This window comes from Lolium rigidum, chromosome 4 (assembly GCF_022539505.1).
Source record: "Lolium rigidum isolate FL_2022 chromosome 4, APGP_CSIRO_Lrig_0.1, whole genome shotgun sequence".
NCBI classification, from domain to species: domain Eukaryota; kingdom Viridiplantae; phylum Streptophyta; class Magnoliopsida; order Poales; family Poaceae; genus Lolium; species Lolium rigidum.
The window spans coordinates 33,522,099-33,583,278 of record NC_061511.1 but is presented as its reverse complement, the minus strand read 5'-3'; the positions used below and the strand labels follow the sequence as shown (position 1 = coordinate 33,583,278).

The 61,180-nt window shown below is 50.1% G+C and overlaps 3 protein-coding genes and 1 long non-coding RNA gene across 5 annotated transcripts; 2 read left to right on the top strand and 2 right to left on the bottom strand.

Annotated features, from left to right (window-relative positions):
- Positions 1-5,448: 5,448 nt before the first annotated feature.
- On the bottom strand, positions 5,449-8,265 carry LOC124708554 (cytochrome P450 72A397-like). 2 transcript variants are annotated; one of them, XM_047240234.1, is made up of 5 exons: positions 7,994-8,265; positions 7,010-7,230; positions 6,657-6,904; positions 6,169-6,547; positions 5,449-6,099 (listed from the first exon to the last, which is right to left on the bottom strand). In XM_047240234.1, the coding sequence occupies exons 1-5, from the start codon at positions 8,019-8,021 to the stop codon at positions 5,656-5,658; spliced, it is 1,320 nt and encodes a 439-aa protein (XP_047096190.1). In that variant the 5' UTR covers positions 8,022-8,265; the 3' UTR covers positions 5,449-5,655. The 2 variants fall into 2 exon arrangements, with proteins under 2 accessions (XP_047096190.1, XP_047096191.1); XM_047240235.1 differs by lacking the exon at positions 7,994-8,265 and having other exon boundaries at positions 6,657-6,923; positions 7,010-7,121.
- Positions 8,266-22,264: 13,999 nt separating this feature from the next.
- On the bottom strand, positions 22,265-23,460 carry LOC124705506. Its single transcript, XR_007004042.1, has 4 exons — positions 23,205-23,460; positions 23,020-23,101; positions 22,711-22,910; positions 22,265-22,425 (listed from the first exon to the last, which is right to left on the bottom strand). It is a non-coding gene; the product is annotated as an uncharacterized LOC124705506 (long non-coding RNA).
- A 1,392-nt stretch (positions 23,461-24,852) lies between these two features.
- On the top strand, positions 24,853-26,849 carry LOC124708136 (ATP synthase small subunit 6-A, mitochondrial-like). The gene is made up of 2 exons (XM_047239825.1): positions 24,853-25,135; positions 26,657-26,849. Exon 1 carries the CDS (start codon positions 24,944-24,946, stop codon positions 25,109-25,111), a length of 168 nt encoding a protein of 55 aa, XP_047095781.1. The 5' UTR covers positions 24,853-24,943; the 3' UTR covers positions 25,112-25,135; positions 26,657-26,849.
- Positions 26,850-48,160: 21,311 nt separating this feature from the next.
- On the top strand, positions 48,161-54,546 carry LOC124707983 (WRKY transcription factor 22-like). Its single transcript, XM_047239673.1, has 2 exons — positions 48,161-48,624; positions 54,090-54,546. The coding sequence occupies exons 1-2, from the start codon at positions 48,170-48,172 to the stop codon at positions 54,544-54,546; spliced, it is 912 nt and encodes a 303-aa protein (XP_047095629.1). The 5' UTR covers positions 48,161-48,169.
- The last annotated feature ends 6,634 nt before the right edge of the window (positions 54,547-61,180 follow it).

Below are 61,180 nucleotides of genomic sequence, written 5' to 3'. Positions count from 1 at the left end.
ACATGTTGAAATTGCAGGCTCGTGTCAAATAGAAGTGGAACTAGGTAGTAGAGTGGTCACCTCTTTCTGTAAGCAGCACACAGTGAATGTGAATAAGATGCTCGATGTTGCATTATAGGTTCTCTGTAATGTTTGTTCAGGCTTCAGAATTAGTTATGAGGGAAGTGTAAGATTGTATTATGTCTCACAATTGATACAAAACTGTTTGGGGTACAAGGGACATAAATATTAGAGCCAACCGACTAAGCCTAAAACCCTAGCTTGCGTTACAAGTCTGGTTTAACCGAAACATATAATCTAACATCCCCCCGCAGTGTCAACGTGGGGTTCAATCACGTTGAGACTGAAACGAATGTCATGAAACGGCTGTGTTGGCAGTCCCTTGGTAAAGATGTCGGCGAACTGCGCTGTAGTGGGAACATGAAGAACTCGAACTTGGCCCAAAGCAACTTTCTCCCCGACGAAGTGAATATCTATCTCAATATGCTTTGTCCGCCGATGCTGAACTCGGATTGCTGGACATGTAAACCGCTGAAATATTATCACAATAAACAATAGTGGCCTGCTGGATGGGACGATGAAGTTCAGCCAACAATCGCCGGAGCCAAACTGTCTCAAAGCAATCGCATGTGCAACAGCTCGATACTCAGCCTCGCGGACGAGCGTGAAACCGTAACCTGTCGCTTAGAAGACCATGAAAGCAAATTGTTACCCATAAAAACACAAGTATCCGGACGTGGACCGACGAGTGTCGGGGCATCCAGCCCAGTCCGCATCAGAGTATGCCGTCAAACTGGTAGGTGAAGTGGTGTTTATGTGAAGGCCATAATCTAATGTTCCTTTTAGATATCTAAGAGTGCGTTTCATGTGATTGTAGTGAGGAACTCGTGGATCATGCATATATAGGCAGACTTGTTGGACAGAATAAGATATTTCTGGGTGTGTTAGAGTAAGGTATTGTAATGCACCCGCAATGCTACGGTAGAGAGTTGGGTTTGAGAATGGTTCGCCATCAGCAGAGAGTTTGGCGCTAGTGTCGACAGGTGTACGAGCAGGCTGATAGTCAATCATGCCTGCGCGGTTGAGAAGATCTAGAATGTACCGACGTTGGGAAAGAAAAAGACCATTAGAGTCACGGTACCGATGATGCCAAGAAAATGATGAAGCACACCAAGATCAGTCATAGAGAATTCAGAGTTAAGCAGTGTAATAATATGATCAAGAAAAGTCTTAGTGGAAGCAGTGAGAATGATATCATCAACATAAAGAAGAAGATAAGCTGTGTGTGTGGAAGTGTGATAGACAAAAAGAGAGGTGTCGGTGAGAGAGGGAGTGAAATCGATTGTTTGAATGTAAGTTGAAAAACGTTGGAACCAAGCCCTAGGGGCTTGTTTGAGACCATAAAGAGATTTTTGAAGGAGACAAACATGATCGGGAGCGGAGGAGTCTTCGAAGCCTAAAGGTTGTTGACAATAAACAGTTTCTTGGAGAGCACCATGAAGAAAGGCATTTTTGAGATCGAGTTGGTGAATGGGCCAAGAAGAGGAAGTGGCGATGCTAAGAACAGGTGCGAATAGTGCTAGGCTTGACAACAGGAGAGAAGGTCTCGTCGTAGTCGATGCCGTGCTCGTCGAGAGAAACCACGACAAACCCAGCCGAGCCTTGTAGCGAGAGAGAGTTCCGTCGGAGAGAAATTTTTGGCGGAAAACCCATTTGCCGGAAACAATATTTGCACCGACAGGGCGAGGAACAAGGCGCCATGTATCATTGTGAATGAGAGCGGAAAACTCATCACGCATAGCGGCAGCCCGGTTAGGATCGAGAAGAGCACTTTTGTAGGTTTTAGGGATGGGGGAGATCGGAGAAGTGGTGGCATGAAGATTGAGACGCGGCCCTTTTGGAACGTGAAATCCCGTTTTGGCCCGAGTGCGCATTGTGTGAGCATTTGTGGGAGCTTGGGTAGGAACAGCATGGGGTGGTAGAGGTGGAGTGGGATGGAACAACGACGTCAGGCGCAGCGGATGAGTCAGACGTCGAAGATGGTGGAATAGGTGGAGAAGGAGCGGCGGGGGAGATGGGTGTATCGGTGGAGGTGCGGACTCGGCGAGAGGAAGCAGCCGACCCGCTGTCGCGGCAGGTGGAGTCGGCTGGAAGGGTTCGCCGCGGCAGGCGAGGAGGGCACCGGGGTGGCGGTAGGAGCGGTGTAGTGGTGAGGAAACCTAGCGGGGTGAGCTATGGGATGATGTAGGGTAGGCGATGGGTCAATGGGAGTTTGGGAGGGTGTCCGTGTGGAGAAAGGGAAGATATGCTCGGAAAAAGTAACGTGCCGAGAGATGTGGACGCGGCCGGAGACGAGATCCAGGCAGCGATAACCCTTGTGTTCATCAGAGTATCCTAGAAAGACACAGGGAATGGAGCGAGGTGATAGTTTGTTGGTGGAGATGGCGGCAGTGTTTGGAAAACAAAGACAGCCAAAGACGCGAAGTTCAGAGTAGTTTGGATGACTAAGGTAAAGAGAGTAGAATGGTGTAGAGTTTGTATTGGACTTGTGAGGCCGGATGTTAAGTAAGTAGGTGGCTGTGCGTAAGGCTTCGGCCCAGAATTTTGGTGGCATTGAGGAGTGGATTAAAAGGGTGCGAATGATGTCGTTTATTGTGCGAAGCGAGCGTTCTGCCTTGCCGTTTTGAGGTGAAGTGTATGGGCATGAAAATCGGAGAAGAATGCCATGTTGAAGAAAGAAGTTTCGGTTTTGAAAGTTATCAAATTCTTTGCCGTTGTCACATTGGATAAATTTAATGGGAAGAAAGAAGTGTGTGGCGACATATTTTTGAAAGTTTAGGAAAATGGTGTGTACGTCTGATTTGTTGCGTAAAGGAAAAGTCCGGACAAAGTATGTGAAATCGTCTAGAACGACTAGATAATATTTAAAGCCGAGAGACACTAGTATGGGGAGATGTCCATAAATCGCGAGTGCAAAAGTTCAAAAGGAAAGGTACTAACGGTAGTAGAGGAACTAAAGGGCAAGCGAACATGTTTTCCTTGCCGACAAGAGGGACACATGGAGGTATTATGACTATCCTTATTACAATTTATTGAAAATTCGCTAAGTATAGAAGACAAGGTAGCGTTGTGGGGGTGGCCGAGACGGTGATGCCAGAGGTCGACGGACGCCGCCATGGAGGTGGGTGGGTCGTGGGTGGCGGCGCCATGGAGAGTGTAGAGGTCGCCGGAGCTATTGAACCGAGCGATCTCCGCTTTGGTCCGGTAGTCCTTCACGGATAAACCAAACGGATCAAATTCCATAGAAACAAGATTGTCACGGGTGAGCCGACGAACAGAAATTAAGTTTTTGATTAGCGCGGGTGCAATAAGGACATCACGTAGGAGGAGTTGTTTGGTGGGTGTAGGTATGGTGGTTTGGCCGGTGCAATATATAGGTATAGTAGTGCCGTTTCCTAGGACTATGGATGAAAGTGGTGTGGTGGAAAAATTTGACGAGCATATTACTAGAAGCGAGACATGTGACTAGAAGCACCGGAATCGAAAATCCAGTCCATACCTGAGTTTCCCCGGGCAGCGAAGTTGTTCATGGCCCGCAAGAACGCAGATTGGTCCCAGCTCGGTGAAGGAGCGGAGGTCGGCCGATGCAGCGGGGCAGTTGGAGCAGGCGGCATGAGGACAAGCGAAGGCTGAAACATCCGGGGGTGCTGATATGACATGTATGGCATCCCCCATCGTAGTAGGCCGGGGCGGCGTGGTAGGCGTTCGGCGGGGCGCGCTGGCCGAGGAGTCCGGGGGAACCGGTGTGGGGCGAAGACCCGCCGCCCGAGCACCCGTGTAAGCCGGAGGAGCGCCGATCGGAGAGGGGCCGCCCGGGGCATGGACCAAGCCCGAACCATGCCGGTCCAGGGATCATGAGGAGGGCGCCGAGGTAGGCGGCGCGGCAGGTGGCCGGCGCGGCGTCGGTAGCCGCCGGTGGCGGGCGCCAAGCGGGAGGAGCGGCAGTGCCGGCGCGGGCGTCGAGGCGGCCGGTGGAGTGGCAGATCGCGGCGGCCAGTACATCGGATTCTTGCCCTTGTAGTTGGGGCTGGGACGCCAGCCGCGGAGGAGGCTACCCGGCCGAGGCCGGAAGCGGTACCGGGGTCTCGCCGCGGCGGTGGGCTGGCTCGTCGGGCCTGCCGGTGCAGGAGTAGGCAGCAAGGGCGGCCGGGTGGAGGCGGCGAAGACGTGAGGCCGCGCCTCCCGCCGTGTGAGGTCATCATCGGCGTTCGCGGCGAGGACCGGATCTCCTTGAAGGAAGGGCGAGGCTGCATGAAGGGAATCATGGCCGCTTGAGTCTTGAACCGATCGCCGAGCCCTTGGAGAAGGATGTTGATAAGCCGGCGATCAGGCATAGGATCGCCTAGTTCGCGGAGCTCATCCGCCATCGTCCGGATGCGCCGGCGATGACGATGAGCGAGGAGTCCCCCGAGGGGTGTTGCGGATCGCGGAGTGGAGGTTGTTGATCCGGGCGTCGCCGTTGTCCCGGAAGAGGCTGGCGCAGGGACGCCCGCAGGGCGGCGGCGGTGGCGGCCTCACGGAAAACGAGATTGAAAATCTCCGTGGACACGCGTGTGTAGATCCATTGGATGATGGCGAGATCATCCGTGATCCAGCCGAGCGTCGTCGGGACGAGGGGCGGCGTCGGCGGCGATGTGATGACGGAGGTTGCGGCGCCCGAGGTGAACCTCAAAGAGGTGGCGCCAATGGTAGTAGTTGTGTTGGGCAAGATCTAAAGTAATAGGTATGAAGGGGGTGACATCGGCTATGGTGTCCGTGTAGGAGAGAGGAGTAGCCGTGGGAGGGGTAGAAGAGGCCGAGGCCTCGGCGGCGGCGGCGGCCTTGGCTTGCCTGGTCGAAGTAACCGGACGGCGGCGGCGGCTTAGGCGGCGGCGCCATAGGTCGGGATCGATTAGTCCGATACCATGTAAGATTGTATTATGTCTCACAATTGATACAAAACTGTTTGGGGTACAAGGGATATAAATAGTAGAGCCAACCGACTAAGCCTAAAACCCTAGCTTGCGTTACAAGTCTGGCTTAACCGAAACATATAATCTAACAGGAAGTACCTTTTGGTCTTGCACAATGTGGCTTGCTGTAGACTAACAGCCCAACATTTTATCCTTCATTGGGGCTATATAGGCTATATGCACAGTTTTCCTTCCTGATAAAAAAAGAAAACTCAAAGTAGAGGCATAATCAACGCTACTTAGGTGGTCATATGAAATTTCTTAGAAGAATACGTAGGATGAAGAGTTCATCAAACTGGATATTCAAACAAAAAAAATACATGGATTACAATGATTGTCTAAGTAGAGATGAGGAAGAAAGGCAACTAGATTTTACTACGGCATCGAAGGAATTTGTGAACCCACCGAACATAAAAAGGAGGGAGCAAACAAAGCGGATGATAAAAAGGTTACCCCATGCAAAAAATGGATGGCCAAAGCTAATCTTTGACGGGATTACATTTATCAAAACACACCTTATATAGGAATACATCTTATATGAAAATCAACCCATCTGGAATGGTATACAACATATAGTAGTACATACTAGAGTCTAATATTATCTGATACAAGGTACAGCAAGTATATTATGTGCATAAGCAAATCAATGAAGCCTCCTGAGCTTGATTTGTGCGCCGTGCTGTGGCTGCAACATGCCAATGGGTAATGGTGCGTGTTTGTAGGTTGGTGAGAGCTCCAAGGAGAAACGTCGAAGGATCATGGCGAGCCCCATCTTAGCCTCGAGCAGTGCAAAGTTCTGTCCGATGCAGACCCGGGGGCCCCCACCAAACGGGAAGAAGGGTGCCGGCGTGTTCCCGGACCCGGAAGCTGTCGCCTTGGAGATTCCATCGGCAAACCTCTCTGGCCTGAACTCGTGCACGTCTGCCCCCCAGACGTCTTTGTCATGGTGGATGCACAACACAGGTATAGTCAGCATCACGCCAGCCGGGTACCTAATCCCGTCGACCTCCATCGGCTTGTACGTCCGGCGGTGGATCGCAGTTATCGGTGGGTAGAGCCGAAGCACCTCGTGCAAAACCATGCTCACCTGCAAATGCAATCTGTTTCAGTACAACGACCGGATGACTTACCAATGAAGAAATTACCAAGGACTTACGGTTCTCAGGCGATTTAAAGAGTCATAATCTGGGGTGCTGCTGCTGCCCAAGACCTGCAGGACCTCCTCCCTCGCGCGGTGCTGCCACTCCGGGTGCATGCACAGCAAGACCATAGTCCAAGTGAGCAGAGCGGATGTGGTCTCCGTGCCAGCAAAGTAGAACAGCTTGCACTCTCCGATCACCTCATCCGTCATGAGGCCGCCGCCGCCCCCTCTGCGGTGAGCCATGTTCGACTCCAGCAGCAGGCCTAGAAGATCATCGCTTGTACCTTGGCCAGTTCTCAGGTCCTCCTCTCTTTTCGCAATGAGGCCTTTCAGGATCCTCTCAACCTCGGCAGCGATCTGCTTCCTCCTTCGGTTTGTTCTATTAGGCAAGGATCTGTATGCACAAGAAATCCAATAGTAACTGTATTGTAGAATAATAGAACAATTTTCTGAGCGTCAGTAACTGCTCAAACGCGGAAGAAGAATAACAAACTAAAACTCACAGGTAACCAGGGAAGTATATCTTATTCAGGACAAGCACGGTGAGCTTAGCCTGCTCCCCCTGAAGCTCGAAAATCTTCCTTCCTTCAAGGTAGCTGCTGCCAAACGCGGCACGGGAGATAACATCCCCTGCCAGTCTCTGCATCTCAGACCAAACATCCACCTCAATTGTCTCATCATCTCTGGTGGCCATACTTTCCCATCCATCAACCAACTCGGTGCAACATGCGGCAAAAGCAGGCAACATGCGCTGAAAGTTGAAGCCAAAACTTGCCATTTTCACAGATTGAAACAACAGTTAAATACTTAGCTAATAATTAATCATTGCCATGTTAATGATGGAAATTAATGTCACCTTCAGCTTCTCTAGATGGAAAGCAGGGCTGATGATCCTACGATGTTTGGCCCATTTTTCACCCTCCTGGCTACTCACACCGTTGTGCAGCATCTTCAAAACATGGCTAAACATGAACTTCTCAAAATGTCCGAATTTGTTGGACAGAACTTTGTGCACCAGGTCAGGCTTAGTGATGGTTACCCTAGGCACAGGCCCAAACCAGCTGATGAACATCTCACCTGTAAATCATGTGATCGAATGTTTTAAATAGCCCGCTCTGGCAAATAGCAGAAGCCTTCCAAAACAGCTATAGCATGGCTAAATCGGAGCTAAATGAGGCTATAGTGGACAATTATACATGATTTCATTTAGCGGCAAAATGCTCAAACAGCTAAAGCGGAGTATGTGATTCTAACAATTATACGATGTATGAATTGATACAGGTATCAGTTTTCTATGGGGGCGCCCTTTTCCTTCGCGGAGCTGACTGTTTCGCTGTGTTTCCAGCGGTTCGAGCTGATGCCGTCAGATGCGCAACGAGCGGACCAGAACGATCGACGTCCCTCTGCAGTATTTAGCTCTACGTCAGAGGATCTCGTTCCGTAAATAGCCTACCCCTGTATTTTACTGTGTACCAATGAAACCAACATACAGAAGAGTGAATATAATGGTATCTGGGTGCATTCTTTCCTCGGAATAGTGAGCTGAAGCAGAACTAACAGGTGAAAATTAAAGAAATGAAATGATATTCATTGAAGTATGAATAAGTGCAACATTTTGGGAATAATTTTACCAAAAGATAAAAAAGCTCCAGCCAAGGAATCAATTTTGTACTGGCAGTAACGCTCAAGATTCAGAACATAGAAACTTGTGGCAAAACTTCGCATCGGTCCCCAAATTAACATACTAGGAAACATGGAAATAATCTTCAACTCCTTGATTCAAAACAGTAGGACATAGGCAGGAATGGGACTATGGGAGACTGGGAGTGCCAAAAGATACCGCATTTGTCTGTATGAAAGATTCCCATAAATGGATAGGGTGCGCACTAGCAGTGCGGCAGAATAGATTCCGACGCGGCCGAGGGAACCGCTCTAATTAAGGGGGAGGACGCGGCCGCGCCGTCCCGGGATCAATTCGGATGGCTTCCCAGGCCGCCGGGCACCGGCCACCCTGAGCCGCCGCTGAGCGCACATCACCTCCGTGGAATAGCCAAGAGAGAGGAAGGCCAGGCTGCCGTCGCCACTGATGGTTTGGATTGGAACTTGTGATCTTCGCCGTGCGGATGATCTCCGGCGCCATCCCATGGTGTAGTTGATGAAGTCGGCCACATCTCAGCTTGGGAAACATGGGCTGTATTTCAGATGTAGTACTTCGTAGTATATAAAATATCTAGTTCCTGGAAACTCCATTTAGAGGCTAAGCTACGACAGAAGAAAAAAGGGGATGTGGAACTCCTAAAAAGAAAATCGTTAAAATCACAATTCTAGCTAGGGACGAAAACGGAGCGGAAACAGACAAAACTAGGTGGCACGAAAACAGCCGTTGAAAGAAGATGCACACAAAATACAGTACGGAGACGGAGCGAAAAGCAGATGTTTGTCGAAACCAAGATACCACTTGAATCGTGAAAAAAAAAATCAAGCAAAACAAGAAACCGACAAATCTTACCCCTAACCCTACTATTGATGCTCAATATACTCGACAATATGGAAATGGTCCAACCATGAAAGCTTCCTCGAAGTAACTAAGGGATTACTTGGTCTGCTTTGGGATGGGATTGACAAGGTTACATATTATGATAGTTGGAATAGGTCATGCACATCAAACCCTAAAACAAAAATTCCGTCTTAGAAGGAAACATAAATTATGTTTACACTTTTGCTGCTCGGACCACGATTGTTCTGTTTTTTGCTTTTGTTTTTGTTTCTGTCAAAATAATTCTATTTTGGTTTCTATTTTCGCAAAATTCCCTTTCTGTTTTCATATTTTCCAGTTCCATTTATGTATTTCCATGGAAAAGTCAGAAATTTTCCGCTCTATTTTCACCCCTAGTTTTAGAAAACGGACAAAGTGACCATCAACTTCCAAATACTTTTGGAAGGGAGAAACATATCTGGCTTCCTCCAAGTTGGGACTCATGAGGAGACCCAAAACTCACTTTACACGTGCAGGAGCAACCAACTACGTGTGGTGAAACTTCGAAACGCTCCACCTTGCGTCCCATCGTCCCCTCCGCCCGACCAAGTTCGGGGGTAGAGGCTTCTTCTGTTTTCCTGCCTTCGTCCCGCCACCATTCCGTACCTTTCCCGCCTCTTCTTTGTCGTGAATCGAGCCGCCGCTCGGCCTAGATACACGAGCTCCGGTGGTGTTAAAAACCTCTCCCGCCGCCAATACAGCTTCACCACCCTTAGATCCGTCTTTAGCTTGGGATGAGAGATGACCATGCTTTGACTGGTTTTGAAGACAAGGTGCAAAACTTTTCGTTTTTAGCCTGATAGTGTATTCGATAAATGTGTCACGGAATCGTAATTGGCATCTCGCAATAGAGACGGAGCCAAGATTACAAAACAAAGGGGGCTAAATATACATCACATAAGTTGGAGGGGGTAATAGCTATAATTTGCCAAATTTAGGAGCTAAATCTGCAAATTTTAAAGGGATGTTTGTGAAAAATATTAATCATAGGGAGGGAGACTGTCCCCCGCTGGCCCCGTCCCTTCATGGCAAAGATATAATCGGATAGTGTGTTCATGGCAAAGATATAATCGGGCAGTATATTTTAACAAACGCAACAAACGCCGTAAAATAGTGGTATCCGTAAGCAAATTTTCGAAACAGGGGAGTGACTAGTGAGCTAAGCACAAGCAGAGCGGCGTGTTTTGGTTATTTTGGGGAGAGGTACCAAATGATTTCCGATACAGAGGAGTGAGCCAAGCACAAGCAGAGCAGAGCACGCACCGTTGTCCCTGATGAGCTGATGGAGCAGCGGCATCGCCCGCGGCGCGATGTCGTGGCAGCGCAGCGGCAGGGCCCGGGACCTGGCCTCGCGGTTGAGCCGCGCGTTGAGGGGCTCGTCGCCGGCCAGCGGGCGGTACGCCGTGCCACGGAGTCCCTGCGACCTCAGGGCCGCGCCCAGCCGCCGCGGCCTCCACCACGCCCACTCCAGCGCGCGCCCGGCGCACCAGCACGCGAGGATCGCGCTGACGGCGAGCAGCAGCATCTGAGGAGACACCCGCCGGAGAGCTGCCGCCGCCTCCTCCACGCCAAGTGACACTCGTCCTATGCAGCTAGTGGCCATGCTGGAAGGAAAAGAGGAGCAGCAAGAAGCGAATAGAAGACAGAAATGGGCGGCCGGTGTTCGATCTCGCCAAGAAATATTCCGACATGATTGGTGCTGAACGATTTTCTAATGTTTCACTTGTGCTAGCCGGTCCAACCACACGTGCGGGATTAGACTAAAAATAATTCCAGGGAAGCATAGAATATGTACGGTCGCACTCGCAGCACCTTGTCATGCATGCCGTGTGCTGGTGCAATGGTGCATGCATGAAATATATGAGCCGCTCGATCTGCTGGTTCGAGTTGATGATGAATGAACGTACGATGGAGACAACGAGTAGCGGACGTCGCTAGATTAGTACTGAACTAAACTGTGCCAGTTGGTCAAACTACACGTGCGGAATTACACTAGTAGAGAAAACAATTTTGAGGGAATCGTAAAATATATATGGTCGTAGTCGCTTCCAAACATGCCGTGCAGGCCGGTGCATGCATCCTTGACATTGTGCCATACAAATATCTGAGACGCTCGATCTGCAAGGAGGAGAGGGACAAAGACAGCGCCTCCATGGAGGTACTGGCATCCTTAGGCGCCGCCGTTATCAGCGCCCATCAGCAACCGCGCAGGGATTTCCCGGTGATCGAATAGCTCATGTGCGATGTGTTGAGGTGAATTGGAGAGAAAGCAACATAGTTGGCTAAATCAGTGGCGGAGCCAGGAATTGAGACGAGGAGGCGTCGAATATATAAGCTCTAATATTTTGAAGCAGAAAAAGAAGTCTATACAGCAAAATAAATGGCTCTAAAGATTCAGTTTTCATGATTCAGAAAGTACAACTAGCAAAAACATGAAAATACATAAGAATAACTTGAAAACTAGACAACTAGTATTATACCATCAAGTTGTATCTATGCCAGGAAGACGAAATTGTCGAGGTAGATGACCTTGACGTTCCTTGTAGTATTGTTATCACCAGATTTTGGCTAAAACAGGAGGTGGGCCGCGATCAAAGATGGATGTGAAGAAATATATAGAAGAAGTATGTGGATCGGCCTTTTATACCAAGTTGGGCTTGATTGCCCGTGTATCTGTAACATATTAGATCGTATTTTAGTTTAGAGATAGATTCTTATTCGTGCACGGTTTGGTGCACGCCCGCATTAGAGAGTCCGCTGGACTATAAATATGTACCTAGGGTTTATGGAATAAACAACAACTCACGTTCAACCCCAAAAACAAACCAATCTCGGCGCATCGCCAACTCCTTCATCTCGAGGGTTTCTATCAGGTAAGCGACATGCTGCCTAGATCGCATCTTGCGATCTAGGCAGCACAAGCCCCACGTTGTTCATGCGTTGCTCGTATCGAAGCGTTTTTGATGGCGAGCAACGTAGTTATCATTAGATGTGTTAGGGTTAGCATTGTTCTTCGTTTAAGCATGCTTACGTAGTGCAACCCTTGCATATCTAGCCGTCCTCACGCCTATCTCAGGTGTGGGGGCGGCACCCCGCTTGATCATTATTTAGTAGATCTGATCCGTTACGGTTGTTCCCTGTTTCTGCAAGGATTAGTTTAATATCTGCAATAGTTTGGCCTTACAAAGGGGGGGGATCCTGTGGCACGTAGGGTGGCGTTCGCAAGTCCTAAACGGGATGTTCCTAGGATCAACTTCATGTTGGTTTTTTGGCCTTGTTTAGGATCGGCTTACGGGCACCGTGCGTGGCCATCTGGCCCAACCTGGAGTAGGATGATCCGGTTATGCGGTGAAAACCCTAAATCGTCGTAGATCTCATTAGCTTCATCTTGATCAAGCAGGACCACCAAGTATTCGTGCACCCCGCACGGATCATGGGTGGATCGGCTCTTTGAGCCGATTCACGAGATAACCCGAGAGCCGATCGAGGCTCGTATTTAACGTTTACATGTATGCCCTGCAGGAAACTAAGCGAGGCAACCTCATCACCTTCCCCGACCAGGTATAGGTCAGGTGGCACGCCCTTGCACTTCGCAACGCCGCGTGTGACCGGAAGAGCATTGCGGGCCGTCGCTCGGAGGGGTCTCGGCCAGCCGCAGCTCTAGGCTCCCCCGGCTCTACAAGTGTTGACAAGGCCGCCGCCCGCCGGTGGGTTTTGGCAGTCAACACATTCTCGGCACGCCCGGTGGGACAATCGTCTACATCAACCACATCGCCATCTACATCTGAGATGGCGGACGGCACGCCAGTCACCTACGAGGATCTGCCTGACGACCTCAAGAAGCAATACAACGAGATCAAGGCAACCCTTGGAGCCGAACTCATCGGCTCCGCTGAGAAGAGCATTCCCGGTGTCGACACGGTGGATCTCAGCCACCTCTTAGATCGGCCAAAGTTTTCCTTTGGTGTCAATGTGGCAGGATCTGCAAGCCACCATGACAAAGAGGAAACAGAAAGCGGCCACTCCCGTAGCAAGGATGAAAAGGGAGCCGATCCGCGCGACCAACCCCGAGGTGAGGACAGGCGGTACCGGGCAAGAGGGGGAATAGGGAGCATGCGGCATCAACGCCCACACTCCAAGCACCCTCTCAACAAATACGAACAACACCACGACCGACGTCGGCGCTACGACACCGACGGTGAGAGGAATTTCCGGTCTGATGCCGAGGTCGGAGGATACCGCCAACATGGTAGAAGCAACAGCGGGTACGATCGTCGCGCCGAAGGGAAGCCAAGGGGGCAGAGTGACATGGATAGGCACTGGGACTGCCCGTTCTTCAAACATTGCTGGGACTCAGGGATGAGCCGATTGCCAACAATCGAGGACTGCCCAGAATGCAAACAAAGGAAGAAGGGTGCCGCTAACGTGTCTGTGTTCAGCCGGCTAGGGCCTTTCCCGCATTGGAACAAGCAGGCTGAGTCCCCTCAGATGGAAGATCTCGAGGAGCTGGAGGACAGTGGCGAAGAGTGCAAATATCGTCAGCCCAGATGGGGCCCTGATGGGCTCAGCCGTTCCCAGAAGCAAAGAGTCCAGGCGTCCGCGAGGGTTGGAAGAAACCGAAAGATTATACTCGCGCACGCTAAGGAAGGCACGGCCCGATCCGGCCGCCAAAATTCTGCGAACCCCGGACGAGGAAGGTCAGCCACAAAGAAAAGAGTGGCGCCCGAACAGAGAAAAGCCGATGATGAAACATCGGCCGGCACAAATATGGTGTTTATCCTCCTTCGGAGTTCAATGCCCCGAGATTAGACGAGACCTCCGTGGCACAACTTGGATCTGCGGCCCACGGCCGGTTATCTTTGAGAAGCCACGAGACGAGGAGCTACGGGCATCCGAAGGCCCCGTACTTACGAGGGTATATTGATGGGAGGCCCGTAAACAGGATGCTCGGTGGACACCGGAGCGGCAGCTAACATCATGCCATACTCTATGCTACGTCGGCCGGGACGCTCGAGTTCGGATCTCGATCAAAACCAACGTAACGTTGAGCGATTTCAACGGCCAAGCGTCCGAGGCACAAGGAGTCCCGAACGTGGATCCGACCGTAGGAAGAAAAACCATCCCTACGGCGTTCTTTATCGTTGATAGCACGAGCAGCTATGCTCGTTTTGCTGGGAAGAGATTGGATCCACGCCAACTGCTGCATTCCCTCCACGATGCACCAATGCATAATACAGTGGGATGGTGATGAGGTGGAGGTCGTCCAAGCCGACGACTCGGCTGAAGTCTCAACGGCTGGCATGAATGCATGGGAAGCGAGCGAAGCCAAGAACCCCTCTCGAGCATCAAATTGGACGACTCGCGAGCGCATCGATGTGACGAAGGGAAGGGTTAAGCTAGTTTTATCCACCGGCCCGACCATATAGTTTAAGCCAAGCGATGTGCAAGTCGGCGAGGCTGATCCTTGTGATCGGCCCCAAGGATCTGTGAAGGAGCATTACAAAACCTTCACTAAGCAAACAACGTGGAGGCCGATTCCAGTAATCGGCCATGAATATCCTCACCCACCATTCTGCCTGGGTTCAACACGTTATCCAACAGAGCCGATACCATCAATTCTCTTGACAGAATCGGCTCGGGGGGGCACCCAGGTAGATAAAATACGAGGATATGCAACAGAACCATTTCATCTTCTGTTGATGGGTATTGGAACATGGGGGCCGATATACAAGTCGGCCGAAAAAATTCGAAAAATTTCAGGCATAGCCGATGCACAGATATCGACTTAAGAGCAGGGAGCTAGTTCCCTCCAAGAATCTGGAGGGCGTCAGAAATACGAAGACGTTCTCACCGGAAGTTGCTTCAGCCTGCCGAAGATGATGAGCTGATCTGATCAGCAAGGCGCAAGGTTTGGACTAAAGAAGCTCGGGGGAGGGCGGCTCGCCCTGAAATTCCCTCATTCTGAAGAGCCAATTTGATCTGAATCGGTTGATACGGCGTTTGCGAGTTGGAAATCAAGGATGATTGACGTGATCAGCTCGCTGCTATTCTCACCTTGAAGGCCCGGGGGGCAGCTCGCCGTGAAGGTCTCTGCTCCGGGGGCCGATTTCGTTGGGATCGGCTGAACTCTGCACCACAAGTTACCTGGAGAATGGTGTTTATGGTGCAAAACTATCATAGCCTGATGGATCGGCCGTATGGACCCTCAACGGAAGGGAGGTGATCGGCTGGTGGCCCTGTGGGATAGCTCTCTTGGACAAGGTTGAGCCCGCCCCGAAATCTCAATGGTGATGATCTGTCCTTTATCCTCGCTTTGGCCGAGGCTCGGGGGGCAGCTCGCCCTCGAAGTTTAACCAACTCCGTCGAAGTGGGCCCACTCTTCGTGACGGCTTGTTCAAAAGACGGTGATTATTGTAGAAGGAAGCTGCCGGAGCTGAACGAGCGGAATTCGGAGAGGATAATGAAAAGAAGACCCGACATTATTTCAGGAGTTCCGCCGTTAGGTTCAACATGCCATCTTGAGAGATCTGCGGATTTGCGCGAGCAAAGGCTTGGCCTTGCGTGGCAAGGAGTTTGGGTCTGGGTGGATCTATCTCGAAATTTAGTGTGGGAGACCGGTGCGATGCCATCGGCTTGTTGGGCATTGTCCAGTTTGGCAATCGGCGTGAATCGAAGGAAAGACAATCGGCTAAATTATCATAAAGAGAATCGGCAAAATCGAGTTGGGGAATTTCTTCATTAATAAGCCGGATTTCTTACATAGAAGAGCTGATTGCTCTCAAAAGGGAAGACCAGGGGGATACATTGCCCCGTCCTGCTATCGCTAGCCCTATGCTAAGACCCTATCTAGGGGCCGCTGCTGCCCTCGTCGTCGTCGTCGTCGCCGTCGTCGCCACCGCCGGTGCTGCTCCCCGCCGGCTCGTCGTCGCTGCTCCGGCCGGCCGCCGATAGGACCCTCGTCGTCTTCGTCCTCTTCGTCGGCGTCATCGTCCACCGTCGACGTCGCTGAAGTTCCCGGGCCGGAGGTGGCGGCGTTTGGCCGGCGGCTCGTCGGAGGAGCTCGTCTTCATCCTCCTCCTCCTCTCCCTCCTCCTTCACCTCCTCGGAGGTGGTGAAGTCCGCCCGAGAGAGGCGGTCGTCTTCGCTCTCCTCCACTACTTCCTCGTCAGCAAGGAAGCGGAGGTCGCTCTCCCCGTCGGTTTGGGATTTGTCATCCTCGGACCAGACGGAGGAGTCATGGTCCTCTTTGTCCCACTTTGTCGGGGCAAGGATGTCGTACGCCGCTTGTGTACCCCACGAGGGCGTCGACTCTCGGATGGGAGAAGACACGTGGGAAGGATCCGACGAAGAAGAAGAGGGAGAGGAAGAGGACATGGTTGCAGGGAGGGTTTTTTGGAGCGCTACCGCGGAAGGGGTAAAGAAGAGAACTGTTCGTTGCGGCTAAATAAAAGGAGGTGGGGGTTTTTAATTTCCGAGCGGTTCTCGAGGACATGGTGCCAAAGCTCGTCAAATCGTGCGGAGAAGTTGGGAAGGCAAGTCGTCATGATGAGGCGTGCTCGCGACGGTTCCGCTCCGCCGTGACACGACCCCTCCGAGGAAAAACAGAGTGGTTTTGAAATTATCATTACCAAAACCAGGGGGCATGTGTTATCACCGGATTTTGGCTAAAACAGGAGGTGGGCCGCGATCAAAGATGGATGTGAAGAAATATATAGAAGAAGTATGTGGATCGGCCTTTTATACCAAGTTGGGCTTGATTGCCCGTGTATCTGTAACATATTAGATCGTATTTTAGTTTAGAGATAGATTCTTATTCGTGCACGGTTTGGTGCACGCCCGCATTAGAGAGTCCGCTGGACTATAAATATGTACCTAGGGTTTATGGAATAAACAACAACTCACGTTCAACCCCAAAAACAAACCAATCTCGGCGCATCGCCAACTCCTTCATCTCGAGGGTTTCTATCGGGTAAGCGACATGTTGCCTAGATCGCATCTTGCGATCTAGGCAGCACAAGCCCCACGTTGTTCATGCGTTGCTCGTACCGAAGCGTTTTTGATGGCGAGCAACGTAGTTATCATTAGATGTGTTAGGGTTAGCATTGTTCTTCGTTTAAGCATGCTTACGTAGTGCAACCCTTGCATATCTAGCCGTCCTCACGCCTATCTCAGGTGTGGGGCGGCACCCCGCTTGATCATTATTTAGTAGATCTGATCCGTTACGGTTGTTCCCTGTTTCTGCAAGGATTAGTTTAATATCTGCAATAGTTTGGCCTTACAAAGGGGGGGAGGATCCTGTGGCACGTAGGGTGGCGTTCGCAAGTCCTAAACGGGATGTTCCTAGGATCAACTTCATGTTGGTTTTTTGGCCTTGTTTAGGATCGGCTTACGGGCACCGTGCGTGGCCATCTGGCCCAACCTGGAGTAGGATGATCCGGTTATGCGGTGAAAACCCTAAATCGTCGTAGATCTCATTAGCTTCATCTTGATCAAGCAGGACCACCAAGTATTCGTGCACCCCGCACGGATCATGGGTGGATCGGCTCTTTGAGCCGATTCACAGGATAACCTGAGAGCCGATCGAGGCTCGTATTTAACGTTTACATGTATGCCCTGCAAGAAACTAAGCGAGGCAACCTCATCACCTTCCTGACCAGGTATAGGTCAGGTGGCACGCCCTTGCACTTCGCAACGCCGCGTGTGACCAGAAGAGCATTGCGGGCCGTCGCTCGGAGGGGTCTCAGCCAGCCGCAGCTCTAGGCTCCCCCCGGCTCTACAGTGTTGACAAGGCCGCTGCCCGCCGGTGGGTTTTGGCAGTCAACAAGTATATCTTATTGTCATCAATTTTTGTAAATATATCTTTCTTAACATAACAAATTGTGAAGTCATTGAGCCAATCATCACCCATCTTGTTTCGAAGATATGTGTTTATAATATTCACAGTCGAGAATTCTTTTTCGTCCTCCAGTATCCAAGCCGCCTCCTCCTTGGCCTCCATCAGTGCGTGACGGCCGGACGGGAGAACGAGCAAAACAGGGCGCAGGACGAGAGAAGGCGCGGTGGCTGGGCGGAGGGAGAGGAGGCGCGGCGGCCTGGGGGAGGGAGAGGAGGCGCGGCGGACGAGCGGTGGGAGAGGATGCGCGGTTGCGGCCTTGCGGGAGCAGAGACATCCACGAATTAGGGATTTGCTCCCGAGTTCTCTTTTTTTTTCCTAATTTTGACCGATACTTAGTGATGCGAGGATACATGATGTTGACCATGTCCCTCGAATATGGACCGCACGTTTTGGCGAGCCAGGTCGGCCGACCAGGCTTGACCCCATGGTGGCGCTGCTGTTGGCTCAAATAGCTCATGTGCGACGACTCTCGTGGTTCAAATCGCTTCTGTGCGACGACATGGCTTAAACACAGGAAATAGGTTAACGGTTGGAATTATGTGAGCCTAGCGGGATCCATAACTTATCCACATCAGCACATGAGCCAATTTTTGTCCACCTCACCACACCAGACCCACTACGTATCCACCTCACGACGTGGGACCCAAAACTCCTAGCTGGTACAAGACATAACATCTCGCCCAGTGCCGGAGCCAGTTTCGAGTTTCCGACCGTTGTATCCTCCCGTCCCTTCTTCTCTAGCGAAGATCGAATTGTGGCAACACCGATGGTAGATGTCGAGCTCCGCTTCAGCCTCCTACTGCCCATGGCCGCGGTATGGTACAGTGCCGCTTGGAAGGTGCCTTGATTGCCAACGGATGGCGCGACTGAAACGACTAGTAACCTAGCGAGCGATAAGAATGGCAACCTCAGGCACGAGTTTGTGAAATGCAAGAGCAAACCAGAGCTGGGGAAGGTGAGATGTGATGTGAACCACACGCACATACCCTATGGTCTAGCATGGAAAATAATAAATAAATTTATTATCAAACCAAATTAAAACAATACATATTTTAAGAAAAAACTACTAATATTTTAAAGAACTAGTACAAATGCCCGTGCGTTGCAACGGGTCCTCTAATTTTATTTGTCAATACACATATATAATTTATAACTCAATATGAAAATTTAAAACAAATCAGGATATCATAATGTGCTACAAAATGATAATACCAAACCCAATAAAAGATATCAGTGTATTGCATCTACATGGTTTCATGTTCTAGGTCTTCTTGTTACTCTTCGGCGGTAAGTTCCACACCTGTATTTTGGGTCGTCATAACTGAAGGAATACTTCTTTTCTAATTATTCCAAACAATACTTTAATATTCATAAATATAACAACATGTCTTTGGAATCCTACTTGTCTTCAATCAAATTGTTTTTTTACCTTTTACCTATGTGTGGTTTAATAACCTACTTAAATAAGTTATATGGCCTAACGGTGTAAGCGTGTGCATGCAATCGCACAATCCACAAACAAGCGACATCTGTTTAAATTTTAGTTATGTAATTATTTTCATGTTTCACTCTTTTATAGCTCGAATGCAATAAACATTGTCTTGAAATATGGCATATGAATTTGACAAATAGTACTCCTTCCAATCCAAATTAATTGACTCCACTTAAACGAAAAAATCAATTAATTTAGATCGAAGAGTAGTAATAAGTAGTAGGTAGATCTCCGGAAACTCGTAACTCAACCCAGCCTGGTCTGCTTCCTTTATTTGTGTGGTGGAGATTACTACTCTGCGTGCATTGAATGCAAGCTGTTATGTATTTGTGTGGAGGAAATAACACTAAGGGACTTTCCATCCCACAATTTTTCTCTCTCTTACTCACATAACCATCCTTCTCATTTACCAACAGCTACTTAGCTTAGCTTCACCTCTACTGTCGGTACGGCATCACACAGTATCTCTCTCTTACTCACATAATCATTTTTCTCCTTTACCAACAGCTACTTAGAGAATCTCCAGTCGCGTCCCCAAAAGCGCGCCGGATCTAGCGTTTGGGGGACGTGTTTTGTTCGTGCCGCGTTTGGGGGACGTCGCTCCCTAGCCGCGTCCCCCAAACACCGTCCCCAATCAGAAATTCAAATAGTTTGCATTCAAAAGAGATCGTTCCCGCTGAATCGTCGCGATCAAAGTAGCGGCGATCAAAGTACTGGGCGCGCGATCATATTACAGACCGGTGGTGCATGCTAAATTAGAAGAAGGGGTTGGGCGACGCCGACGCATCCTGAGTCGACGTAGGCCCGTCGATCACGATGATCACGGCTTCTGAAATTTCATTTCTCGGTGCATATATAATTTTGAACTCACTATGAAAAATCAAAACAAATTAGGGATATCATAAGTTACTACAACATGATAATGCCGAACACAATAACAAGACAATATTGTGCCTTTGCGTGGTTTCAAGTTCTAGGTCTTCTTGTTGCTCTCCCACGGTAAGTCTGAAACCCGTGTTCTGGATCATCATCACTATCAACTCAATAACCTTTTCTTTTGGATGTATTATTGTCTCACAAAATATGGGTGTTGCGAACGGTTATTTTCTGATTAGTCCAAATAACACTTTGATATTCATAGTAAAATTGTCACACGATTGCCATTCCTTTCTATTGAGTAAATAAACACAATGCATGTGAATATTCGAACATCTCAAACATGTGTTGCCGCTGGGGCACAAAATCATTTGGTTAAAATGATTTGGAGTTGGACGTAACGTAGTGATCAAAATGGTTTGGGTGTAAACGCTTTGCTTATTTGGCCTCCCATCTTCAAGGAATTGTTTTTGCCCTTTTCATATCCACCAACAGTTTGTCTGGTAAACAAGAACCAATTTCGATGGCATAACCACATACCCATCTGCCAATCTGGATTATATATAAATTGCATTTATTGAAAAAATATCACGGTGACATTTTTAGCATTCAATAGCTCCAGTAGGTTGACGGCTCATCAGGTTGTGTTTAAATTTTTTGCATGCAATATCCTGAGAAAGTATTGAAGAATGAATAACAATGTAGTGAAATGAATAATATGGAATATGATTTACATATATATATATGAAAGATGGACTATTTGTGTTGTAGTCGGATTTACTTTTCATTACTTCCCTGCACAAATTTTATACCACACGTAGACAAGAAGGCTATGCTGTGAACAACAACACATCATTTTGCATGCCATGAAAAGTCAAAATTCTAGCAGCCAACCAATAGGGAACACCCTGTAGGGAGGCAATATTTTGAAGCACATGCTTGATAGAAAAATAATTAGCAAAACTTTGCAAAATCACTAAATCAGCACAACATAAATTAGTTCAATGCACATTCTTATTGGTTTTTGGTGTAAGGTGGCGAATGCAGGCATACATATTTCCAAGTTGAGGTGTAAACAAGGGTAAGGAAAAAATACATGCTTAGAAAATCTCTACTTACAAATACAGTGTCATTTTCGTTTCAAGCACAAGGAACGTCTACAAATTATGACACGCAAAGTAGATTCATAATACTACAAACTTGGTTTTGACATGGATATGCTCTGCTCCACCACCGATGCAACAAGATGTACCCTTGGCTAGGCCACAATGTACTGTATATTCATATTCATATTCACTATTTTCGGTGGTGCTCAGTCTTTCTGCATATTCGTATGCTTTAAGCAACAATATATTGTATAACTCAATGTTGTACAGTTAGCCATCCTAATTCAGCCATCTCAAAGATGTATATATTTGTATTCAACAATAATGAGTCTAATAAGCTTCAGCTATACCTATATACCATGCCATCATAGCTCTTCTGAACTTCAGTATGAACGATTTAGTATGTATTTTGCTTCAAATGAATTGAACCTTCTAATTCCGATCCATTCTACTGTGTCTGTCGATATGTGCTGAACATCCTTACAAATTTAGGCTTCCAGTTAGATTTGACAAACCCAATTGTGATCTCTGTATCCACCGTCTACCTCGCCAACGCTTTTGTGATGATATGCCCCCTCCACAAGGACTATTTCCCATGTATGCTTGAATTTAGAAACCACTACATATCCTTATATATCCATCAACTGAGATAATCTCCCGAGATTAGAGAAACAAGGAACATCGGCATGCATTTCCATGAACCCTCTCAACCCACTGAGACACGTTCATTGTAATATTATCCATAGAAGCATAGAGTAAATAAATGCACAATGAAAAATTGTAGAAGTGAGCACTACTCAATAAAATTTAAAAATTTACCCAGTAGAGTGAAAGGAGAGCTTCTTAATCAGTTACCCAGTAGAAGTAAAATGATACAACAAGGACGAACAAAAAAACTATCAGTGATAAGAGAAATTATAACAGAAATTGGTGAGCCATATGAAGCAAGAGTTGATAGAAACATGCTTACAAAGAGAGACCGAGAACATTTCCAGTCTGAAATATAAGTGAGGCAACTCCATAGTCAGTCACACCGAAAACAAGACAATTCAGGAAGATACCCATCCATATATAAAAATGAAAAAGATCAAGAGTAAAGAATCCTTGAAGTTCAACGATCAGGAAGATGAACTAACATAAGAGCACAATAATTTTGAGAGTTATCATCTACGCATTATTAGTGGATGAGTACACAAGTGCAACCTCTGAACCTTATGGGTTTTTCTTGAATATGGACAGAATGAAAAATTGATTTCCGTTTTAATTCATAAAGCAATCAACCGCCCAATAATCAATATGAAGTAGACTTAGCATCTTCCTCTGCCATCTCATTAACATTATCTTCAGTTCGATTCTCTTAGTATCCCTGTCATAATTAACGTCTGGTCATGATGATAACCACATTCACAGGCTCACTAAGAACAAATACATACTTTAACAAAGAATAGCACTACATACTAAATTCATCATGCTTCCATATATGCTACTATTCAGGAAGCCAAGTAGATCATAATAAATTAGTAGAAACACAACCAGGTTGTGTAGTACCAAAAATATCATAGGTAGAGGAAATCAAAGAAATAAGGAGAAAACAAATAAAACATATACGACTGCAGAAAAATAGATCAGCTCGTCTGCGTTTCGCACTCACCTTGTTCACCTTGAACTCGGGCACTACGGCTCTGGGTAGACCGGAAATGTCAGTAATCGTCGATTTATCAATCGTACCTTCCGTCATTCAATTGTTCTTAGACAGAAATGGAGATCCATATGCACCTTGGCCCAGCTTGATCTTCTTGTCTACAGTTTGCAAGCTCTTAAGGCCATCGAACTTTTTACACAGCCTAACAGCTTGGTCAAATTACAGGTATTTCAGCGAACATATGTTTTTATACCACTGAAACTTAGTTTTGTAGCAGAAAATAATAGAGATGCCTGCTGATAGAAAACTTTGAATTACCCACTTCACTTCGAAAATTTGACACCATCCAGCTACCAGTGATCGAAATGTCCACAGTTACACTGCGTCATGGAAAAAGTAGCTGAAGTTTTGCCACGAGTTAGGAAAATTAGTAGTACAAAAACAGTATATTTCTACAAAATTAGTAGCTGCGGAAGTATCCTCATGGTGCAGTATTCACATACATGATTAACACATCCATGTGTTGCCACGATCCATTAGTTTTCATCAATTGTTCGGCTGCCACGGCATTACATCAGGCTCTCCTTCCACAAAATTCACACCAACATTTTGACTCAAGTATGATACAGTGCCACTATTAAGTGAGTCAAATCTGCAATTCAGAACATGAGAAAAGCACTAAGCACCTCATCACTCAAAGTCTGAAATACAATACTGAGATGCACAATCACTGAATGGCTGAAACTCTTAACTACACAAATGTTGAACTCTCACTGAATAAAACGTTATACCTCTGATACGATTCTGATCCATTCCCTTCCTCTCAGTCTTCCAAACGACTGCATGTCGTGCCCCTGCTTGGCTGCTTCTGCTTAACCACAGCCAGTGCCTCTGTTCTACTTTTTCCAAAGCCACCCCACCGCATGTTTGCGCCGCAAACACCATCATTAGCCGTTGTCCACTGCCCGCCGGCAATCGAGCCTCTATATTCCCATGTTTCCATTAGAAGTCCCGGTGCGTGAGATAGACCAGAGGCAGATCACTTCGGATGGGCTTGGACTGCTAGACAATACTTCGCGCTACTAACACAAATAGTCCACGACCCATGGCCTCGTTGGAGAAGGGACGGTTCAGCGCGGCCTCCCGGCCGTCAGGAAGCAGCCGCTGTGCAGGTCAAGGACTGTCTCCATGGCCTCGTCGGGCAGGAAGGTGACACGGATGACGCCGGAGAAGCCGGGCGCCGCGAGCTGCGTGACGCTGGACATCGAAAGGCGGATCGGCGCGGAAGCATAGAGGAGGAAGGTCTGGACGCTGTTCATCCAGAGGCGCCACCTGGTGAGCGTGTTGTTACTGGGGGCGGCCTCGAGGAAGGCGTGGACGGAGGCGAGGGAGATGTCGACGGAGACCCCCGCGGTGGCGACCGTGACGAAGGGGCTGCCGCAGACGAGGGACGCGCGCAGCGATGGGGAGAAGTCGAGGGTGACGGAGAGGTCGTTGATGGAGGCGATGCGGTGGGGCGCGGCGCGGCGGCATACGACGGGGACGAGACGGTGAGGTCGGCGACGAAGGTCTGGGCGTGGAAGGGCGGGGAGTTGGACGCTCTTGGGGTAGCAGACCGTGAGCGCCCCGGCGGCGGATTTGACCGACTACGGGTGTGTGTACTCCGGCTGGTCCCCATTGTTGAGTGCGAAGTTGTGGAGGAAGGAGTTGGTGGGGAGCGGCGCGGTGAGGAGCTCGGGGGCGAAGAACCGTGCCGGGTCCGGGAGCACCGTAGATGCCGCCCGCGGGAAAACGGGGGCCCCCGGGGACGGTGGCGGCGGCTGGGGAGGCATGTCGGGCTGCGTCGGCGGGGATGGTTAGGGTTTGTCGTTTGACGAAGAGATCAAGTCGTGGCTCGGCAGCGGGATTACCGCAGGTTTCATTGGGCCTGGCCCATGTGGACGACGGACGAGGAAGCGCGAGGAGGAAAGGAACGACGAAGCAATTGACGTATTGTGGATGGCAGAATAAGGAACCACTTTAGTCTTTTTAAGTAGTAGAGATAGAGATAATTATCACACGAAAAGAATGGGCTATCTGGACCCAAAATTGTCCATCATACTAGCCCAATATTTGCCCGCACTTCCGGCCCGTACGGCCTATCCATTGACAGACTCACCAGGCCACCACAGATCGACGAGAGGGGCATCAGATTCGCGGACTCGAATCCAAGCAAGACCCGAGAGGAGGAGAGTGATCGGAGATGAAGACCTTCGACCCGTGGCCGGTGTTCTTCCGCCGGGAGTGGGGCCGCAACTGGCCCTTCCTCGCCGGCTTCGCCGTCACCGGCATCCTCATCACCAAGCTCACCGCCGGCTTCACCGAGGAGGACCTCAAGAACTCCAAGTTCGTCCAGGAGCATAACAAGTGAACGACCGACCGGCCGGTTCGCCAGGTGACGCCCGCAGACCTCATCCATATGTACCCTGCTCGATCTGTCCGTGGGTAGATAGATTGGTAGAAAGATCTGTAGGTTCGCTTGTTCTTGTGGTCGATAGATCTGGAGGCAGCGTACACGATAGAACCATTTTGTATGACTAATCATTCCTCCTGTGATTACTCCTAGTCGTGCCTGTTCCGGCCTGCGATGATTATCTTTGTTGGGCCCTTGATGATGTGGGTAGTTAGTAAGAAGGGTCGTGGCGATTATGGGAATCGGTAGAGTAATTTGGTGAGATTGGAGTGGTTTATGTAGAGAAATAGTGCTGTGATTCATTGAACTCTGCATGCTGTGCTGAACATCCGATTACATGAGTCGATTTGGCGAGGATTTTATGATGTGATTTGTCAAAGTAGAGGAACAGACAAGTTAGTTCTTGAATCCAAGTCTGTGTCTAGCAATTGCATTGGCAGTTATGCCGCTATAACCTCCTGGATACCGTTGTAATTCTAGCAGAAGGCGTCATTTTTAGTGTTAAGAACAGTGTATCCCAGTCTCGATGCGTGTTAACCTGCATCTGCTATGTTGCTAGCCAAATTAACTTCCTGGTGTACACTTCCAACAGTACTCCAAGATCGTAGTCACATAGTTGCACATCCGTCCTTAGCTTGTACATTCCCTGTTCAGAAATAAAACGTACAAGAGAACTATTCCCTCAACAATCTAAGAGCTGTTTTTGTTTAGTAAATTGTGTGGTGATTCAAAAAGGGATTCCATGCCCCTAGTCTCTTCTAGCCTATGTCAACACTCTTTAGCTCACTGATCACGACAACAATGGTATTTTGGAGTTCTGTCTTACCATATTAATGAACTAGAGATTTAGAGCATTATCATGTGCTATAATATTTCTGGCCACCGTATCTATGTTGTGCACTACGGTACCATTCTTTCAGTATGATCGTCTGAATAGAGTGTGGATAAAGTTCAATTCGTACACCAGGTTATATTTCCTTGAAGAAATGATCTATGCCATCAAACAAAAAGATGTGAAGTATAAGATCTTGATCTTGTGGCGTGCGAAATGTTAGATTGTTGCAATGCAACGAATTAGCTGTATCTAAGTATGTAACTATGCGTGATAATTAAATTCTTATGTAACTATGCGTGATAATTAAATTCTTCAGAACGTATGGACGTATGCCTTGGTTTCTATGTAGAATTTTAGCAGTAGCAGTGATCTATAATTTTGTTTGTAAATGTTAAATTCTGCAACTGCTCACGATTAATTTCAGCACTAGCAAAGTAGCAATATTATTCTCTTGCTTGTAAATGATCTCTGAAACCTGTTATTGCTTTCTGCTACACCTGATACCTTAGGCAGCATTCATTTGTGTTAAAAGAAGCTCAAACCTTGTTTGGGCTCTTTGCTTGGTACAACTCATATTCTAACATTTGCAACAATGTACATGGTATTGCAGCCTATGTGTTTTACAATCAGAGTACCAACTGCTCAACCTTATTCTCTCACTGTTGCAGGAACAGTAGCGGAGTTACCGGCCTGTGTCCTGAAAATGGGGATAGCCAGTTCTTTTTGCCGTTCTGATCTCACTTTAGCCCGTTGTTCAATGTCAACCATGCACACTTTTTGGTCCATTCTGTAATAATCTAATAAGAGGCGCTTGAATATTGGCTCTGGGTTAAGTGGACATGGTGCCATTGCTGACTTGAATTCCTCGGACATCTTTACGCCTACCACATCTCTTTACATGCACGTTTTTTTTATCTGATGTTTCTTTTTAACTTTTCAATCAGATTGTCGACTACGCTTAATTATATGCAGTTGTAAAAACTATAAATTTTGATGTGATAAGCATCGTCGATTACTAGTAGTCAGATCGGTGGTTTAATTACCTCATCCCTTCGGTTCGGGTTAGCTGGTATGAGGGAAAGCTATCATCTATTAGACAAGTATTTCTAACATAGGCTACTTCTACTTCGAATATTGGAACAGGAAAAACTAGTATCTATGGCTCTTCGTCAAGCCGTTTCTCTTGCTCATGGAGAGGGTTTTGACAAGGCCATCTTCGCAACAATAGACTGTCTCTCCCTCGTGCAGTGTCTCAACTCTTCGAGCATGGACAGCTGTTAGTGTTGTGGTCTAAGACATCAAAGATCATAGGGAAGGGTTTTATCTCACCTTCTGTTCGTCCAAATGAAGCAGAGTCTAAATGAAGCAATGCATATTTTAGATAAATTGAGTGTTAATGTAAAATCTAGTGAGTTTTTATTATGTAGTGCAACCAGGGAACTATGTTGCCTCGTTTTCTGTCAATAGAAAAATTGCCATGGTTTCACTAGGTTCTCTGAACCAAGATGGGTAGAAACGAAGGGCTTTGCTACATCTTTTCATTCGTCAAAATCATGGAAGTGGTTGTGCCACAGAAACATCCTTCAAGAATACTTACTTTTTCAAAGATAGAATCAGGGAATGAGAAAAGATTTTCTAAGCAGGTGCTCACTGCATATCACCCAATCTGAGTAGTTCATAGGTGTATCAAGATCCGCACTAGGCCTTTTTGTTCTTGGAATTGCAGGGTAGCTTTCAGCGAACTCAGGGGACTGAATTCCTGCGAACAACCACTTCCATGAGCCTATGCATCTTGCTTCAGATAGAGCCTACTGAAACCATGGCAATTGTGTTTTTGTTAGCTCTGGAGTTCATCCCACAGTAGATTTTGTAGAACCCATGTGTTTTTGTTATTCGTTCTTGTATCATCCACTCTTAACAAATGCCTTTCGTTAATCTTTTCTAAAAAAAAGGGAAGCATTTTGTGGTAGAAGTAGTATAATCAGCTAACAAACAGAATGACCACAGACAGCTAGAGATGTTCGTTCAACCTGGGATAGTTGGTAACTTCCTCTAAGCTGGAAGCTCAAGCAGCTTGCCGTCGGTACCTCTGTAGAGAGGAAGATGAACGCCCATGCTTGTGCGTACTTCAGGGTTGAAGTTTGTGCAGTTGAAAGTCTTGCTGCACAAATCTACATGGAGCATAAAGCATGGATCGGTTGGAAAGCAGTTCTTTTTGCCAGTGATGCAGTCGCCCAGTGCAAAGTATATGACATGATCTTCGTGCGTGCTAAGGAAGGGTTACATGGGTGCCATGGAATCTGCCACTGTGGTGTCCCCCTTGAACTCACCCCCCTCCCAAAGGCTGGCTAGCTTGAGCTCATATTCTACAGCCCAGCTCATATCTTCTTCCATGAGTCCAGAGCCTCCACCTTGCATTCCTCAAGGTCCACGGGCTCAAGGTAGCCGTCGATGGAGACAAATTTGATTGAATTCCCAACAGGGTCCATGGCTCGAAAGGCTTTTGCGTCAATTCCATCTCTGGGGCCTAGGTACTGCTTGCAACCCACAATTAAGTCAATGGACTTGATGTCCACGGAAAGGATATCTTGAGAGAGTACATCCCCACACTCGCAGTACATGACTCCGCAGAGGAGATCCGCCCAGTAACCATGGCCGCGGAACGAGAAGACTTCCTTGGCGTTGAACCTGCTATAAATGGAGAGGCATTGCTAGGGGAAGCTAAATTTCTTCACTGTCGACCATGGCGAGCTGGACGAGGACGGTGACACGAAGAGGGCTGCATGACCTTGGGGGTCAGTACCCGGAAACACCAGGGCGTATGACCTGTACGAATCATCTTGGCGCACCACCAGAACATACGCCGTACGGATGGGAGGGTAAGTGCGTGGCAAGGTCGGGATCATGCGGAGCGACCTGTTGACGACGTCGTAGATGAGGAAGACGTCGAGGTGGTCATGTCCGGGGCAGTCCAACGCAATCAGAATCAGGCCCTTGTCGATGGTATGGATACATGTGAACGGGACGCCGCCTCGGAGGATCAGCGAGAAACAGGCCCTTATCGGTCACCACCCGATTCACGGTAAATCGACAGATGAATTGGTACCTCGGCTGATTTTTTGAACAATGCATATGCAACATATATATTGAAAGATTAGATCGGGCACAAATGAGTATATGGTAGGGTTATGCAACACCATACTTTTTTTTGAGAAACACAATACAAACGTAGGCTCACATACACGCGCATACACTCACCCCTATGAACGCACACACACACACCATACCCCTATGAGCATCTCCGAAATACTGAGCCGGCAGATTGGATCTTGAAATTAAGGAAGTCACCACAAGCGCCTCGTTATCGACGGGAACTTCAGCTCCCATTGAATGAATATTATGCCTTTATGAGACACACAGATGTCAAACCTGGGGTTTGAACTCTGGTGGACTGAACTACAAGACTAGAATTGTGCTCAATCCACTGATTTCATTCCTCTCACAGTCGTTACAGATATATACAGGATGACAGCGATCGTGCCGTTATGGGCAGCCCCACTTAGCTACAAATGTGCTAGATCTAAACTACCTACAGACCCGGTCAGCTAGTTACATAGGATCGTTACATAGTTACATACAACAACAGGTAACATCGGTAGGCAAAATGTTCAGGCTGGACCGGAATTCAGAGAACACCACCGTCGGCAGCCCTTTTGTGAATATATCTGCAAACTGAGATGTCGTTGGAACATGCAAGACCTTGGCCTCCCCAAGAGCAACCCGATCACGGATGAAATGGAGGTCAATCTCAACGTGTTTCGTGCGCTGGTGCTGAACTGGGTTGGTCGACAAATACATGGCGCTGACGTTGTCGCAGAAGACGATAGTTGCTCGCCGAGGTGGACGCCGAAGTTCGGTCAGGAGCTGACGCATCCAACAGGACTCGGCGATGCAGTTCGCGACGGCTCGGTACTCGGCTTCCGCGCTGGAGCATGACACGGTGGGCTGGCGCTTCGAGGACCATGAAACGAGGTTCTGACCGAGGAACATGCAGAAGCCTGAGGTGGACTTCCGTGTATCTGGACAGCCGGCCCAATCGGCGTCGCTGTAGGCTGTTAGATCAGGAGAGGAAGAACGAAACAGCTGCAGACCATAATGGGAGGTGCCACGGAGGTAACGGAGAACCCGTTTAATCAGCTGAAAGTGAGATGTCCTCGGTGCATGCATGAACAGACATATTTGTTGCAGACTGTAGGCGATGTCAGGTCGGGTTAGGGTGAGGTACTGAAGAGCTCCGGCCAGGCTTCTGTACAGAGAGGAATCACGGAAGGGTGCACCATCCTGGGCGGAAAGCTTGGAGCGTGTGTCGATGGGTGTCGAGATGGGGTTGCATTGGAGCATGTTGGCACGGTCCAGTATCTCCAGAGTGTACTGCTGTTGGGAGAGGAAGAGGCCAGACGAATTTTGGTGTACATTTATCCCTAAGAAATGATGAAGCTCCCCCATGTCGGTCATGGAGAACTCACGTTGCAGAGAGGCAATGATGGACCGAAGAAGTGTGGTGGTGCTGGCGGTCAAGATTATATCGTCGACATAGAGTAGTAGATATGCAGTGTGGGTGGCTTGGTGAAGGATAAAGAGGGAAGAATCACACTTGGAGGCCTGGAAACCGAGAGAAAGCAAATAGGTGGTGAACCAGTTGAACCAAGTGCGATGAGCCTGCTTGAGGCCATATAAAGATTTGTGCAGCCGACAAACATGAGATGGGAAGGTGGGATCAGCAATGCCAGATGGTTGTTGGCAATAAACTATCTCTTCGAGAGTGCCGTGGAGGAATGCATTCTTCACATCAAGTTGATTGATGGCCCAACCTTGAGAAATGGCGAGGGAGAGCACCACCCGAATTGTGGATGGTTTGACGACCGGGCTGAAGGTTTCACCGTAGTCGACGCCGGCCTGTTGAGTGAAGCCCCGTACCACCCAACGAGCTTTGTACCGAGAAAGGCTTCCATCGGCATTGAGTTTGTGGCGGAAGATCCACTTCCCTGTCACAACGTTGACACCTGCAGGACATGATACCAACGACCAAGTGTTATTCCGCAACAAAGCATTATATTCGTCTAACATCGCAGCATGCCAATTCGGGTCCTTGAGAGCTTGTTTGTAGGAAGAGGGAATGGGAGAGATGGTGGTGGTCACGGTGGAGAGGTTGAACAGGCGACGGGGCATCAAATATCCGTTTTTGGCGCGGGTGTTCATTTGGTGTGAGTTCTGGGGTGGATCTACCGGAATGGCATGGGGAGGCAGGGGCGGGGGACGTGGCGCACAGGGAATGGATGGAGCTGGGCTGGTGGGCGCAGAAGAGACAGGGCTGGGCGGGAGATCGTGCGCCCTGGTCGGCTGAGTGCGCGTGGGGCCCGGGGCGGATCGTGGGCTGGCCAATGGGGAGGCATCAGGGGAGGCGACATATGAGGAGGATGGCGATCCCGAGGAGGATGCGGTGGCAGGTGAGATGCGCTGTGGCAGCGCGCGGATCCCGGCGATGATCGGCTCCGGATCTGGTGTGGCGGGTGAATCTGGAGGTGACGGTGTGGCAGCGGCAGGAGAAAAGTAGGGAAAGGTGGATTCATCAAATGTGACGTGCCTAGAAATGATGACACGTCGCGTGTCCAGGTCAAGGCAGCGGTAGCCCTTATGCTCACGGGGATAGCCGATGAAAACACAACGTGTTGATCGTGGACTAAGCTTATGCGGTGTCGTGGCGAGTAGATTCGGGTAGCAGAGACAACCAAAGGTACGGAGATGGGTGTATGTGGGGTGGTGGCCGAAAAGTAGGAAGTGTGGGGTGACATGTGCGATGGAGCGGGAGGGTCTGATGTTGATGAGGTGTGTGGCGGTGTGAAGTGCTTCGACCCAAAAGGGAGGAGGGAGCTTGGCTTGGACGAGCAAGGTGCGGACAACGTCATTGGTCGTGCGGATGAGGCGTTCTGCTTTTCCATTTTGAGGTGAGGTATGTGGACAGGAGAGGCGAAAAGAGACACCGTTAGTACTGAAAAGGGCTCGTAAGTCGGTGGTAAGAAACTCCCCCCCGTTGTCACATTGCACACATTTGATAATCAAATTAAATTGAGTCTTGATGTAGGAGAAAAAGCGCTGCAAGGTAGAGGAAGTGTCTGATTTATTTCTAAGTGGAAATGTCCACGAGTAATGTGAATAATCATCTAAGACAACTAAATAATATTTGTAGCCGGAGAAACTAGGGAGAGGAGATGTCCAAAGATCACAATGAATAAGTTGGAGGGGAGCAGTGGTGAAACTAGAGGAAGAAGAAAAAGGGAGTCGCGGCTGGCGCCCTAGTTGGCATGCCTCACAGAGTGAGTGGCCAGCCGGTTTATTACATGTGTCGGGAAAGTTATGAGACATCCTAGAGAAACTATCTGCTCCGGGGTGGCCAAGCCGTCGATGCCACAGATCACGAGTGGTGGAGACCGCCAATGCACTCCCGCCAGGTGCATGATCGCCAAGGAATGGATAGAGGTCGCCACGGCTACTGGACGTCAGAAAGATTTTCCGCGTGGCTAGATCCTTCACACAAAAGCCAAATGGATCAAATTCGACAGAACAATGATTATCTCGAGTAAACTTGCGGACAGAAATGAGGTTCTTAATGACAGATGGTGAATAAAGGATGTGGTTCAGGTAGAAAGGGTGTGTGAGGTGAGAGTGGTGTTGCCAACAGAATAGATGGGGAGAGTAGACCCATTACCAACTACGATGCTATTCGAATAAATGTTTGCAGGGGAATAAGACGACGTGAAGGTACCTGGCTGGTTGTTGACGTGCGTTGTGGCGCCAGAATCCATGACCCACTCAGGTTGAGGGTGGTTGTGGACGAAGCTCGGAGCGGAGTGGAACATGGCGCTGTAGTCGTAGGATTGCTGTGGCGGTGGTGCAAGCACTGTCTGTGATGGAGCGGCGTGTTGCAGTAGCGGATACGCCTGAGTTGGGACGCCGGGGCGTGGGCCGAGCACGCCAGTGGCGTTGGGTGCCACCCACGTGGGACGTGGGTTGGGTTGGGCGGGAGCAGCGCCGCCGTACCCCTGCTGGTACCCGTACCTGCCGCCGTATCCCTGGTGCTGCACTGGCCCACCGTACCCCTGCTGGTTGCCGTAGCCAGGGTTGTAGTCGCCGCGTCCGCCACCGCCGTGGTCACCGCGCCCGCGACCACGGGCACGACCGCTTCCGCGACCACGGGCACGACCGCGTCCGCGATCGCCACCACCGTTGTAGCCGCCACGGTATCCGTGTGGCGCGCCGCCGTTGTAGCCACCACCGTAGCCGTTGTATCCGCCGCCGCCGTTGTAGCCATAGCCCTGAGGCTGGCCACCGCCGCCGCCGTTGTAGCCATAGCCCTGAGGCTGGCCACCGCCGCGACCGTTGCCCTGATGGCCGTGGTCACCGCCGCGAGGGCAGTCACGAGCCATGTGACCAGGGGCGCCACATGTGTAGCAGTTGCCGCGGAAGTTGGAGTTCGAGACGGTGCCGGCGTGAAGAACTTGCGGTGTGTTCTTGGCCTTGGACAGCAGCTTCACCTCGGCTAGTTGGAGGCGGGCCCGGGCGTCCATGAAGGAGGGGAATGGCGTCGCCAGCTCCTGGAACTCCTGCTGGTTCTTGAAGCGCTCGGTGTCGAGGCCCTCGATGAACTGCATGGTCAGTTTCTTCTCACCTACCGGTGCGCCGACGTCGGCGAGTTGATTGGCGATGCCCTTGAGCTTGTTGATGTACGTGATGACGTCCATGTCGCCCTGAACGGTGTTCTGGAACTTCTTGGAGAGGAGAGTCTCACGGCTCTCGGTGTTGGCGGTGAAGAAGTGCGCCAGCGCTCGCCAGGCGGTGTAGGCCGTGCCGTCGGCCTGAAGGATCACATCCTGCAGCTCGTCGGAGATGGACCCATAGATCCAGAGGATGATGTCGACGTCGGTTGAGCGCCACTCAGCGTCGGCGAGGTGAGGATCCGTCTCCTCCTCGACGTGATCCCGGGCGTTGTACTTGGAGAGGATGGTGAGGAAGAAGTTACGCCACTTGTGGTAGTTACCCTTGGCCGCATCGAGTTTGAACTTGATGTATCGAGAAATATCAATGCCACCAGTGGTGAGGGGGGAAGGGACTAGCTGAATCGCCGTGTTGTTGGAGAGGTGGCCGGCTAGGGGAAGGGTGCGGTTTGCATCATCATCGGAGGAGGTGGAGGAGGGAGCCATGGCCGTGTTGTTGGAGAGGTGGCCGGCTAGGGGAAGGGTGCGGTTTGCATCATCATCGGAGGAGGTGGAGGAGGGAGCCATGGCTGGGAAAGGGGAGGGAGAACGGAGAGACGAAGAGAGGGGGGAAGGGCTCTGATACCAAACTGCAAGACTAGAATTGTGCTCAATCCACTGATCTCATTCCTCTCACAGTCGTTACAGATATATACATGATGACAGCGATCGTGCCGTTATGGGCAGCCCCACTTAGCTACAAATGTGCTAGATCTAAACTACCTACAGACCCGGTCAGCTAGTTACATAGGATCGTTACATACAACAACAGGTAACTGAATATCTGCAGCTACACTTCAACAGACTGGGGTACAACCATCCTCCTAACCACTCAATCTCAGGTTGGTTCTCAACACCATACTGTATATGGTAGGAGAACATATATATTACAGTTAGTACTTATACTAATAATCATATTAGACAGTTTGTTGTCACGTGTCTGTAACGAGCCCATGATTCGTCTAGCAGCTGGCTAGCTTTGTCATCACAAGAAAAAAAAAATCTCAAAAACAGGCTTTTTCATGTTTTCTCGTACGAGAAAGCATGTGCGTACGAGGTAAGCATATGTACAAAACATATACTTAGTGTGTTGCAGTTGTACCTCCTCGAAATAGGCTTACGCTCCGCTATATTAATATAGCAACCACGATACAACAAGCATGCTGGGGCCGCAACACAACTAAGCCCAAAGGAACCAACAGAGAAAAAGAAAAAGAAAAAGAATGCCAACACCGGCAGATCGACAAGAACGAGGACAACCCGCGACCGCTGCGCCTCCCAGAAAAGTCCTACCACACTCCTAGCACTCCGAACTACCGCGAACCAAACAACACCTTCAACAAGGAGGACGACGATGACGCCGCTGCTGTCCGGACTAATCCTAGGGTTTCCCCTGGTCCACGGAGGGGATTGGGCGAGGGGTACAACCGACGCCCTCCAGGAAGGCAAGGCGGCGCCCTCGGGTGTCACCGCGACGGCGTCGGCAAGGCCAACAAGGATTTCTCCCAACCCCCAACACCACCACCCCGTTCATCCGAAGTGCTCCGCCCAACCAACCGCCCACAAGCGCGCGCCACCACGATCTTGACGTCGTCCTCGCTGTCTCCCCGGTGGTCCTCGACGCAGGGCCTAGGATGAGGTGACCGAAGATGGCAGGGCCGGGGAAGCAGCACCATAGCCTAGCAGGAGGGAACTACCTCCACCGCAATCGCGGGAGCCGACCGGACATGGCAGCACGGGACAACCAGGCCCGCCTGGCCCGGTACGCCCACGCCGCCAAGCTACTGCTAGCCGGCCATGGCGCCGCCGCCACCCTGCCACCACCGCCCCAGCCACCAAAACCCAGGAACACCGCCGCCGGTCAGGGGGAGCTACGGCCCGCCTAGCCCAGATGGGGCCCGAACTGGCCCAGATCCGGGCGGAGCAGGATCCGCCGCCACCACCCCAGCCGCGCCGTGCCGCCGCCAACGGCGACGCCGCCGCACTTCCGACCACCCCGGCGCGCGGAAACCACGCCGCCGCGCCAGACCGCCGCCGCCTGAGAGCACCGCCGCCGTCCCGAGGCCCCCGCGCCCCCGTCCTAGCCACGGGTAGAGTCCGGCCCGCCACCGCCGGCACCGCACGGGCAAGGCCCGGCGGCGCACGCCGACGGCGGCGGCAGGGGAGAGAATGGGAGGGGGTTCTTGCGGCTGGAGGCGGAGATGCGCGCCCGGCCGCCGCAGGGGGGCGGCCACTAGTGGAAAACAGGGCTTCCGTGGGAGCCTTTTGTCGCGGGCGCGCCTGCACCCGCGACAAATGGCCTGGCCACGTCGCCCCGAAACCATGTGGAGCGCGCGGAGGCTTTTGTCGCGGCCTTTGGTCGCGGGCCGTATTACGACCCGCGACAAAAGGGTTAGGAGCGACGTGGCCACCCCTTTTGTCGCGGGTCGTAATACGGCCCGCGACAAACATGTCCCCCCTATATATATAGAAGCAGCCAGCCACCCCCCCACCTCATTTTTTCCTTGGTGGTGAAGGTGGAGGTGTATGCTAGCTCATTTTTTCTACATGTGCACAAGAGGTGTTTGATGGAATGCTTGTGAGAGGGATGCCACTTGGTTTTATTTGATAAGATTTCTCCTTTTTTTGATCCTAAAAGGTTAGCAACTATTTTCTCGACTATATATATGTGCATAGTCCGTACAATACTAATTTTAGCAAGGTGATTGCATCTGATACATATATAATTGTACTTATGATGCAGATGAGTCATCCATGGATGTACGGTAACCGATGTGCCCCCGCTTTCGGAGAGGGCGTGAATTCTTTCCTCGCTTGTGGCCGAGGCCAACAAGTCGAAGCAAGGTTTTATGTGCTGTCCATGTCTAAAATGTAAGAACGAGAAGGATTACTCTTGCTCAAGAGACATTAAGAGCCACCGCTTCGGTTTGGATTCATGTCCAGCTATAATGTTTGGACCAAGCACGGAGAAGAAGGGGTTATGATGGAAGACGGCGATGAGGAAGAAGATAATGATGACCGAGTACCGATCTATGTTCTCTGAATGCTTTGATACCGCAATGGACGACAATGAAGAAGAAGGAGGTGAAGAACAGGCATCGGATGATCCCGTTGATGATGATCTTCGTCGGGCCATTTCGATGCAAGAAGAGACTGTGGCACGGATAAGGAGAGGTTGCGGTTCGACAAGATGTTAGAGGACCACCACAAATTGTTGTACCCAGGTTGTGAAGATGGGCATAGAAAGTCTGGGTAGCATATTGGAATTGCTGAAATGGAAGGCGAGAGGTCGGTGTGACCGACTCGGGATTTGAGAAATTGATGATAATATTAAAGAAGTCTGTTTCCAAGAAATAATGAATTGCCCGTCGGTACATATGAAGCCAAGAAGCTTGTCTCGCCCTCTAGGATTAGATGTGCAGAAGATACATGCATGCATTAATGACTCGTATCCTCTACCGCGGTGAGAAGTACGAGAATTTGAATAAATGCCCGATATGTGGTGCATTGCGGTATAAGATCGGAAAAGATGACCCTGGTGATGTTGAGGGCGAGCCACCCAGGAAGAGGGTTCCTGCGAAGGTGATGTGGTATGCTCCAATAATACCACGGTTGAAACGTTTGTTCAGAAACAAAGAGCATGCCAAGTTGTTGCGATGGCACATGGAAGAACGTAAGAAAGACGCGATGTTGAGGCACCCCGCCGATGGTCGGCGGTGGAGAAACATCGGGAGAGAGTTTCCGGATTTTGCAGGTGAGGCAAGGAACTTATACTTTGGTCTAAGTACGGATGGCATGAATCCTTTTGGGGAGCAGAGCTGCAGATCACAGCACTCGGCCCGTGACTCTATGTATCTACAACCTTCCTCCTTGGTTGTGCATGAAGCGGAAGTTCATTATGATGCCGGTGCTTATCCAAGGCCCAAAGCAACCGGGCAACGACATTGATGTGTACCTAAGACCATTAGTCGATGAACTTTTGGAGTTGTGGGCCAAACCAGGTGTACGTGTGTGGGATGAGCACACGGAGCAAGAATTTGACCTACGAGCGTTGCTATTCGTAACCATCAATGATTGGCCTCGCTCTCGGTAACATTTCGGGACGGACGAACAAAGGATACAATGCATGCACACACTTGTTTAGATGAGACTGAAAGTAAATATTTGGGAAAAAGCAGAAAAGTTGTGTACCCGTTCAATCGTCGTTTCCTTCCGCGCAAGCATCCCTTAAGGAAAAAAGGCAAGCATTTCGATGGCGAGGCATACCGCCGTCCGAAGCCTGTCCCCCGTAGTGGTGCTGATATATTTGACATGGTCAAGGATTTAAATGTTATCTTTGGAAAGGGTCCAGGCAGTCGACCTGTTCCGAAAGACGATGACGGACACGCGCCCATGTGGAAGAAGAAATCTATTTTCCGGGAGCTAGAATATTGGAAAGTCCCGGAAGTCCGCTCCGCAATCGACGTGATGCACCTGACCAAGAATCTTTGTGTGAATATTCTAGGTTTTCCGGGCGTGTATGGAAAGACAAAAGATACAACGAAGCACGGGAGGACCAGGAACTTCATAAAGGACGAAACGGCAATCATCCAGGGCAGCTTGTAGGGCCTGCCAGCTATGCTCTTACCAAACAAGAGAAGGAGATCTTTTTTGAAGCCCTATTCAGTATCAAGGTTCCGTCTGGTTTCTCGTCGAATATAAAGGGGATAGTAAATATGAAGGAGAAAAAATTCCAGAACCTGAAGTCCCATGACTGTCACGTGCTTATGACACAATTGCTTCCGATTGCATTGAGGGGACTTCTACCGTGAAAATGTTCGACTAGCCATTGTGAAGATATGTGCATTCTCGAACGCAATTTCTCGAAGGTAATGGATCCGAAACTTTGTCGGGATTACGGGAAGATGTGGTCCAATGTCTTGTCGGCTTCGAGTTGTTGTTCCCACCATCCTTCTTCAATATTATGACGCACCTCCTCGTTCACCTAGTTGAAGAGATTAGAATTCTCGGTCCTGTATTTCTACACAATATGTTCCCCTTCGAGAGGTTCATGGGAGTCTTAAAGAAATATGTTCATAACCGAGCTAGGCCGGAAGGAAGTATCTCAAAGGGCTACGGAACCGAGGAGGTCATTGAGTTTTGTGTTGACTTTCTTCCCGACCTTAAGCCGATTGGTGTTCCCGAATCTCGGTATGAGGGGAGGCTGACTGGAAAAGGCACACTAGGAAGGAAAACAACGGTGTGGAGGGACAAGATTTCTTTCAATCAAGCGCACTACACGGTTCTATACAATTCCAGCTTGGTGGCTCCGTACATCGAGAAACATAAGAATGTTTTACGAGAAATAAACCCGGGCCAGCCCGAGTCCTTGATTACACGTCAACACATGAATACCTTCGGCGAGTTGGTTGCAAAGACATCTCATTAATGACCCATCCGCGGTGGAGCAGCTGTACTTGTTGGCCAGGTTACCATCTTCAAACATATGTACATTCCAAGGGTACGAGATAAATGGGAATACATTTTACACGATCGACCAAGATAAAAAGAGCACCAACCAAAACAGCGGTGTCCGCTTCGATGCAACGGACGAGAATGGGCAGACCACCACATATTATGGATACATAGAGGAGATATGGGAACTTGACTATGGTCCCACTTTTAAGGTCCCTTTGTTTCGGTGCAAATGGGTGAAGCTCAGCGCTATACATATTGACGATAAGTACGGTATGATAACGAGTGGATCCCAACAATCTTGCGTACCTGGACGAGCCTTTTGTCCTAGCCGGCGAGGTGGCTCAAGTTTTCTACGTGAAGGACATGTCTAGCAAATCAAGAAAAAGAAATCAACAAAAGAATACATCAATCGAGGAGCCAAAGCGCCACATAGTTCTTTCGGGGAAAAGAAACATCGTGGGAGTGGATGACAAGACAGACATGTCGAGAAGATTATAATAAGTTTAAAGAAATTCCGCCCTTCACGGTGAAAATTGACCCAAGCATCTTGCTAAATGATGAAGATTCTCCATGGCTACGGCGTAGAAGATCACAACACTAGATGGCGATGTAATAATGTATTCTTCATATATAGTTCCCAAGACAATCTCTACATTTATGTAATAATGAAGATTAAACCGTGCTTGGCTTGTTGATCCGCTTGGCAAGGCGTATCGATGCTCCTTTTATAGGCACGGCACCGCTTGTACTTTGTCTTATTCCTTCGACAGAGCCGTCGTGCGCTACATGCTTTATCTCATCGAGCAGTGCGTCCACCCACGCGTCCTTATCCTGCCGACACCTTTAGTCGCGGTTGCGGCCACCAACCGTGACAAAAGGTTACCGACACATCCTTATCCTGCCGACAGCTTTAGTCGCGGTTGCAGCCACCAACCGTGACAAAAGGCCCTCCTAGATAAGCCTTCCCCAGTCTTTTGTCGCGGTTTGAGCCTCCACCCGGGATGAAAGTTTCGCGCGCCACTTCGTTCCCGCCTATTTTCTTCCCGCATTCCCGCCATTTTTCCACTATATATATGTAGGCTTGGACTCTCATATCCGCAAACCTCATCACTCTCTCCCATGGCTTCCATCGTATGTCTAACACCCCGGGAGGCGGAGGCGCTTGCGCCTCGAACTACCCTGCCCGCCCGGCTACCGCGTCCCGACCGGGCTGGTTGCTTGAGCGTCGGAGGCGTACCGGTCCCTCCTATCCCCGTAGGTGTGCCACGCGAGATGGCCATCACGAACCACTACTATTTCGAGCTCACGCCCGAGCGGCGGAGGAATCCCCAGTGGCATCCCGACTACAGCCCGACTTGGGACAGCTTCTTCATCAATCGGCGTGAGAGGGCGGTTGCCAGGTACGAGGAGGACGGCCCTCCTCCTTCAAACTTCAACGAGGCCGGCCGTCGGATGTGGTGGCGCGGCCGGACTCTCCAGAGCGTCCTGGCCTATCGTGGCCCCCGCCTGCGCTACCCTCAATCCCAGCCCACGCGTGGTCATCCGCCGAGGTTCGACAACCGCGACCCCGATGCTAGCGACGATGACGTCGGCGACTTTGATGACTACAGTGGCGACGTGTATAGGACTAGGCACGACTATGATTGAATGGCTCCAACATTCGAATCCGGCCATGTATCTTATTTTTCGGTTGAGCTCGTACTTTAATTTCAGTTCAATCGTAATAAATTTCGTGTCAACCACTCTATTGAACAAAAACAACCGACAACGACTTTATAAACTAAATTTAAACTAATAGAACCGACAACGACTTTATTGAAATTACAATAAAATAGATAAATTACTAGTCTAGTCTCTACTCGTCGTCGGAGGTTGTCTCCGTCCAAAGGTTATCCCACCGAGGGTCGTTTTCGGTCCAAGTTGTATTCGAGTTCTCGAGCTCGAAGGCGGCGGCGGCCCGACGGTGGCGCCTGTTGGACCTGCGTTGTGCCCTAAGGTTAGCAAAGAACGCGTCGGGGGACTGCGCCCTCCACTGGCGCATCAGCCGCTCGTCGCGCTCGGCGATGGCGATCCTGCGCCGCACTGGCGATGCCGGCGACGGTCCTCGTCGGTGACGAGGCACGGCGGTGGCGCGAGGAACTCAGCCTCCTCTAGCGATTCAACATCCGGGAAGTTCATGTCGTGCCCCGGCCGCCGAAAGCGCCACGCCGCCGCGTCGTAAGCGCGCGCCGCCTCTTCCGGCGTGTTGTACGTGCCGAGGGTGAGGCGGAAGCCACCGGCGCGTATCTCGGCGGTGAACCTACCGCTCGGATGCACTCGAACGCCACCGGAAACCGGACGCCCCTCGACGACATGGAGGCATCCCGGAGATGAATGAGCGGAGGCGGTGGCGACGTGTGGTTGCGCCCGCACTCGTCGCTCTATATAGTGCACGCGGGGCATGGCACGTGTCGGCGGTGGCTACACGTCGCACGCCGGCGTCGGCGGGGTGAGGCACGTGTCGGCGGTGGCTACACGTCGCACGCCGGCGTCGGCGGGGCGAGGCACGTGTCGGCGGTGGCTACACGTCGCACGCCGGCGTCGGCGGGCGAGGCACGTGGAAGAGGTGGCGACACGTGGCACGGGGACGCGACACGAGTGGCACGGGACGCGACACGTGTGGCACGGCGGCGGTGCACGGGGGTGAAACATACCCGACTATCAACGTTTCATATGACGCGAGATGCAAATAGGTATATGGATGTCATATTCATGTTCATTACCTTTTTCCGATCAATATTCATATATAAAACATTTGTATTTGAGTTACCATTCAAAAGTTATTGAAATAATACTTTTATTAATTTAAAATACAAAAATAAAGGGTGAAGAGGCCTCTAGATGGGCTGATCCGTGGCACAGCCCATCCAACGGCTCTAGGCCGTTGGATTCAAACGGCCAGAGCCGTTGGATGGGCTGTGCCGCGGATCAGCCCCAAAGGCCTTTGTCGCGGGTGGGGGCTTGACCCGCGACAAAAGACCCCCTTTGTCGCGGGTGGGGGCTTGACCCGTGACAAAGGGGTCTTTGTCGCGGGTCAAGCCCCCACCCGCGACAAAGGGGGTGGGTATAAGAGCGCGGAGCCGCGGGCGGAGCCGCCACCCGCGACTCCTGGAGGCCAACACTTAGCCGTTTTGCGCCGCCGAGCTGCCGGAAGTGGCCGCGCCGCCGCCGTCTTCCTCGCCTCCGGCCGCCGCCCTCTCGCGCCGCCCCCGCCTCTTCCTCTCGGGCCGCCGCCGTTCCTCTGCCGCCTCTCGCGCCGCGCCGCGCCTCGGCCGCCGCCTGCGTCCTCGGGCCGCCGCCGCCGCCGGCCGCCACCTGCGCGTCGTCGTCCTCGGGCCGCCGCCGCCGCCGTCTGCAAGCCCGAGGTAGCGCCGCCGCGCCTGCAGCTCACGGGCGCCTGGTTTTCATTTTTTTTCATTTTTTTTTACTTAATTGTGTTAATTAGTTATTAATTAGTTAGTATGTAATTAGTTAGTAATGTAATTAGTTAGTTTAGTTAGTATGTAATTAGTTAGTAATGTAATTAGTTAGTTTAGTTAGTATATAATGTTTAGTTAGTATGTAATTAGTTCATATGTAATTAGTTTAGTTTAGTTAGTTTAGTTAGTATGTAATTAGTTAGTTTAGTTAGTATGTAATTAGTTAGTTTAGTTAGTTTAGTATGTAATGTAATTAGTTAGTTTAGTTAGTATGTAATTAGTTAGTATGTAATTGATTAGTTTTAGGTTGAAAAATGTTTAGTATATGTATTTACCGACACCGACACCGACACCCTCTCTCGCAAACCGACACCCCTCTCTCTCTCGCAAACTAGCGTCGCCGACACCCTCTCTCTCTCTCGCAAACACGTGTCGCCGACAACGACACCGACACCCTCTCTCGCAAACCGACACCCTCTCTCTCTCGCAAACTAGCGTCGCCGACACCCTATCTCTCTCTCGCAAACACGCGTCGCCGACACACTCTCCCTCTCGCAAACACGCGTCGCCGACACCATCTCCCTCTCGCAAACACGCGTCGCCGACACCCTCTCCCTCTCTCTGGCAAACACGCGTCGCCGACACACTCTCCCTCTCGCAAACACGCGTCGTCGACACCATCTCCCTCTCGCAAACACGTGTCGCCGATTAGGGTTAGGGTTTGGTTTGTGTTTGATTAGGGTTAGGGTTTGGTTTGTGTTTGATTAGGGTTAGGGTTAGAACATGTACTTATCGATTTAATTCTTTTGCAGAAACAATGGATCCATTCCAACGGGACTTGGAACAGGAAGACATGTTCGCGAAAATAATCCGCGATGGTACAGAAGCCGACCGAGAAGCCCGCGACTCCGGTGATGGAGAAGCCCGCGGCTCCGGTCATGGAGAAGCCGGCGGCTCTGGTCATGGAGAAGCCGACGGCTCCGGTGACGGAGAAGCCGACGACGGCTCCGGTGACGGAGAAGCCGACGACGGCTCCGGTGACGGAGAAGCCGACGGCTCCGATCATGACGAGGTATTAATGGAATTCTATATGTACATATGTATTGAGGCATTAGTATAGAGGCATTAATGCAATTCTATATATATGTATTCTCTTAGGCCTCCGAAGATAAGATAGAGAAACGAGGCCCGGCAAAGAAGTTGACCAAGAAAGACCACTTCACAATTGAAGCTATATCACCGGAAGGCCAACCGGTGGTACCCGAGATTGTCGGAGTGAAGTTCAAAAATCAGTGCGGAGTTGTGGTTAGAGATCGTATCCCGATCACTGTCAGAGAATGGAACAAGACGAAGAATGTGTCCGAAAATCAGGTTGCCGATAGGTACAAAGACACACTTTTCGGAGACCTCATGGCACATTTCACTTTGCCGGATTTGGGATCGGAGTCCGAGAATGCTAAGCGGCGAGCGCTAGTGAAGAAATGGGCTCTTAAGAAGATGGGGGAACTTTTCCGGGCGTATAAGAACCGGTTATGGAAAAATTATAAGAAAGACAAGAAGCCTCCATTATTCGAGAACTACCTAGCGAAGCGGGAGCATAACCGGGAAGAATTTGTGAGGTACAAAGAATCGAGAGGAGGCTGTGAACCTGTCGGCGAAAAATAAGAAGAATGCAAGCGAGAAGAAATATCACCATCATACGGGGCGAGGGGGCTACGGAAGAGCCATGCCTAAGTGGGATGCACAAGAGGCTGAGATGGAGGCCGAACGGGATCACTCCAGAACCCACGCGAGAAGGATGGGACACAAGGGCTCGAAATTGGTTCCTCGCGCATGGCTGTGAGTATGACATGAAGACGAGGGAACATTGTTGAAAGTGACACCAGGGTTAGGGTACCCGGACAAAAATGGATTGAAGTGACGACGGATATAAAGGCGGGAAAACTAAAGTTTGCTCCCGATAGAGAGAAAGACTTGTCGACGCTTGTCCTCGGTAATCCTGAGAAGGGAGGACGAACAAGAGGCTTCGGCCCTAGTGTTCCGTGGTCGCTTGGGTTTCCGGCCGACGCGGAGACTTATAGAAGCCGAGCGAGAGCTAAACAACGCCAGCTGGAGGTGCGGAATGACCGGATGGCCGAGTTCCAACGCCGACTTGACCAGCGGCAGCGGGAGCTTCAGCAGCAGCGGCGGGAGATAAATGAACTAAAAGGACGGCGCCCGCTAGATAATACCGCCGACATATCTCGGCGACGAGACGAGCAGCGTGGCCGACTCGGAGGCCCCTTCTACACGGATGATGATAGATGCCGGTCCTGGCGACCCCTTGGATGGAATCAAGGAGCAAACACCTTGTGATCTCCATGAGGTGTTCGGGAAGGTTTCGTTAAGGTGGCGGTCGGCTATGTCTTACCGGCATTTGGACTCGAAGGTGAGCCGGCAACATGGCATGGCAATCCGATTCCGGCTGGCTATGCTCGTGTCGGGGTGGATTCGGTTGTCCCGTCGTGGGGGACATTGGAGCTCGATATCCCTGGAGGTGATGGGGGGCTTACACTCGGAGAGGTGTCTGGGAGAAGTCATTCTGCGGGAAAAGAAGAACATCGGGCTGCCGGTCGGGTAGCCCCTAGTACCGGTCGTCCGAGCGAGGTCACCATCACCTCCTCCGGATGATCGCGAGGCCACCATCACCTCCTCCTACCGATCACATGTCGCCACCATCACCCCATGGGTACGACGTCGACCACGACATCGGTAGTCCATCTCCATCTCCGGCGCCGCCGCCTCCGCCCAAAAGACTCGGAATGCACCCAGCCGGAAGCGTTTCAAGAGTCCTGTCCGCAAGAGGTCGCCCCTCCCAAAAGTACCAAAGGTTCCTCCCCCCGTCCTTACGATCGTACCCGGAGGAAAATGATGCCATTGTTAAGAAAATCAATTATGATTTTTTTCATAAGCCAAAACCTCCCGCGCCGAGCCATACACGAGAGAAGCAAATAGCATATGCTACTAGTTTTCCGAACACACCATCGCGAGTATGACTTACACGAGAAGAAGGATGACTATACACGCACTCTTGCGAAGGTAATTGACACAAAGAAGTCCGAAAAGGCTAAGGAGAAGGACATTGCTTGGCACGAGCAAATCATCGGCCTAGAAGTGCAACCGAGAATAAGTCAACTTCAACAAGTGCACCCCTCAAGGCCAAGCAAACGACAAAAGGCAAAAAGAGAAAGGAAGTTCCCCTCCTCGGTGCTCGGCCCAAACAATCGATCCCGGCACTCAAAGTGCTTAATGTTCCCAAGGCTGTACCGGGAACATGGTGGTTTCGATATGGAAGAAGGCTGCAAAGCTAGCGGCTGCTCGTGACGTTACCGTGGAGGAATTGCTCGTCTGCGACGGATGCTTGCGGTACCCACTGCTGATATAGCTCCTAAATTTGTCTACGGGGCCGACTTGGTCAGCACGGAGCAGCTGCTTAAACTGCCAACACATATGCGGAATTTGCATCGGTGGTACCTTGATGCATGCAAGGAGAACATAAGGTTCATCGTGGCGAGTATACCATGGGAATATTACTACCGAAAGGAGGAGATCCATATTGAGATGAATGAACTACGGCAGTTATTCAATCTAGATGCCCTCGACAAATCTCTCATGAGTTGCTATTGCTTGTAAGTTGTTAACTACATATAAGTTCATTTTCATTCAGTTCATGTTCGTTTTCATTGCATATATATACTCATTATATCTTATGTGTTCTCTTATGCGGATCGAAGATCGGTGAATGCAAAAGTAATAATATTATCAATATTGGGTTTATTGACCCGGATAAAGTACATGTTCAAACGGTAAAGTTTAATGCCCAAGAAACGGGGGAAACCTACTAAGGTTTTTGGGGGAGCAATATTTACGTGATTCAATATTGTTTCCTTACAACTACGAGTGAGAGTCTTAATGATCTTTATGCACATTCAATTTTTCTTACTCGATGTTAAGTGTAATTCCTGACGTATATGCATAACATGTGCAGCTTCCACTTGGATTCTACTAGACATTCAACCCGATAAGGGAATAGTTGAGGTAAAAGACCCACCGAGTAGAGGCGTGGACGGGTCCCGGGACTTGCGGAAGTTGCTCCAAGTGTAATTTCCTTCATCGCCGCGCTTTATCATTCGTGAGATATCAATTAATTATCCACTCATTCAATCATTCTTTTGCACAGCAGGGCTTGGACCGCTTTCAAGAGACATCGTAAGAACGAAACACGGGCAGAGAAGCTAACATTTACTCCTGTACCGTGCCCCAGACAGCCACAAGGGACGAATCTATGTGGATACTACGTTTGCGAGTCCATTCGCATGTTAACCACTGAGAAGCAGAACAATAATAAATTCAACATAAGCAATAACATTCACAACTTTATTTATTATCATCAATATTTCGTTATCAAGACTGATATAGTCATACTCATCTCATTTTCGTATATAGGTCGACTTCATGCGGGACGGACTCCAACCAAAGGAACACGCACTAGGAATCGCGGAGGAGCTGGCGGGACTTTTGATTAAAGATGTACTAAACAACAAAGGCTTGTTTAGTCCAAATAGATGCTCTACCTCCAAATAGACGGTCGTTAGTACCGCTTGTCGATCGTGAGCTAAATGTATATATATATGTAAGGGCTACATGTAAAGAGGAATCGACTTTTGCTTCCAACATTTGTTTGATCGATCTATATATATATATATTGAATGAACGTGTACAATTTCTAGTAGCGTACAAATATATGCAACTTTTATTTTCGAACGAAAAAAATGATATAACGGGCGGTCGGTGGCGGGGGGGGGAGGGGTGCTGCACCCCTCAAACCCTAAAGCAGCAGCGTTGTGCGTGCGCCACGTATAGGGCCTTTTGTCGCGGGTGGTAACACCGCCCGCGACAAAGGGCTCGTGCCCTGCGCGCCAGGCGGCTGCCACGTGGTGGACCTTATGTCGCGGGTCGTAAGTGACCCGGGATAAAAGGCCACCCTTTTATCGCGCCTTGTTTGTCGCGGCTGGCCGCCCGCGACAAAAGGCCCTAACCACCCGGATCAAAAGGCCTGTTTTCCACTAGTGGGCGCGGGTCGCGAGAGGGGAGGGGTGGATCAGGATTGTGTTGCTTTCCCTGCAGTTGTACCTACACGCCTGTGGCTGTGAATCACGTACGCATGTGTCCCTATCGTGCATATTCCCTCCTCGTCCTCGCCATGCTTTCAGCTGTCCCATTGATCACCGCGGAAGGACCGCCATGTGGGTGTGTGAAGTGCTAGGGGTCCATGTTTCTAGCTTGTCCTGTGGCGTCGGAGACGGCGGCGAGATCCTCTATAAAGGCGCGACTTCGAGGGTTTGAGTCTTTGAGAGGCAGCTACCGGGGCTTTGGTCTGAACAAGCAAAGGCACAGTTGAGCTATCTGAACTGAAATGGAGCTGAATAGAGGTGCCCTGGGTGGAGGGCACGGCTACGGGGAGCCGGACGGGATGCAGATGCGCCGCCGGGAGTGGCTTCTAGAGGCGCAGCTACACGAGCTGCTGTTCCCGTCAACGTCACCGTCTCCGACCAGCGGCGTCGGCGCGTCGTGGTCGTCCGAATTGTGTGGCTCTGGCGAGCAAGGAAGCTCGCCGGTGATGGTTCCAGCGTCCTGCCGTGGCGGCGGGAAAAGGCGGAGCAGAAGTAGCAAGAGAGACCGGGTGGTGGGCCGACTGCACCAGGCGGAGCAAGAGCAGCCCGGTGGTTGGTTGACGGCGATAAAGGCTACTTGTTGCCGCAAGAAGAACCAAGGGAAGACGACGACGTTTGTCACTACGGTGCCTGGTTTCGACGGCTACCAGTGGAGAAAGTACGGCCAGAAGCAAATCGAAGCCGCCCAATACTCGAGGTAAATATTTTACCACCACTAAGTTCATTACTAATTCAGTTGGATAAATTTCTTGCCCCCCGTGCTAATTGTTAGGAATAAGCCACGCCGCGACGTCGACCAGCGTGTGCGCGCCTAGGTCGAGTCCGGACTGCGGTGCGTGGCCTCGTCCGTGTTCATGTCCATGTCCGTGGCAGGTGTGTACGTAGATTGGTCAGAATTCAGGTTGTTAGCTGCATGCAGTAGGAAGAGGCAGTCGCGTGGTGTGCGTTAGTGCGCGTCGTGCGCGTGATGGCCGGAGGAAACGGATCGAGCGGCAAGAGTGGACGGCGTGCGTGTGTGCGTGCTTGGCTCTGGGTGTTAGCTCGGGTATAAATTCCCTTCCCTGTACTGCTTGTAGAAAAAACTGGTACGAGCCAGCTGAAATAAGAAGAAAGAGTCGGGCGTCCGTGCGGCCGTGGCGGCGTTCGTCGCCGGCCGGAAAATCTGTGTTGTCTCCCTTCTTCTACCTCTGTCCGAGAGAGAGAGAGAGCACCGGCATTGGTCGCCGGAGGGACTGGTTCGGCGTGTGTCGCCGAGGCCAGCCCCAACACTAATCTCCATCAGTTAACCCTCCATTCAGTCGTTTAAGGCTGGTGCCAATGGGGTCGATAGCGGGGGCGCTATCGCCCGTGGCTGGGCGGGAGGCGGGCGGGAGTGGGGCGGGACGCGAGCGCGGGACGCTGGGGCTGGCGCCGGGCGGTACCGCCCGCTGCCGCCCGGCTACCGCCCGCGCTCGGGGTGACACCGATGTATACACAGCTCCAGCATGATTTGATGAAGCATGTGTGGGCTAATGCCTAGATTATGTAATTTTTTCAAATTTTTATGTAATCTTTTCAAATTTTTATGTAATTTTTTTTATGATGTAATCGGTAACAATTTTAGTTGAATAAAATAATTTCCTTGCATTATTTATATTGTTGTAATCTGAAAATGAAATGCTGATGTCGAGGAGAGAGAAAAGCTGACGTGGAGGAAAGAGAAATAAAGCTGGCACTATAGCGCAGTGCGTTAGCGCACGTGGGGTGAGAGTGGGGTGAGAGTGAGGGAAAAAGCCGACGTGGCGGGTGAGAGTGAAGTGGTGCATTGGCACCAGCCTAAGCACTCTGTTATCTCAAAACTAGTAATGGAAGCTAGATCTGTAATATTTGTACTTTCCTACCAGTAAGCATTACATGTCAAGTAAGTAAAATTTGCGGAGCAGACTATACAATAACAAAACAAACTTCATTTACTAAGGTTAAATTATCTGAATGCCATCTTCGACATGATTTGAGTGTTCTGTGAAGTTAAAAAAACAGTAAGTGGAATAGCCAAGAAGAATGCTAAGAGCATCTCCAGTCGCGTCCCCCAAACCGTCCCCCAAACCGCGCCGGATCGAGCGTTTGGGGGACGTGTTTTGTTCGTGCCGTCTTTGGGGGACGTCGCTCCCCAGTCGCGTCCCCCAAACGCCGCTCCCAAACATTAAAAATAATTTAAATAGATAGAATAAAACTTTTTACTAATATTCAAATCGGTTCAACATAAACAAAATACATATAAAACTACGAAAAAACATAATTAAATTACATACAAATTATTTTAAACTACTACTTCTTCTTCTTCGATGATGGCCCCGCCTCGTCGTCGTCGTCACGGTGGCGCTTCCTGCTCGTCACCTCTTCCGAAGAGGCGGTGTCGGCCGACGCGTCGGAGTCCTCCTCGTTGTCGCCGGTGCTCGCCGGCTGCGCCTTGGCCTTGGCGGTATTGGCCTTCGCGTCCGCCTCCGCCTTCGCACGGGCCACCGCCGCCTCCTCTCGACCCTTCTTCCTCCGCGTCCTCCTCCACGCCCGGCCATTCCTCCGCGCTGTCAAGTGGCGGGAGGGAATCGTCGTCGCTGCTGGGCGTCGGAGCTTTCTCCCACCAATGGCGCCATCCAGCAGGCTTTCCCTCGGCCGGAGGTGTCGGAAGGAAGCTCGGAGATGTAGCTCATCGTCGCTGGAGGTGTCGGATGCGGCCGGTGAAGATCCAAAAGCGCCGACGTACGGGTCTTATTGAGCGCGGATGATCGGCGGCGCAGAAGTCGAAAAGACCAGCGGTTGCTCTTCCGAGGAGTCCCGACTCCATTCCGGCGGTTGCCGCGTCGTCGACGCGGTTGCCAATGCGACGGTTCCGCTTCCCGGCAACTGCACCGTCGCTACGTAGGTGGCGGCTGAGCTTCCGAGCCGCTGACGCGGCGGGCCCGCGTCGGGCCCGCGTCGGTTCGCCTCGCTTTTCGTTGTGTCCGGCGTGCCCGGTGCGTCCCCTGTGGGACGGGGACGGGCTCGGGGCGCCGGACAAAAATGGACTTTGGGGGACACGGCTGGAACGCATTTTTGGTCCGGCGCGCCCCAAATCCCTTTGGAGGACGCTTTGGGGGACGCGGCTGGAGATGCTCTAATGTTGTGAAAAAAGTTCCATGATCAATAAACCATCTAATGCTAATGTTCCAATGTAGGTCATGGTTAAAACTTCGTGATCTTTTCAACATCAAAGAAGAGAAACACTGCAGCTATCACATAATTGATTGATGAACACAACACCTGATGCATGCACGTGATTCCCATTTCAATCTGCAGGAAATCTCATGCCAAATCCTTCCAGCGACCACACAATTGAATTACATATTGTGGAGACTCCTTTCGAATCCGCAAGACAAACCATCTGTTTTAACAACTGACTAAATTAGTAGGTATTATAAGCCTCAGAGCAACCTGAAAATTTCGCTAAATGCTTTACAGCATCAATTCACTGGATAGTAGAACAAATATACAAATTACCTTGTTCGTCGTCATGCTACCTTTTTAGCGCAACTATGGTTAACCTGCCCTTGGCTCATCCAAATCATGTTCACCTAACAAATTTGATGCATCCAATGGATTAATTTAGCTTCATCAGAACCCAACCATGGTAACAAATTTGATGCATCCAATGCCTAGATTATGTAATTTTTTCAAATTTTTATGTAATCTTTTCAAATTTTTATGTAATTTTTTTTATGATGTAATCGGTAACAATTTTAGTTGAATAAAATAATTTCCTTGCATTATTTATATTGTTGTAATCTGAAAATGAAATGCTGATGTCGAGGAGAGAGAAAAGCTGACGTGGAGGAAAGAGAAGTAAAGCTGGCACTATAGCCTGTGCATTGGCACCGTGGGGTGAGAGTGGGGTGAGAGTGAGGGAAAAAGCTGACGTGGCGGGTGAGAGTGAAGTGGTGCATTGGCACCAGCCTAAGCACTCTGTTATCTCAAAACTAGTAATGGAAGCTAGATCTGTAATATTTGTACTTTCCTACCAGTAAGCACTACATGTCAAGTAAGTAAAATTTGCGGAGCAGACTATACAATAACAAAACAAACTTCATTTACTAAGGTTAAATTATCTGAATGCCATCTTCGACATGATTTGAGTGGTCTGTGAAGTTAAAAAAACAGTAAGTGGAATAGCCAAGAAGCATGCTAAGAGCATCTCCAGTCGCGTCCCCCAAACCGCGCCGGATCGAGCGTTTGGGGGACGTGTTTTGTTCGTGCCGCCTTTGGGGGACGTCGCTCCCCAGTCGCGTCCGCCAAACGCCGCTCCCAAACATTAAAAATAATTTAAACATATAGAATAAAACTTTTTACTAATATTCAAATCGGTTCAACATAAACAAAATACATATAAAACTTCGAAAAAACATAATTAAATTACATACAAATTATTTTAAACTACTACTTCTTCTTCTTCGATGATGGCCCCGCTTCGTCGTCGTCGTCACGGTGGCGCTTCCTGCTCGTCACCTCTTCCGAAGAGGCGGTGTCGGCCGACGCGTCGGAGTCCTCCTCGTTGTCGCCGGTGCTCGCCGGCTGCGCCTTGGCCTTGGCGGTATTGGCCTTCGCGTCCGCCTCCGCCTTCGCACGGGCCACCGCCGCCTCCTCTGACCCTTCTTCCTCCGCGTCCTCCTCCACGCCCAGCCATTCCTCCGCGCTGTCAAGTGGCGGGAGAGAATCGTCGTCGCTGCTGGGCGTCGGAGCTTTCTCCCACCAATGGCGCCATCCAGCAGGCTTTCCCTCGCTGGAGGTGTCGGACGGAAGCTCGGAGATGTAGCTCATCGTCGCTGGAGGTGTCGGATGCGGCCGGTGAAGATCCAAAAGCGCCGACGTACGGGTCTTATTGAGCGCGAATGATCGGCGGCGCAGAAGTCGAAAAGTCCAGCCGTTGCTCTTCCGAGGAGTCCCGACTCCATTCCGGCGGTTGCCGCGTCGTCGACGCGGTTGCCAATGCGACGGTTCCGCTTCCCGGCAACTGCACCGTCGCTACGTAGGCGGCGGCTGAGCTTCCGAGCCGCTAACGCGGCGGGCCCGTGTCGGGCCCGCGTCTGTTCGCCTCGCTTTTCGTTGTGTCCGGCGTGCCCGGTGCGTCCCCTGTGGGACGGGGACGGGCTCGGGGCGCCGGACAAAAATGGACTTTGGGGGACGCGGCTGGAACGCATTTTTGGTCCGGCGCGCCCCAAATCCCTTTGGGGGACGCGGCTGGAGATGCTCTAATGTTGTGAAAAAAGTTCCATGATCAATAAACCATCTAATGCTAATGTTCCAATGTAGGTCATGGTTAAAATTTCGTGATCTTTTCAACATCAAAGAAGAGAAACACTGCAGCTATCACATAATTGATTGATGAACACAACACCTGATGCATGCACGTGATTCCCATTTCAATCTGCAGGAAATCTCATGCCAAATCCTTCCAGCGACCACACAATTGAATTACATATTGTGGAGACTCCTTTCGAATCCGCAAGACAAACCATCTGTTTGAACAACTGACTAAATTAGTAGGTATTATAAGCCTCAGAGCAACCTGAAAATTTCGCTAAATGCTTTACAGCATCAATTCATTGGATAGTAGAACAAATATACAAATTACCTTGTTCGTCGTCATGCTGCCTTTTTAGCGCAACTATGGTTAACCTGCCCTTGGCTCATCCAAATCATGTTCACCTAACAAATTTGATGCATCCAATGGATTAATTTAGCTTCATCAGAACCCAACCATGGTAACAAAATAGTTATTTCGTTAAATCTGGTTATTAATTGACACGGCCACTACATAGAATGCTGTGACAAAATCAGCAAAGCATATCGAAATGGAGCCATACAAAACGTTCGATTTATTTACTCCAAATGCTAATAGCAACATGAAAATATCTAATATATGGTGCCAGGTAAGAGAACCTTATTCCTTGTGAAATGTGAACGCTGCTTCATCATAATGGAGTTTACTTTGCACAAAATGGGCAATCCACAATATGTTCAAATTTATATTGTAATGACATGCATTTATATATATCTACAGCTGAAAACATATAAAGAACGTCAATGAATCAATTGAAAACTAAGTATAACGATGACTAAATATACATCACTTGATTTTGTACACTGCAGGAGTTACTACCGGTGGACCCACAGCACGGACAAAGTCTGCCTGGCCAAAAGGATGGTGCAACGCAATAATGACAGTGACGGCGACAGTGGACCGTCTAGGTACACGGTGGTGTGCATCTCGGAGCACAACTGCATGGTGACCGAGGTGGCGGCGGGGCCGACTATCCTCGAGACTAGCACAAATACCATAGCTGCTCCAAGCATCGCCGCCTTCTTTCCTAGCAGCTCTAGTACTGCCATCAGTACCGGCACTCGGTCGCTGGCGAGCTCGGATACCACATGGAGCGGTAGCACCATCGTTGGCGCGAATCCGACGCCCAACGTGTGCCCCGACTCTTGCAGCATGTTTGCTATCGATGGCGACTACTGGGAGGAAAACCCGTTGCTCCAGGATATATATGGACTTCGCCGGGCCAATCATGTCGCCGGCGGCAGCGGATGGATGTTGGATTCATGACTTGTTCGATAACGATTCCCCATTTATATGATTTCTTTGTAGATTGTGTTTAATTTGCCTGTTTTCTACATATGTTTAATCACACAAGTTGATTTTTTTTCCGAAACGGGGATTAAAACCCGGTTTCTGCATCATGATGATGCACACGGCCTTTTATTAAAAATTTACGAGTACAGAGTACAGAGTTTAAGACAAATCACGCATCGCCGATAATTGATACAAGAATCAACCATCGAAAAAGGAAAAAAGAAAGTATGACTACGTATCAACGTAGCCGCATATTGTGCCATCAGCCAGCCAGGCACATGATATCCTGAGCGACCATCTGGAGCCGTGTGCATCCAGAAGCCATAGCATCCCAATGTTCCTCCGGTGACAGAAGAGCTCAGAGCTGAACCCAATATGACATCATATGGATAACCTGCAAAAAGTGAAAGTATCGTTTTTTGTTAAAGATAATATCATCTCTCGCCCTTCATATAGACCAACATAAAGCAAAAACCCCAATACAGATGAATGCCTTAGATTGTCTATCAACTCCATTTAACCGATTATCGAACATATTCGTAATATTGGTTGGAGGTGGAATATTATATGTGAAATTAACCGTGCGTCAAAGTAGTTTAGCTAACAGACAAGTTGAATTTTCTTGTTTATTGAATTTCTAGGAATGAGTTGCCTGTTCGGACGTCTATAGAATTCATCACTACATTGTAAGTACCATGGCTTACAAAGAGGCTGACCGGATCATACATTCATATGAGAATGTTTCTTGTACCGTGAAAGAATTCAGAGAAGAGGCATTTTCTAGAGAAATTGAGACCGTTGCGGCGGTCACTTTTCTGGACCTGCTGTGGCTAGACGACGATGTTCCTGCGCAAGGCCGTCGGCACATGACCTTCCCTAGAGAGTGAACACTGCACACAGATGCTTCACATGCTCTCACAAGTTAGGACTGTAATTAAGAATATCATCCACAAAGACTAATGTAGTATAAGAATTCGAAAAGAAGATCAGGCATTGGTCAACTCAAAAGGCGCGCATAACCATGAACTCAAACAAACCATACTGACTCTGAAACGCAACCTTGTGCTGCTCCCCATGACTCCATGAGAAACTCTGATCTGGTGATATTGAAAACGAGTGTCCACATTAGTTTTTTTTTTTTTGAAACGGAGAGTGTCCACATTAGTAAACCAGTGAGAACCTGCTAATTCATCCAATAGCTCGTTAACAATAGGAACTAGGTATTTATGTTCAATTCTAAATAGATGGCACTTGGCGTTTGTGTGTTGACTACCATCAGTTAACAATAGGAATTAGGCACACTTGGACCAGATGGTAAAACATTCTATGTTCCTTGACAACCAAATGCTCCATCGCAATGCGGTAATGGTCCTGGCACTGAACAAAAAGACTCTCAAGCAGATCAACAAGATTTTGCGAGGGTTCCTCTGGGTAGGCTGGGCAGAGGCCAATGGAGGTCACTGCCATGTGAACTGGGCAAGGGTGTGTCGACCGCTGCATCTAGGCGGGCTGGGGATTCCCGATCTGGCACGTATGGCCATAAGCCTAAGGGTGCGCTGGCTGTGGAGGATGCGCACGGACCCCCTGCGTCCGTGGCATGGGCTGGACATGCAATTCTCGAAGATGGAGCTGGACATCTTTGCCGCCTCCACCTCGATGAGGGTTGGCAATGGCGAGTCCGCCCTCTTCTGGGAAGACCGATGGCTGGACGGCCGTTCCATCAAGGAGATGGCGCCGGAGGTGTACGCGCTGGTCCCTAAACGGCGCAGGAAGATGCGCACGGTGCGCCAGGCACTGGTCGACCGCACCTGGATCCCCGACATGGCAGGAGCGCCCAGTGCCCTTGCACTATGGCAATATGTGCAATTATGGGGCAGGCTGAGGGACGTCCAGCTTTCGGTGGAGCAAGACATGATGGTGTGGGTCTGGACGACGGATGGACAGTACCTTATTCCTTATGAAATGTGAACGCTGCTTCATCATAATGGAGTTTACTTTGCACAAAATGGGCAATCCACAATATGTTCAAATTTATATTGTAATGACATGCATTTATATATATCTACAGCTGAAAACATATAAAGGACGTCAATGAATCAATTGAAAACTAAGTATAACGATGACTAAATATACATCACTTGATTTTGTACACTGCAGGAGTTACTACCGGTGGACCCACAGCACGGACAAAGTCTGCCCGGCCAAAAGGATGGTGCAACGCAATAATGACAGTGACGGCGACAGTGGACCGTCCAGGTACACGGTGGTGTGCATCTCGGAGCACAACTGCATGGTGACCGAGGTGGCGGCGGGGCCAACTATCCTCGAGACTAGCACAAATACCATAGCTGCTCCAAGCATCGCCGCCTTCTTTCCTAGCAGCTCTAGTACTGCCATCAGTACCGGCACTCAGTCGCTGGCGAGCTCGGATACCACATGGAGCGGTAGCACCATCGTTGGCGCGAATCCGACGCCCAACGTGTGCCCCGACTCTTGCAGCATGTTTGCTATTGATGGCGACTACTGGGAGGAAAACCCGTTGCTCCAGGATATATATGGACTTCGCCGGGCCAATCATGTCGCCGGCGGCAGCGGATGGATGTTGGATTCATGACTTGTTCGATAACGATTCCCCATTTATATGATTTCTTTCTAGATTGTGTTTAATTTGCCTGTTTTCTACATATGTTTAATCACACAAGTTGATTTTTTTTTCCGAAACGGGGATTAAAACCCCGGTTTCTGCATCATGATGATGCACACGGCCTTTTATTAAAAATTTACGAGTACAGAGTACAAAGTTTAAGACAAATCACGCATCGCCGATAATTGATACAAGAATCAACCATCGAAAAAGGAAAAAAGAAAGTATGACTACGTATCAACGTAGCCGCATATTGTGCCATCAGCCAGCCAGGCACATGATCCCCTGAGCGACCATCTGGAGCCGTGTGCATCCAGAAGCCATAGCATCCCAATGTTCCTCCGGTGACAGAAGAGCTCACAGCTGAACCCAATATGATATCATATGGATAACCTGCAAAAAGTGAAAGTATTGTTTTTTGTTAAAGATAATATCATCTCTCGCCCTTCATATAGACCAACATAAAGCAAAAACCCCAATACAGATAAATGCCTTAGATTGTCTATCAACTCCATTTAACCGATTATCGAACATATTCGTAATATTGGTTGGAGGTGGAATATCATATGTGAAATTAACCGTGCGTCAAAGTAGTTTAGCTAACAGACAAGTTGAATTTTCTTGTTTATTTTATTTCTAGGAATGAGTTGCCTGTTCGGACGTCTATAGAATTCATCACTACATTGTAAGTACCATGGCTTACAAAGAGGCTGACCGGATCATACATTCATATGAGAATGTTTCTTGTACCGTGAAAGAATTCAGAGAAGAGGCATTTTCTAGAGAAATTGAGACCGTTGCGGCGGTCACTTTTCTGGACCTGCTGTGGCTAGACGACGATGTTCCTGCGCATGGCCGTCGGCACATGACCTTCCCTAGAGAGTGAACACTGCACACAGATGCTTCACATGCTCTCACAAGTTAGGACTGTAATTAAGAATATCATCCACAAAGACTAATGTATAAGAATTCGAAAAGAAGATCAGGCATTGGTCAACTCAAAAGGCGCGCATAACCATGAACTCAAACAAACCATACTGACTCTGAAACGCAACCTTGTGCTGCTCCCCATGACTCCATGAGAAACTCTGATCTGGTGATATTGAAAACGAGTGTCCACATTAGTTTTTTTTTTTGAAACGGAGAGTGTCCACATTAGTAAACCAGTGAGAACCTGCTAATTCATCCAATAGCTCGTTAACAATAGGAACTAGGTATTTATGTTCAATTCTAAATAGATGGCACTTGGCGTTTGTGTGTTGACTACCATCAGTTAACAATAGGAATTAGGCACACTTGGACCAGATGGTAAAACATTCTATGTTCCTTGACAACCAAATGCTCCATCGCAATGCGGTAATGGTCCTGGCACTGAACAAAAAGACTCTCAAGCAGATCAACAAGATTTTGCGAGGGTTCCTCTGGGTAGGCCGGGCAGAGGCCAATGGAGGTCACTGCCATGTGAACTGGGCAAGGGTGTGTCGACCGCTGCATCTAGGCGGGCTGGGGATTCCCGATCTGGCACGTATGGCCATAAGCCTAAGGGTGCGCTGGCTGTGGAGGATGCGCACGGACCCCCTGCGTCCGTGGCGTGGGCTGGACATGCAATTCTCGAAGATGGAGCTGGACATCTTTGCCGCCTCCACCTCGATGAGGGTTGGCAATGGCGAGTCCGCCCTCTTCTGGGAAGACCGATGGCTGGACGGCCGTTCCGTCAAGGAGATGGCGCCGGAGGTGTACGCACTGGTCCCTAAACGGCGCAGGAAGATGCGCACGGTGCGCCGAGCACCGAGTCGACCGCACCTGGATCCCCGACATGGCAGGAGCGCCCAGTGCCCTTGCACTATGGCAATATGTGCAATTATGGGGCAGGCTGAGGGACGTCCAGCTTTCGGTGGAGCAGGACATGATGGTGTGGGTCTGGACGACGGATGGACAGTAAACATCCCACTCTTGCTATGAGGCCCTCTTTCAGGGAGGGATCATATCATCATCATGGGAGCTGAACTGGAAATCCTGGGCGCCTCCCAGGGTGAAATTCGTCATATGGTTGGCCTGTCTAGACAGGTGTTGGACGGGTGAGAGGCTGGCACGTCGTGGTCTACCACATGCGCCCGATTGCCCGCTGTGCAACCAATCCGAGGAGACTATGACACACCTTCTCACCGGTTGCCCATTCTCCAGGACGGTCTGGTTCGAGGTCCTTTCATGGATCCGATCCACCTCCGGACCTCCTTCTTTGGAGGGGGACTTCGTGGAGTGGTGGTCGCAGGCAGTGCGTACCGCCCCTCGCCAGTTGCGTAAAGGTACATCGTCGATAATCATGCTCACGGCGTCGTGGATATGGAAGCACCGGAATGCTGCGATCTTTAACAACGCACAACCTTCAGTGCCTTCCCTGCTCGGCGACATCAAGACCGAAGCGCAACAGTGGGCGAACGCGGGAGCCCGGGGTGTCCGCCAACTCCTCCCCTAGACTAGGTTCCCTTTCTTGGGTTGAGTTGTAGCGCGGGGTGTTTGTCCTCTCTTGGACATGTACATATAACCTTTCTCTTTACCTATCAATGCATCGAAACGCAAGTCTTTTGCGTTTTCGCGAAAAAACAAGTCCCATGCATTCTTTTTTTGTTGAGAGGGCATTCTTGTAGATGTCAGCTAAATCCAGAATTCACTCATGCGGTCTGATGTTGTTGCTGTTGTTGATGGATAGGAGTGGCAACAAACTGTGGCTGTGGTGGAATAAACTGTGGCTGCTGCTGATGCTGCGGATGGAACTAACCTTGAGGAGCGTATCCATACTGGGAACTAGCGAACTGAAAGGACTACGGCTGACCCTGAACAAGCGTGGACTGTCCCTGCAATACCGAAGGCCCTGTACCATAACTAGGAGGGTGATGCTGAGACCCCCCTTGAGGCAAACCAGGTCCTTGCATCTCCGGCGGAACAACAACCTTCTTCTCCTTTCTTTTCTGCTTAGTTGCGGTGCCCGGTGCAAATACTCTGTGCTGCTGTTACACATTGATCATCGAAGCTTGCGGATACACTGGCTGCTTCTGCGGCATCCCCGCACCCATCATCTGAGCCTGCACACCATCATACGGCATGGGCGCAGGGAGCGGACGAGGATGCCCCTGGAAGCCAAGAACTTGGCCTTGTGGCACCCCGTACTCGGGTGGCGGAGGTTGAGGACGGTACTGCGCGGCCTGCGGTCTGGCCGCGCCCACCGGGAAGACGGGACGAGCAGGGGGTGGCATCATCATCGCCCTGCTGCCCCCGGGCGGCTGCGGGCGATGAACAACACCCGCACCAGGTGCGTGACCACGTAGAGGAGGGCGGGCGCCCGACATGGGTGCATGCCTCTTGGCGATGACGTCTGCGAAGGAGGGCCACATCAGCCAAAAACCCCCACCGCAGCCACCGGCGGAAGGCGACACAAGTGGATGCCTTGTCGATGGGAGGGGCAGCCGGTACATTGAGGAAGAATACGTAGACAATGACGAGGACGACGGTGCGGAAGACGAAGGCGATGACGACGCGGAGGCGAGCGACAAGGAGACGCCAGCGGCACTCGAAGGAGAGGCGGCGGGCGATGACGTGACGGTGGCGGCTGCAGACGATGACGAAGCGGGCGACGGAACACGAAGTCTTTGTTCAACCCAGAGGAATCTCAGGGCGCTCCTCTGCCCGGCCCAGGGGAAATTTCGATGCAGTTGGGTCCCATTCCCATGCAGGGGCAACAGAAACTGCCCCCGGATTCCGACCCTTCCACCGCTTCCATCAATGTATCCGTTGCGGCGACCAGCCGCCCTTCTCCATGAACTGCCAGAGCACCGGCAATGGCGTACGCCGCCTTGGAGGGCAAGGGCTCCGCCAAGAGCCGGCCCTAGGCTGCCGGCGCATCGGGAAGCCGCCACACGATCGATCCGCCTCGACCACCGCCTCCCTTGTCGGAGAGATAGACGC

Bases quoted from the DNA above. Each gene is read 5' to 3' on its own strand.
- LOC124708554 (XM_047240234.1), bottom strand. From the start codon at position 8,021: ATGGGAATCTTTCATACAGACAAATGCG. The intron at 7,231-7,993 runs GTATCTTTTGGC...CATGATTTACAG, and splicing joins CTTTCATACAGACAAATGCG to GTGAGATGTTCATCAGCTGG. The intron at 6,905-7,009 runs GTGACATTAATT...TTCAACTTTCAG, and splicing joins TCCATCTAGAGAAGCTGAAG to CGCATGTTGCCTGCTTTTGC.
- LOC124708136 (XM_047239825.1), top strand. From the start codon at position 24,944: ATGAAGACCTTCGACCCGTGGCCGGTGTTCTTCCGCCGGGAGTGGGGC.
- LOC124707983 (XM_047239673.1), top strand. From the start codon at position 48,170: ATGGAGCTGAATAGAGGTGCCCTGGGTGGAGGGCACGGCTACGGGGAG. The intron at 48,625-54,089 runs GTAAATATTTTA...TGTACACTGCAG, and splicing joins GAAGCCGCCCAATACTCGAG to GAGTTACTACCGGTGGACCC.